Genomic DNA, 57,933 nt, shown 5'->3' on the forward strand with positions numbered 1-57,933 from the left:
CCTCCCCTCTATCCATCCTCTCCTGCTCTATACAGGTGGCTTCTTAATACTGGTCATTATGAGTCCAAATACTCCTTTGCTTGAATCAGCCGGTCTTCAGTCACATGAACCACTGTTTACTGAAATGTCAAGAGCACAACACCCCGCTGCTACCACAATAATCTCAGAGGCCTGCTACTTTCAAACAGCTTCAGGCTATTCTTGAAATAAGCCAATCTCCTTTAAATGCAGAGACTCTTCAATCATGGCACACAAATAATCTACAGTAAGTGCTCTTGGCCTGTATCTTCTTCACTGATGAGACACAGATGCAATCAGTGGCCACTCATGAGGAGCCTCTGTTCGCCTCTGCCCTATCCAGATCAGAGGGGTTCGAACAGGCTAGGTAAATACTGAATTATAGATAATTACAGTAGCCATTGACAAAAAGGTAGAGAAATATTTATAAAATGATTTGTATATTTCTATTGTATGTTCATTGTCAAAAATCTAGATATCACAGTACCATTCATGATTTTCACATCCTCAAAATCTCTTTCTTCCTCTTTCAGTGTAACCACTGGGGTGCCGCAGTGCTCTGTGGGGACAGTGGATGGTGTCAAAGAAGAACAATTTAATTCTCACATCTGTACTCAGAGGCGATAGACCGGTTGTGCCTGACACCTCTGGAGCCACCCATGTGCCCCTGTTGGCCCGGCCCGGGGTCCAGTCCAGCTGGGGCCCTCTGCTCTGAGTCCCATCTGCTGAGTGTGTCTCTCTGATTTGCAATAAAGTGAAACTGCTGGACGATGGCACAACCACTGCCCTTAAAAAACAAACAAACAACAAAAACAAAACAAAACAAAACAAACAAACACAAAATCACAACAACACCTAATTTAATTTAACACTCACACTTTCCCCCCACATGTTTTTCTGTGGACATAGTTACAATTCCAACATACACTGTGATATGTTCTCTTTTAACCAGTTGGTGTGACTTAATGCTGCTACTACTATTGCTACTACAACAGCAACTACTACTATTACTAAATTAATGATCATAACAAGAAGAAGAAACCAAAAACTATATGTAGCCTGTAATAAACATGATAATTAAGATTATACTGTGTCCGATTTATTAAATGCTAAAAAAAAAAAAAAAACTGACGTCACACTTAATTTTGCGAAATAATACACTTGCTCTACACTAACCTCAAAGGTTGAAAGTTGCTAGATCCTGATAAATATAAAAATATATACATCGTAGTGTTGACGCTCAGCTGCGGTCGCCTCGGAGCTGTCGGGTGCTAAGACCGTGTGGACAAGCAGCTGTTAGCAGTATGCTAGCAGGAGCTAGTGACAGGTTTCCCCCGACAAGGATTCATGAACTACTTTTAAGGTTATAACATTAGTACTTTTTATTGAGGTAAGGCCAAAAACTCTTAAGCTTATAGAGAGCTAAATTGTGTAGCTCGGCAGTACTGTTATGAACAGCTGCACCCAAACTTTAGCCAGCTAACGTAACGTTAATACTCCTCTGGCTGACATGCTAGCTTCTGTCTAGTTACTACTTAGCATTAGAAGGGGTGTTGTTAGCTAGCTGGGCAAACGAAACACCTAAACATACCAACTTTACTTGACATAATTGTTAATAAACTAAGCGGTCGCCATGAATTTACAGGGCAAGAAAACGGGTTTGCTAATGAGACCATACTGCTGTGTGCTGTAAACAGCAAGTTAAAGCTGTGCCATTTAGCTCCCGTAGCTAAGTTAGCTAGCTAGCAGTCTGCTCACTACCCAGCTTGCATTCATGTCATGTGCCGTCAATTTTAGTATGGTTAAATGTCAGCTGCCATTCAAACAACATCACACTGCTTTATTTATTGCATTGTGGTATCGCTACCGAGCTGCTGACCTACTTGACTGATTACACTGAGGTTGTGGTAATGCTGATTACCATGTCACTGTGATTTGAAATCCCTCACTTGACAAGCGATTGCTTTCTATTTCCTTGGATTTTAGACTTCATCGCGAAGACAGTGTATGTCGTCCATTGTGAGCAAAGTCTACACTTACAAATAACTTCATATGTGACTAAATAACTTGAAATTGAAAGAGCCTGGTGTGAATACCTTGAGCCAATAGTCGAAAGCTAATAGTTGCTCAAGTCTTTGAATTTGGCCTGTCAACAGGTGACACTCCTCTTTACCTGGTTGATGAAAGTTTTTTTTTTTTTTTTCAGTGCAGCAGTCTATTCCATTCAAACACCATGACACAACTCCAAGTTTATTTCTGAAGACTGTAAACAGTAGGGGGGCAATAGTGAGGAGGGAGACTATGCTTAGACTGGAAGGCTCAAGTTCAGCGAGTATCTGCCCAGAGGTGTCACTGAGCAGTGAGGTGAATCTCTGCCATCTACAGGGGTGCTGCGCCTGCTCTGCAGATAACTCTGCCTTTGGCGCAAAGAAAAAGACAATTTTCTGTTTTGGGGATCAGTAGGTTCAGGAGCTCTACAGTGCATTTTTTCATCATTTGCGTTTTCCTTTGTCTCATTTTGTCTCTGTACTCAGACCTAGCCATGTCTCAGGTGGAGAAGAAGGCAGGGCTGCTGAGGAGGACATCATCATCTAAGAAACCCCTGAAGGAGAAGGTGGTGTTGATGTATGACGAGATATTCGCAGTGAGTATTATGATGAGAGAAGGCTATTTGAAAGAGTATAGAGGTAAAAATCAGGTTCACGTCTAAACTATTTTCTGTCTGTTTATTTCCTTTAGAAAGAGGATCCAGCCAAAAACAATCCTCGCTTCTGGGATGAGCTCTTTCTTATGAAGGTACAGCAAGAAAGGCAATACTTGAGCTCATTACACACTACGTTAATGCACTCCAGACCTGGAATTATTCTTGTATGGAGGCAGTGCAGCAGCAAGCAGTGATAGGATACCTCAAACAAAAATAACTTAAAAATAATAATATAACAAGCAATCTAAAACAAATGAAAGAAATAATTCTCTTATCCTGCCTAAGAACTGGGAATGAAAATTTGCTGTCTAGCTATATCGCTCTACATTGCACGTTGTTTTTTTTATTGTATGTGCCCATGTTAATAAATATAAAAACAAATTAAATTTGCAGACTAATAACAAGTTAGCAACTGACAGTGTTAATACATGGGAATTATAAAAATATAAATGAAAGTATGAAAAAGTTTGTATCATAGCATGAAGAGGGCGTGCAAAGCAGCAGTAATGGTAGTAGCATGAGTACTGTCAGTAAGTAATCACAAGATAAATGGCAAATATGTGCAGTATGAGAATAAATAAATATACAATGTGTGCATTATGAAATGAGTGAAAAATTAGAAATAATTAGCCATATACAATGAGAAAAAAAAATGAAATTAAATATGGAAACAGAGTTACAAAGTGCAAAAATGTGAATGTACTCACATTAACAGGTCTGCAGAGCTTGATACATATATTTAAAAATGATCTAGGTGTGTAGCTGTGTTGTAAACTATTGCACTTGTGTAAAAAATGAAGTTGCTTAACTATCTGTTAAGATCAAAAACCCATCAAAGAGGCATCATATGTACAGAAAAGTGACAATGTTCACACTGATATGATAATATAATCAGAATCAGAACATATCTGTGGAGGGGCGCAGCAGAAGAAAAGATTCAGAGATATGTCTCTCTTCATGTGCATCAAGTATACTACCAGCAGTGCTAACAAAAGCAATATAGAAAAGCAGAAAAGCAGCAGACTCTGTGGCCTGTTTCACTGCCCTCCTAGCTGGCTGAATCTGGCACTCTTTGGACATGAAGTATTGCGAGTGGAATTTGTTTGATAGTTTTTGGCAAAGTGGCATTCATAAAGTGACCTTTGTTACTTCGAGGGTTGATTAGGTGGATGCTGAATGTACTGTGAGGCTGCATCAATCCACTCTATGGGATGTGGGAGGTGTTATCTAATGATGGAGTTTGGTCCTCATTGGTCCTCATCTTCCCCAGTGCTGCTGCTTCCAGGGTGTTCACGCTCAATCCGGCGTTTCTTTCTTTCAGTGTGTCTGTCTTGTGTTTTATCTTTCACTCCCATGCATGATCACCCAGCCATCTCACTTGTCTCCTCTGTCTCTCCTCATGTCTCTCAGGTGAACCTGGAGTATCTAGAGTCCAAATTGGAGAGTGTAGATGGGGAGGAGGTCCAGCGGATTCAGGACAACATCAACTCTCTGTTCCACCATTGTGTTCAGGCTCTGGGAGAGGAGCACCAGATCAAAGTGGTCAATGCCCTGCAGGTAGGTAAAGATGTGGAGGAAACCCTTAATTTTTCACCTATAGCTCATATTTCTCAAACCAGCCTCTCAGTTGTGTGGATGAGACTGTAACTGTGGCATTACATAATGTTATCCTGTTTCTATTTCTGCAATGGTTACAGCTGTGAAAGAGTGAGAGGAATGCATGGTCTATCAGTGAAACATTTTATATTATGCACAGTGTGAGCAACCTCTGTGTTCCCTTTCTCTTCCTCTATTCTCAGACTCTGTGTGCACTTTTCCGAGGGGTTCACCAAAAGAACAAGTCGGCGTCTGGCTTCGACATCATCAACATGCTCATGGGGTTTGACAAAGCCGAGCTTAGGATGAAGGTGTGTGAAGGGAACAGGGAAATTGAAAAGATGCGTATTACGGAAGAGGAGAAGGGAGTTACTGGAAAAGTCATTTGAAATTGTTTTTTTTTTTTTCTTTTTTTTTTTGTATTCATCCATATTCATCTTGTGTGTCTGTGTGCCTGACAGGACTTGATGGAGAGTTTGGACAGCCTTCTTTGTGGCGAAGGCTCTGAGAGTTTAAAGAGCCTCTGTCTCAAACTGCTGCTGTGTCTAGTGACGGTGAGACAGAAATATACATTACCTTTAATGACATAGCCTCTGGAAAATGTGGTACTGTTACAGGAACATCACGGACATTAGAAATATCATTGTGAATTTGTTTGCAGGTAACAGACAATATCAGCCAGAACACCATATTGGAGTATGTTATGATTAACAGCATCTTCGAAGCCATTCTGCAGGTAAGTGATTGGTTCAGCCAAGACCATAGACCTTTATCACAGCAGCCATTTTCACATGAATTGCACGGTAAACACAGGTCGTAGTAATGACATGAGTAAGGGTCCATTACATTCAGGTTTAATATCATTAAAAAGATGTACACACACAATGGAGATTTGGCTCTACTATTGTGGAGTCTGGTATAACAGGCTGGTAGTTAGTACATTGACATTTTATCTTAGCAAACTGATAGAAAAAAGTCTGATTGTTGTGTGTATGGCAGCCATAATTGGTATCCAACCCACAAATATCTGAAATTACACTGGATTCTATCAGGACCTTGTCCCTTTCAGAGCCTCAGGAGAAAACTGTGGCTGCTAGCCATAAAGAGGGTTGATTGGATTTCTGTCTCCAAAATGTGTCTTCAGCACACGTCATCGATGTTTGCAAACTGTGACGGGGTCTGCTGTGCCCGCTGGCTCACAGGAAATGATACACTTAAATCAAAAGGAGTCTTAATTAATGTCATTAGAAACACCTGTGCTTACTCTGTTATTTCATGCCAAATGGCTGCTGTGGAAAAGGTCTGTTCTCAGGATCTTTTTTATAAATGACAACTATTTCCCTCCCTTGTACCCATTTTGGTCACAACTGCTCCCTCTCTCCCTCAGATTCTGTCGGATGTGTCCAGCAGAGGGCAGCATGGTTATGATGCTGTGGTCCTCCTGGCCCTCCTGGTCAACTATAGGAAATATGAGGTACATTATCTGTGCATATGCTCGCGTGTGCCCATGCGTGTCTTCACATCTCACAAAAGCAATGCTGCAGGAGTCAAAGTAAAATTTATTCACCAACACATAGACGTAACAGCCCTGTTGTAGAGCCTATGCTAATCATCAAATGAACACTGGCAGCATGGCACAACAGCTGGAATATGAATATCATGACCGTCACATTTTGTGCTGCGTGTGCATAAAAGCTTTGTCTGTGATGCATGTATTGTGAGCTTCGCTCTTTCACGACTGGAAGGGCCACTTCAACAGCACCCGTCCATTTTTGATGATGGAGTAGAAAATAAAACTGTCCCAAATGGCTTCCACTTTCCCTCGCCAGTCGCCCCCTCCTCTCCTCTTTTTCATTCCTCCCCTCATTTGTTTCCTCTCCTTCCATTTACTTCTTTTAGGAGAGGAGTGAGGGAAGGGAGGAAAGAAGGAGTGATGAGGAAGCTCTGGGGTGCTCTCTTAATCCTAAACCAGCTACACTGGCTCTATTTTGTAGTTGAGCAGGAATTTTGAGCCGTATATCAAACAGGAGGCAACGAAATTCCCTTTTGGGACCTGTCATGTGTCATTATTCCATTTATTTTTCATTACATAAGGTCTTCAAAAGTCTAAAAATATCTTAGATTTCACAGTGACTTTCTAGTATTCTAGTAAGAACATGTCAGTCTTGTTTAACATTAGTTACTGATATGTTAATAGTTAATATTGGAGTTGTTTTTTTTTTTTAATACTGGCTCCTATGCAAGTTCCACTCTGGGTCACAGAAAGGACAGAGGTCTGCTTGCATGCATGTTTTGGTGTATATATTTGATGTATTTTGTTACTGACCAATTTGAATAACCGTAACTGTTGAAAATCTGTTTTTTTTTCTTTTGACTGGGTCCTGAGTTTCCCTATGGGATGAATAAAGTATCCTCTATTCTTTTCTATTAAAAAAGGTTTAAATTTAAAAAAAAAAAAATTAGGCAGAAACCCAGTTACATCATGTGAGAGCGTACAAGAAAGTTTCTTTGTTTGTTTCCTTAAAGAGAGTGTGTGATCCATTCACAGTTAGCATTTTTATTGTTTAAGACAGTGGAAAATAGCAATGCAGAGGAGAGCTGAGGTGAAACATGAGAGAGGTCAGGCCAGATTGAGTTAATGGCCAGTTGAGGCTTATGTGAGCTCCAGAGATGAGGGACTTGAGCACTATCACTGGCCGCAGAACATTTAATGTTTAATGGCTATTGATTTTTATGTCTTTCTCTGTTTATTAGTCTGTGAATCCCTATATTGTGAAGCTCTCCATTGTTGATGACGAGCCGACGCTAGATGTGAGTGTTTATCTTGTATCGTCTCTAATCACAGAATAATAAAGGGCCAGTCTGATGCAAGTCTTGGCCTTCACATCAAGCAGCTCATCATAATTTGATTGAAATATTTGATCTTTTCTCTCCTAGGGAATGGGCATGGTTGTCCACCAAGCTCTGACAGAATATAACCGGTGAGATCCTGAAAAATAAAATTTCCATGTGTCAAAAAGTGTGTGATATTCTAAGGAGCCTGACATGATCAGTTTAGGTTTGATCTTTACCACAAATCTATTCTTATTTCTCTAAAAAAGCCCTTTACCTAAGTTATTTATGTCTGACAGTTTTCTTTGGCTGTGGGTAATGCTTTTAGATGAGACAGTTTGGAAATTCAAATTCTGTTTGAAAAGAAGGTCTTGTCTGTCTGCCCGCTCAGACAGACACATCAAAGTGATGGATGATAGCTCGATACAGTTCATTGTTTTGTGTTTAATTCGGTGCCCTAGGAGAATCTACAGCATGAGGAGTAGAAGGAGCTGCGTTGTTATGTAAAACTAGGTTAGGTCGTAAGTGTTATGTAGGGATGAAAACATGGTTGTTTGTTTCTGCTGCTGTGTGGTCCTTCTCTCTCTCTTCTCTTTAGTCATCATGTCCTCCCACTGTTTGTTTACTACCTGCTTTCTGTCCATTTTGCTATATTCTGTTGCCCATCCTTTTTCCTTTTAGGCAGTACAAAGACAAAGAGGAAGAGAACCAGGGTGGCTTCTTCTCTACACTTACTAGTATGGTAAGATCCTGGTCTTTGTATTCTCACCTCCCTGAACACCTGATAGTTACTTGCCATATTATTACATGCTTGCATGCTTCTTAAGCCACCAAATTTTGGCACATAACTCCACACGTAGTTTTGGCTTTTACCGCATACACCAAACATAAAAAACATGCAACCCGATTGCAACAAGTGTGCTATTGCCTTTCTTAGCATTCCCACTTAACTGATTTTTTGCAATTCTAGTTATATGTGATTATTGGCCCACTACAAATGAAACTTTTGCAAGGCTCTGCATCGCACAGATTTTGTGATACCTACACACAAAAATTATGAAAAATGTGCGTCTTGTGGTGCAGAAGCAACATGTCAACATGTCATGTCAGTGATCCGACTTACCCATTTTTCCCAATTGCAGTTTAAGTGGGATTTTTTTTTTTTTTTTTTTTTTTGGGACACTATACAGAGATACGATAATCGCAGAATGTTGGTAGCTAGAAAGCAGGTCCCCTCTCACTGACACAGAGATACACACGCAGCTCTGCATCTCTCCTTTTCTGTCTCAGTGGCCACTAGCACTGCTGCCAATACATCCCATCACTCACCCCAACACCCCGGCAAGTGCGTAGCAACCACCCCAAACACCCTTGCAATGTCCTAGCAACCACCCCAAATATCATAGCAACTACCTAGCAACACCTTGGCAACCACCCATAACACCATAGTAACTGCCTAGCAATGCCCTAGCAACCATCAGGAAAACCATAGCAATTGCCTAGCAACTCCTTAGCAACCACCCAGAACACCATAGCAACTGCATAGCAACACCTCTAGACACCATAGCAACTTGCAACCATCAGAAACACCATGGAGCCTGCATACCAACACCCTGGCAACCACCCACAACATCATAGCAACCAAATAGCAAAACCCCCAGACACCATAGCAACCGTATACCAAAACCTCCAGACACCATAGCAACAGCCTTGCAATGCCTTAGCAACCATCAGGAAAACCATAGCAATTGCCTAGCAACGCCTTAGCAACCACCCAGAACACCAAAGCAACTGAATAGCAAAACACCATAGCAACAGCCTACCAACGCCCTAGCAACCATCCACAGTACCAAAGCAACCGCCTACAAACACCATAGCAACTACTTCAAAGACCATAGCAACCACCTTGCAACCATCCAGAACTCCCTGTCAATGTCCTAGCAAGCATTCTGTATACCCCAGCAACCATTTAGCAAAACAACTTCAAACCAAACACGCCACGGCATAGCGAATGGATGGCAGTTTAGTGCATGGCCACACGTTTGGCAATGTAGGCAAACACATTTAAAGTTTCTTCAGAAAGTTAAGCCAATTCTAGTTAGGTATACAGTTTATAACCCAGCTTTTTGATCTGACACCTCATAACCAGGGCCACCTCTGGTATCAATGCTGTTTACTGATAGCTAAATGCTTCTCCTGTCCACAGGTTGGCAGCATGTTTATTGCAGATGCTGATGAAAAGCTCTCTGTACAGTAAGTACAGTTATTCTTTTCTTTGGAATCAGAGAATTACTGTTGGGATTTTTTTCCCTTGTCCTCTTTTTTTGTCATAAACCATTTCATTATAGAATTTTTAATGAAAATGTATGTTGTAATGCTATAATCAGTAACCACAGCGGATCATTTTGGCTGTGTAGAACATGTATGTTTAAAGGCAGACTATGCAGTTTCAAATGTGAGGGCACACCACTTTGTTTACTAATGATAAGGATGAGCATCATTAATCTAACACTTAATCTTCTTGAATCTAATGCTTTAATGTCAAATGTACACAAGTGTATAAACAATGGAGTGAATCCTCTTATATTTTGGGTTATGATTGAGTAGAAGTGTTTTACTTAACTCCTGAAGCATTTCTAAGTTATAGTCTTTTGAGAATTGATTAGCATTCATCAGTCTTTATCACATAATAATAAGGAAAGGCAGCCATCCCTGTTGAAACTTCATAGTCTGCCTTAAGAGATTTAATGTAGTTACCGTGTTGGACAAAGACTGCTTACAGCTTCCACATGTCATATTCAGTGCAGTGCAATCTGGGGGTTGTCAACCCATCCATGAGTCAAACCAGACATTACTGGTCTGGTGTTGACAAAGCTAGGAGTGGTGATGCATTATGGCTTTATGCTCTGGTGTTAAAAATTGCACTAATTGGCCTTGTGGGGAAGCTATAGGTCAAAATGTGAAATTTGAAAGGCTGTAACTGCTATACCACTGGCCTGATTTTTATAAAACATAAAGAGCTGATGCATCTTGTTACTGATTGGCCCCAGGGGGTCCCTGTGTCATTCATAGAGGGCAACATCTTTACTTGTTGATCATGACCATGTGGGAGTAAAAGATCATCTGAAATTGTTTGAGTTTCAGTACAATTGTTCATTTACACATGTACAACGTTTTGTGCCCAGTAAGTTTACTCAGGTATTGCTTGTTGATTGACAAGCCTTTGTCTACTCACATTGATTTATCGCACTACAACCAAAACAAAGTTGGGATCAGTCTTATCTTTGTGGGTAATATTAGTATCAGTAAGCAAAGTTTACCGTCCTCAGTAGAAATCTTGAATATAAACTAATGTATCAACATTAGATATCATGTAATGTAATCCTGGCATGATTTATTAGTGGTTACACACACGGTGCAGTAGTTAATGACACAGCAAATAAAAAAGTGCATGTCATGGCTCCATGTCCATCATTCCTGAAGCCCCACTGGGTTTGTGGATGTGCGGGGGATGTAAAGCTGCAGAGAACTGCAGTTATGACCACCATGAAAACCCTTCATAAACTTGCTGAAGCGTAGAAGTGGCTGCTAATAAATGTTAAGCACCACTATGCCCTTCTGCTTGCCCCCCGAGCATGACTGGATCAAATTCTAAAGCTTTCCCCAACTCAGCCTTAAGTTATGTTAGACTTTTTGGATGCTTTGTTAAATAATTAGGCAGCTCTGACCTCTGACCTCCCTTCTATTTCAAGAACCAATGAGGCTATTCTGCTGGCGCTGTATGAGGCTGTGCACCTCAACCGCAACTTCATCACCGTGTTAGCACAGGTAAGATATTGTGCTTTTTCTCCACTTGTCATTTCAAGTATCAGTTGATGCCCACATTTTTCATATGTTAAAAAAATGAGGTGAAGCTAATTTCTACCATGCTGCTTCCATCACTTACTCCTGTAAATCACCAAGGAGAATTAGAAGCTTCCATAAGTGCATGGTTTCCATAAAGGAAATTACTTGGAACAATTTCAGTGTGAATTTTTAGTGCTCAAAAAGGATGGATGGGTACTGCATGGCAAAAGACTGTGCAGACTTGTAAAGGTGAGCATTGTTTAACAACCACAATAGGACTAGTCATTGACTGCAGTTTGAGCACCCCGGGAAATGGAAAATTTTCCGACAAGGCAGGAATTTCTTCACATTTGGCAGATTTGGTGTAATGCTGATCTTTTGATAGCCCATGACATTTTGTGTTTTGTGTTCTTTTGACTCTAAAATTCTTTGTCTGCCTCTGTCCTTTCCATGCCACTGGTAAAAATCAGCCTAGGCATTTTTTGTCCTTCTACATTCCACTCCTATATCAGGCTGGTCATCTCTGATGTCTGATAGCAATGAATAGACCCAAAGGAAAGACTGGAAAGATGTGTTTGACAGTGATTGGAGAAGAGGAGGAGATGGAGCATTTGTTTTCTTTATCTATGACTGCTGTTGTGGAAGAAATGGTTAGAGAGAGGTTAGAGAGCGGAAGAATATTTTAAACAATGTTAATAATTTCTACCATGGATCTTTTTTTAGCACAGAGGAGATATGCTACTCAAACACTTGGCATGTAGTGTTAGTGTATGTTTATGAGTTGTAGAACATAATAAATTATCTTGAAGGAGTAGATGTTTACCAGTAAATTACTTATCAAACAGACCTAACAATTCAACTACCAATGAATGAGCAGGAGTATGCATGTGATAACACAGATTGAAAAATAAGCCGAAGTGATACCTCTTCTATGAATAGACAAGCTAAGCCAGTGTGCTGCTGATAGCCAGTGAAAATAGAGCGGAGTGGCAACTCTTCACTTTGTTACACAATCTATGTCAGTGCGCTGCTGTAGCCTGGAAAGTTATTTTGCCTTTTGGACTCGTACGGTGCCGGTGCAGTTGTTGTAATTTTGTTTTTCTAGGTGGTGCAGGTGAAACGACTGGAGGGGTTGTTCCACCCAGATTTGCTTCTCTCCATGTAATTTTCCCCAGACATACGTTCATATTCCACACAAAAACAGGATTTCATTCAAATTATGTCAAATCCCGCGATATTCCGTGTTAAAAATAGATTCCGTTTTATTTGGCTAATTCCGTGATTCCGTCAGCGATTCCGTGATCGTGGAAATTGTAGGGCCCTACAATGTTAACATTAACAATAAAATTAGGGTCGTTTTCACAGGCTTGACCAAAAAATTGGATTAAATTTAATCTTGCCTAGGTACCTTTCTCTTGCCCTTTTCTCTCCCTCTGCGAGCACGCAGTAGTAGAATCAAACAGGCGGGTGATGACTCCGGTGTTGATTTTTCAAAATAAAGTTAATTGCAGTGTAGTGTAACATTTCATGATATTTAAATTATCATTTCAAACTCTGATTATAGTAAATTTATGTGCGCAAATATAGGCTATATATATATGTGTATATCTATTCATACAATATACTTTAAATTGTTTTAATATCTGGAAAAAAAAATCATCATTCCAAAGGCGTGGCGGTTTTGCTGTCACGGTGCGCCACGATCAATTACATGTAGCGGAAACCCTGTGTGTCATGTGAAGATCTTGTATGTCATTAGGAGTGTGTGTATACTGCAGTGTTACTTGGGCAATATTATAAGGGATGAAAAACTGAAACTGAAACTTTTGCTGTGGTATCAAATCAGGTTATTGACAGACAGAATTTACAGGCATGAATGAGAAGGATTTATTGGTTGCAGTTTCTAAACACAACATTCAAAGTTTGCCCCTCATTTCTGGCTAAGTGGGTTTTGCGTGTCCTAGGATGGGAGATGGAAGGAATGCTGTCACTGCTAGGAAAAAAATGTTGGCCCGCCCGCACCCACCTGTCCAACAGAAAACAGGTCAACAATGCATTGCTCTTCATCCTCATCGTCTCCTTCAGTGCTCGTGAGCGGGTGAAAGCCAATCCCAGATTCACTCTCGTCAGGGAACGAACTTGGCTTTTTGCCTCACTATATTTTCTTTTTTCCACAGTCGGTAATTTTTGTAACTTCATATTGAATGTTGTGCTATTGATCTGACATTGTGCGCTGGTATTGGGTAGGAAGTGTCAAAATTTGATGCCCAGAAAAGTCCTGAGCTCAGCAAAGCAAGAAAATCCAGGCAGAGGGCAGGGTCTCTGCAGATATAAACACGGACACACACTTCTCCTGGGTCATAAGTGGTGATTGAGAGGGACTATTTTCGAATGAGTCTTTATATTGTTTTTTTTTTTTTGTAGGAAAATCCTACTCATTCTGCCTTTAATAATTATTGTTTTCAAGTACCAAAAGTGTGGTATTGTGACACCCCTAGTTAGTATTTCTTGAAAAACATACTACAAATGAAACTCACTTCTCCAGCGTGAATTGGTACACTTGGATGTGGCTGAGAACTTGTATCCCATCTTTGGGTGAACAGCTCCTTTAATGGCTGCACAGATCAGCTAAAACAGTGTTGCTTTTCAGTGACACATTATGGACTTAGCACACTTGTTTTTTTGACTCTCAACAGAGCCACCCAGAGATTGACATGGCAGGTTCGCCTGCCACCCCGATTCCCACCACTCCTACGACACCGCTGGGCACAACGCCGCCCTCCCTGGACAGTGAGTCATATTTCATTGATTCTTTTTTTGTGATTCTGTATGTTCTGTAAGAGCTTACTGTGGACGACAGATATGGCTTAGTCATGTGAGCTCTGTGGGTTCCCAGTTGTTTTACCTTAAATAATTTACCTAAAAAGAATTGTCCACTGCTCTGTTGCCACAGCAATCACAGAAAATGGAACACGTGTCCAGAATGTGTCCTAGACTGGGACTTCACTTAATCCGCTTCTTTCTTGAACACCTGAAAGAGTAGAAAATGGATCAAGGGATTTCTAAAGCTTTCGGCATCGTGGCTCTCTGCCTGTTTTCTTCAGGTTGATTTGTGCTGTGTTTTTACATGCATTTTTGATAACTCTCCCTCCAAACATGGCAACTCTCACTCACTTTTCCCGTGAGTGCACACACTCAGAATTACACATGCACATGTGCACACACACGCACGCACACACAACCACACACATACACACACCACTCTGTCTCCGCTGCATCCTTGTCAAATATATAGTAGTTTTTAAGGCCTATCTGACACAAGTGAGTTGTTAATTACAAATGATACTTATCTACCTTGTCTTAATAACAAGATTATTACACAACTCCAGGCACTGATTAACCTCAGTTTAAAGCTAAGTGCATATCTGTCACTTCCTGTTTCAGGAGAGGCATATGTTATAGTTGACCGAGTAGAATCAAAAACAGCTCATTTGGCATGCATGCATGCTGTAACTATTAAAAGGAGTGTGTTTCTAACTCTGGCTGGCTCTCTCTAATGCTTCAAACCTAAGAGCCATTTGCTATATAAAATATTAACCTCCAGCACCAAATACAGATGAATCTTTCACATGCAGCCTTCATCATGCCATGTCACAGGAGCTTCTGTCCCTCAGTAGCTCATTTACTTGGAACGGAAAAGGTCACACACACAAGTGCGTGGAGGCCTCACATCATAAATGTACTTTTTCCTTGCCATGATACAGCCTCCTGTAGCTATATGTTGTGCATGTCAAAGCTGCTTTTCCACTGTGACCGCAGGGATATGAGGAAGGGGAAGGCAAATGAGAAATTTTGGGGAAGGGGGTTCTATCATTTATCCATGAAACAAACTGCATGTTTCAGTGAGCAGAGATTTTTAAATGGATGAAGATGCTTGTCTAGACAACACAAAAAGCCACAGCCCAGTAATGGGTCGAAGACATCACTTTTCGTAATGCTGTTATTCGCCTGAATGAGTGCCGCCTCTCCCTAAACAAGGATGTCTCTACTTGTTATACTTACTGTTAGACAGTGTACTGTAGTTAGGCTCAAGTTTTAAAAATGCCATTTTATGACCTTAGAATTTGCTGCACAGTTGTACTGCTGGAATTTCTTTTATTTGTTTGTTTTGGGGTGGGGGGGTGGTTAAATTTATCCTCATAATGTCCATTCTTTTTTGTATGCCTTTTCTTCAGTTGCATAGTAATGTTTCAGGGAGATTGTTGATCAAAATGTCGCACATTGTTAGTAGGTTGCACTGAAGCTACCTGTACATCTCTTGTGTAGTGATGAACAACCCAGAATTGCCTCTGGATCCCAACCTGCAGACTAGCAACCTGCTCATCACCTTCCTCAAGTATTCCTCCATTGTCATGCAGGACACCAAAGGTAAACATAACCCCTGGTGCCCTTCTCCTCTCTGTCCCATCACTCTGTCTTCATCATTCATTACTCTTTCACTCTCCTCCATCTCTGACCATAAGTGATCTCATAGTTGTCCTAGACACCAGAGGTAAACAAACTCTGTTCCCTCCTATCACTTTATCAATATTTCACTTCATCACATTCATTTGTTTCTGTCTCCCTCTTCCATCAACATGCTCCCTCAGTCCCCCAAGACACCAAAGACACCAAAATAAAACTCCACCCTTTGTCTTTCACCTTTCCACCTGTCTGCAGTCCCACTTCTCATCTCTGTGTGTTCACAGATGAGCATAGACTCAACAGCGCCAGACTGTGCCTCATCATCCTCACCTGTATAGCAGAGGTAGGAGCTGTGTCCAGCATTTGCAGGTTTCAACATCCTGCTCCAATTGGCTAGGTGTCACAATCTGTGTCTCTTTGTGTGCCAGGACCAGTACGCTGATGCCTTCCTACATGACGACAATATGAACTTCAGAGTCAACCTGCACAGAATGGTGAGTTCACGTGACGATGTGAGGGAAGGAACAGTGGAGAAAGATGAGCACAAATTTGTACATTTCTTCATTTTTCCCTCCTGTGTCTGTTCCAGCCAATGAGGCACAGAAAAAAAGCCGTGGACAAGAACATCCCCTCACGGCCTCTCGTGTGTGCTGTTCTAGGTATGAGGAATCTTTACCACCATTGTTACAGGATTACCTTAACTTCAGACAGGCGACCAAGTGAATAAAAACAATTGGTTAATGGCACCACTTGGGCTACAGTCACAGAAACATGGGTAATAAAGAGACACCCTAGATAATATAAAACTATGTGCTATGTGTTTTTCTTGCATGCTTACATTTGGTGCAGAAACAATTTGTCTACTTACTGATTAGCCAGTTGACATAAAATTAATGGATTGTAGTTTTGATAATCGATTAATTATTTTATTAGTTGATAAAGTAATTATACAGGTGATAAATACAGCTTCACAAATACTAAGGTTTTGCTTGCTTGTCTCCATTTCATTAATGGATTCACTGTGATTATTTTAAATATGTTATAAATAAATAACTAAATAAATTAACAGATTAACTGACAACAAAAATTATTGTTAGTTTGAAACCTTTGTGCCAGGCCAGGCAGTCAGCATCTAATTTTCATGAATTTTGTGTGCAGATTTCATTTGTTGTTGTTATTAGTCACATCCACCCAAAGGCTATTCAAATCTAGGTGGGGGGGAGAAATGTCCTGATTAAAGCTCATTGGCCTTTCCTTTCCTGCGTCAGGCAAATTCCTCATGTAGAAAAATTTAAACTCAAAGAACATGTCTTTGCATCAATTCACACCACTTACAGTGAAGTTCAATCTATCTTGCTCCATCTTGCTGACTCTGCATCCATTCATGTCACCACGAATAATTTTATCGCAGTGCGTCTGAGTGAAGGGTTAGACCAACTAAGAAAAAAAGTTTTGTACATTTTAACCCTTGGCTAGTATCTCAAAAACATTTCTTTGTCTCTTTCTTCCTGTATGTGTGTGCTGTCATCCCTTTATCTAGATCTGATGGTGGAGTTCATTGTTACTCACATGATGAAGGATTTCCCCATGGATTTATACTTGTGAGAGCATGTGCACATTATACACAAACCAAACTTTGCTATTCCTGTCTGTTTGTTCAGCTTCATCATAACAGTTGTGGGTTTTTGTTTCCCATGCAGGCGCTGTGTACAGATCATTCATAAACTCATCTGCTACCAGAAGAAGTGCAGAATTAGGCTGCATTACACCTGGAGAGAGCTCTGGTCAGGTAAAGCTGTCACTGACTTTGTGTCGTTGTGGGTGCTTTGTGATTAGTATTTGTCCTGCACGGTGCATTGTCCTCCCCATGAATTTACATTGCGTCTCCATTTTTACATGAAACCAGCGATTTTAAATGATACCACACCATAAAAGTTCATGGTGTGGAAGAGCTGTGGGGCTGCAGGGGATTAGCACGCTGTGTATGTTGTACACAGTGGTATGTAACCAATGGAACAAGGTAGCTTTCATTATCATAAAAAGAAGAGAAAAATACACATTTCCAGGTCCTTATTTTACCTTTTTGGTTTTGCCTATAAAGATAAAGTCAGTTTATTCACAGGAGCCCCACAAGATCCTTGGGGTCTGTCTTGTTAAAATCAATGAGATCCGACCAGTATCAGTTAACATGGGCCCAGCATCCTAATTATCAACATAATAGACTGACAAGATCAAAAGAGAGATTATTTCTGGTAGAGTTTGGTATTAGCAAGGCTAGCTCTTTGCTGATCACATACCAAAATATATAATGAAACCTGGAGTTCTTTTTATCAGGAATCATTGTTGTTGGTGGTGGGGTAGGTACTGTTGAATTGTGTTAAAATGTCTTTGACCTAAAAACAAAACAAAACAAAAAAAACATAATTTCCCAAGTGTTCACCAAATTTAAAAATTACCTTAGGGATGCACGATGATATCAGCATGTCATCAGTAACGGCTGATAAAGGCTTTAAAATGAATATCAGCATATCGGATATCAGCAAATAATAAATATGGCATGTTTTAGATAACCTAAGCTAAAGTCGTTTTCTTATTTTGCATTATTGTGCATTTTGAAAAGCTTTGTATTTTGTGTCTCCCTCTGCCAGTGGGCCATCACAGTAGGTGTAATTAAATGTTAATTCCACTACAGGAGAGACTTGATGTTCTCTGCAACTGGGGGGAAAAAATATGTGCATATATCTGCATCGGCAGTCGGCTAAAAGATTTGGAAAATATCGACATATCAGCTTATCAGCAACAAATCCAATATTGTGCATTGCTGAATTGCCAAAGGCCAAAATTTTCCCCACTGTATTTGGTCTTTATTAGGTATGCTAATAAAGTGACCATAACTACTGTAGCCCCATAAATCTTTTAATGTTCTAAAATTATCTGGATTATTAAATAATAATGATGGAGAATTATGGCGTATAATGATGGAGAAGCCGTTTGGTTTTGTTTTACAATGAGGACTGATGTCTTTTACGATGAAAACTTCCTTATTCTTTCCCACAATAGTGATAAATTAATTACTTTGTTGTTCATTTGCAGAGTAGTTTTTATGCTGTAAGTGGCTGGTGGTAATTCATATAAGTAAATAAATAAACGGCTTAGGTAATTGTTTTTTTTGTGAAACCAGTGCAATAAATTGTGGCAGAATGTTGACATTATGACACTTTCATGTCATGTGTGGGATCTTTGCATTAAATAAACAATTGTGTCAAATTAATTGTAGTTTCGAGGGTTCTGTGACAGCATGTGCTTTAAACTGTTTTCGAGTTTCACATGCAGTTTGTAGACATCATGCATTCATAATTTAAACCTCCCAGAATTTTTGATTTGCTGGGCGTCACTTGAAGAGTTCCATAAATGGGCGCTGCTTTTGCAAAAGAAAGCCAATTTCCCTCTAAAATCAATGGCCCTGTTGTTTTCGAAACATATTGCATCATTGAGAGTGGATAATGGCTCCCTAAGGAAAGCACTATCAATCCTGGTGGCCTTGTTTTCAGCCTGGTCAACACACAACAGGGTATCAATTTAGGCTGTAATGGCCCCATCTCACTGTGTCTCATTAGAATACAGATTCCTTTAATCAGACCAATAATCGCTTTAATTCCCTCAGTAACAGCCTCTCCTCTTGGTAATAGGATACCATGAAGTAAGAATGAAGAAAAACCTAAGGATAAAGGAGAAAATAAAGCAGCCAAATAGAAACGGAATATTTGTTTTTATTTTATCTTCCTTCTGTGTTTTGTTATTCTAGCTTCTTAAAGCTTGTTAATGGCTTCTTGTTCATACATTTACAATTTTGTTTATGGGTTTTGTTTTCCTCTATAAAAGCTTGTGAAAAGATGTGATTTGGTGCTGAAAGGTTTCCCCCATGCTGTGTCTCCATTATCCACCTAAATAATGATGCATACTTTGAAAAAAGGAGGGTTGCCAGTGTATGTTTGTTGTTAGCCAACTATCAACACTTCAGATTATTGCATTAATGAGTTCATGTCTCCCTCTGCACAGCCCTCATCAACCTGCTAAAGTTCCTGCTGTCAAATGAGACCACACTGCTGGCCAAGCACAACATCTTTCATCTGGCTTTGTTGGTGAGACACACACACACACACTCCCGCACACCCACACATGCGAACTTGACAGAGTGCAGTTCACAATGGAAATTGGTTTCCCGGAGATGTGTGTATTATCTTGTAGTGGGAGGACAGCCAGCCGCTGTACAGTGGGTGCTACTTGAAAGCACACTGTATGTGTGATTGAAATCACACACTGAGTTGAGTGTGAGATTGCTTGTTTTCTTTGTCAGAATAGATATGATCAGAGCAAAAAAGCCCAATGAAGCTGCCTTAAACTGTTGGACTATCAATTTGATTTCTCTGTTGAACTTTTATCATGGTCTGTTTTTAGGGACTGAGTGGTTTTGATTTGTAAACACATCTCCTGCTTCTCTGATTAGGTCCATTTGTTTGAACATGAAAGAACTGGACAGCTTAAGAGAATGGTGTGTGTGTGTGTGTGTGTCTCTTCATCCAGGTGGTGAACCTCTTCAACATGTTCATAACATATGGCGACACGTTTCTGCCCACCTCCAACAGCTACGACGAGCTATACTATGAAATCGTGCGAATGCACCAGGTTTTTGACAACCTCTACTGTATGGGTAAGACAACAGACAGTTGTGTGATTGTGCACGTGTTTGTATGTGTGGGTGAGAGAAAGACCAACAGGATGCTTACCTGACAAGAGTGCCTGTGAGGTGTTATCCAAGAGATGGCTAGTGTGTGGTTTGTGTGTCATGTCTGCTTAAATCTGTCTGTCTGCTGCCATAGCTCTGCCCTTCTCATTTAATCCTCCTTTTGTTTGCCATTCTCTGCCTCGCAGTACTGAGAGTATCAACCAACACAGGCCAGTGGAAGGAGCCTGCCAGTAAAGTCACACATGCCCTCCTCAATGTCAGGTAAAAACACATTCACACATTTTCACACATAGTAACACACATATGCTGAGATGGGAAGAAGGGGGAAAGAGGCGTGTTGGAGTCAGAGAAATGTGAACGTGAACAGAGTGTTATTGTTAGGCCAAAATAGAGTGAGTGAACGTCTTTGGGACTGTAATCTGGCCTCTTGCTCCCTAGCCGATTCCTTTTTTTCCTCCCTCTACTTCCTCTCCTCGATCTCCCTTAGGCCTCTCTGTTTGGTTATTTCAAAGCCCTTATCTCCTCAACCCTCACCCCCTTCCACATGCATACTTGGCCTCTTCTCTCCTATAATCTCTGCTTCCTCCCCTTCATCCCTATTCCCATCTCCTCTGAAGGGATGATCCTCTGAAGTCACCCTGGCTTTGAGGGCCCTGAGGGCACCCATATGAGTAGGATCCTCCCCTAGGATACAGCGAGTCGGTAGTCGAGTCTGACTCCACTACTATAATAGGCACTTAACAGGGGTTGAAAGGTAGGGGGAGAGAAAGGAAATGGAAACAGTAATTTTGCAAACTGAATGAATGAATGAATAGAGGCGGAAGGTATGAAGAAAGCGGAGGATCTGTTTTGAGTTTATAAATGCAAATGAAGGCACCAGTTCCATTTCGGCTTCCATCAGTTTGTTTTGCTGCACGCTGGCCCCCCACGATAATTGACAGCAGAATTACCACTGTGGAGAATTCTCTGCGTTTTTGTCACCACAATTTATTTGATACATGACACACTATAAGGAAATAAGCCATTTCATCTCACAGCTATGTTTATTGCGTCAATTTATATGTGAACCGTAAAGCAGTTTATTTCATTGAAATGAATGCAAATGCCGGAAAAGATTGCCACTGAATTTACATGTGGGATTCCCTGGTGTGCTCGCACAATATGAAGGAGGCATTTGGATGGAATTGAATAGGAATGAATACAAATGAGTTTTGTTGTTAAACATCCTGTCTGTAACTGGTATTGTGTGAAACTAAACATGTCATATACACTGTCAAAATGGTGTCGGCCAACTATGCACAAAGTACACACACTCATACCTTAAATCAAAGAAACAGTTTCTTTTTTAATGTCAGATTTTTTTCTAAATTTATTTGAATGTGCAAGTGCTTGAGGGATACTAATGAAAACAAATAGTGGAATGACTGGTCATGGGCTTGATGGATTAGCAGTGCTGTGTGTGTGTGTGTGTGTGTGTGTGTGTGTGTGTGTGTGTATGTGTGTGTGTGTGTGTGTTTTTATGAGAGCGTGTGTGGAAAAAAACTGCCAGTTGAGCCAACTGTGATGGTGCATCCTTCAACAAAAATGTTATACAGTGGTCCCTCGTTAATCACGGGAGTTACGTTCTAAAAATAACCCGCAATAGGCGAAATCCGCAAAATAGTCAGCTTTATTTTTTACAATTACTATAGATGTTTTAAGGCTGTAAAACCCCTCACTACACACTTTATACACTTTTCTCAGACAGGCATTAACATTTTCTCACTTTTCTCTCTTGTTTAAACACTCTCAAAGTTCAAACCTTCATAGAAAAATAAGTCCAGTAAAAAAAAAAAAAGCATGCAAAATTGCACTAAAAAAAATCTGCGAAACTGCGAGGCCGTGAAAGGTGAACCACGTTATAGCGAGGGAAAACTGTATATCCTATGTCGTTTCAAAAATGCTTATTTTTATGTGTTTCAGGGCCATCATTAACCATTTCAACCCCAAGATTGAATCCTATGCTGCTGTGAACCACATCTCTCAGCTGTCTGAAGAGCAGGTGAACACTGTGCCCTTTCACACACTTTATGTGATGTCACAGACATTCACTGTGTTTTCTCTCTTTATGATATATTTCTGTGACAGTCTCTCTCTGATGTCAAAGTCTGTATCACACAATGGTTTAGCTGTCTTGCTATGCAGTGTCTGTGCTGTCAACCTCTTTGTGATGCTCCCCAGTCTGATACTTTTCCATGTGACATCACTATGGCACCATACCACTTTGAATTTAGTTACCCTTTCCAATATTTTAATGCCACAGTGCCCAGTTACATGCACCTAGTGGCGGGCAACCTCAAGATATCAGATCAAATGTGTCCAAATCTTTTGACCACATGCTGTGTGGCAAAATGTGGATGGTGTAAAATGGGCCATGACCCTATGGTCTCTATGGGAAAGCATACAAAACAGATAAATGTGGAAAACACATACTCAAAAGTTCAACTTTTATCATTAAAATCAACCCAAACACAGAAAACTCCATGTCCACGTCCACCATCATAAACTGTCTTATGTTGAAGTTTGCTTTGCGTATGCTGCGGGCACCAGCAACACATGCCACATGTACAGTATGTAGAATATCTGTTTGTCATATCTGTTTCACCAGATCCATGTGTCACAGCACGGTATGTGGTCAAGATTTCTGTCAGTGTTTAGGCTTTTTTGGACTGGAGTAAATACAAATGAATTGCACTAACATCTTGGCTGTTTGGGCTGGAATCCAGTGAAACATTGCTCTCTACATTTAAAAAGTAATTCTTATGAAATTTTTATTACACGCTTAAAAGCACTCAGCGCTTTACACTTGTTCAGAACTGGCCACTCCGTTTTATTTTGAAAGAACGCCTAGTCATGAAGAAATAGTTACAGCTACGTATTAATGACTCTGACATTTGTTATTGTGATGAGGCACCGAAAGAGCAGTTGTTATCACAAGGCTGTTGTGCTGCAGGCTCATCACGGCTTATTCATAGCCTGAAGTTCAAGCAGGTGGGACAAATTTGAGCCCCTTCCACACATGCAGTCTTTCCCTGAGATGTTGAGCCACACTTCCTGCACTGGGTTGTGTATGAATGGGAGCATGGATCCAATTTCCCACCTCTAGACTTAGTAACATCTCAGGGTAAATACCAGTGAGGCTGTGTTGCGAATGAAAGCAGTAACGTTGCAAAGAAGGGCACATAAAGGGTTATGTCTGTCTGATGGAAGATGCTGTCACAAGGAGCGAGCAAGCCAATCACAAGACTCTGCTGCTGACGTATTTGTATTCGCGACTTTGTTTTCAGTTGCCTTGCCTCTCAGATATAATAACTGCAGTACAAGTTCTTCTTCTTTTCAACAATGGCTGGAAACTGGGCAGATTCAGAAATAATGGAGCTCCTCTCTGTGTTCTCAGTGGGTGAACCTGATAGGCGGCTGTGTGGAACAGTTAGAGATGCTGTAGCATACGAAAATAACATGAGTGTGGCGTCAAGAGCCAGAAAAGCCATGGCTTTTATTAAGTCCCTTGCCCCATCTGTTATGGTATTGTCATGGCATGTGTGAAAAGGTGCAGGATAGAAATGTTCCTGCCTATTTTTTTATTATTATTATTTTTTTAATCATTTTCTCCTCAGTAGTCATTTAACTCCTGTCTAAAAATGAAACCTGACATGTGACCTCAGAAAAGGGAGACATCAAATTATTGTGACGATAGATTTTTGAAGATGGATTTAATTGGTTTGTAGTAAGCCATCACAATTTGGATTAAAAAAACAAAAGCGCTTTATAAATCTTGCAGCTGTGATGTAAGCTGTGACACATTGTTGCCAATTCCCTGAATTGCTTTGAGGCAGAAAAGTACACAGCTGCTGATGAGCTGGGATATGTCAATGTCTGCAGATATTGACTTCTAAAAATAAGGGTTTACCTTCACGAGTTAGCCTTCCCGTGCACGTGCACACAGTCACACAAGGCTAGAATGGGGCCATTAAACATCTTGACAACTTATGAAAGGCTGAGTTATTCCATCATCATTAGTTAGAAAACTTGAACTTTAGAAAGAGAGTGAACTTCATTGGTATGAGTAGAGTAAACTCCACTTAGAGGACTTCATCATTTATGTCCAATAAGGGCATGATGACGACGGGGAAAAAAGCCAGAAGAGTCCTTTATTTACAAGCTGATAAGGGGGTGATGGATTCGGCTATTATACTTCTCAATTACCTTCCTGCTTTTATCTCCCAGATTTATTCACAACAAAGAGGCGAGTGGCAAAAGGTAGCAAGTGGTGTCAGTGGTCTGCCACTGGTGGTGTGTGATTACCACTTGGAGTATTAGTCCACTCAAGTTAGATCAAGTGTAACTTATTATGAGAAAATTTCTATCAAGTGACTTAACATGAGTAATTTTCCACTTGCAGTAGATCATATTTCCAGGAGTCTGAGATTTGATATGTCCGCTGCAGTTGGAATACAAGCCTAATTTCCGTGGTATGAATGGGTTCCTATTACATAAATGTGTGTACTGTTTTTGTAGCTCATCAATAATTTTTTGGCAGGCACTGATATTACTCAGATGAAACACATGGTTTAAACAGTTTACACTGAGCAAGAGAAGTTATCTATCTATCTATCTATCTATGTATCTATCTATCTATCTATCTATCGAGCTGTCGAGCTATCGAGCTATCGAGCTATCGATCTATTTGTCTATCTATCTGCCTGTCTGTCTGTCTGTATCTATCTGTCTAACTCTTTGTCTATCTGTTGATCTGTATCTGTCTGTCTGTCTGTTTTTCTCTCTATCTCATAATTGCTTTTTTCCATGTTTTTGAAACAAATCCTCTGAATTTGCTCAGATTTCAAAGAGTTAGATTGTTTTCGATGTCATACTTGAACACAAATCATGGTGACTTTTAAGAGGAACAAAGAAAATGTTGAGCTAATCCCTTATTTATTTTCATTACAAATTTCTAGTGAATTAAATTACAGTGAAGTTAAACTATTTTTCTTTTTGCTGAGAACCCCCTGGAAGACCTTTAAGCCAGGACCCCTGGGGGTCTCAGGACCCCACTTTGAAAACCACTGATATAAACCCGGGTGTTCCCATCTTTTGTTTTCTTGCATTTCCTTCCCTGTTTTTTGACAGTAGGAAGGAAATGCTGTCACTCCTCCTGCTCCTTTACTCCATCCTCCTAGAGCATCTTCATTCCCTACAGTGACACTAAAAGATGGATGGCCTCCAGAAACATAAAGCATTAAAATGAGCAACCATAGCCTGTCTGTCTCTCTCTCACACACACACACACACACACACACATACTAAAAATCAGGGTCAGAACACACTTCAATACACAAGGCTGCCTTTCTATCTGTATGCTTTAAGATAAACAATGACAGACATGGACACACAATCATATCTGCTTAGTGATGCAGAAAGCTGCTCAAGTGAGATGAGAGTGTCTGGGCAAAACGCTGAGCCAAATACACATCATCCCTCTCTCTGCTAAAATTGCCTGTGATAAAGGTTACATTCTCCCTGCAACTTTTCTTTATTTCCCCTACTTTTTCCTCTGTTTCTGTTTTTTTTCTCTGATCAGATCGTCAGAGCTCACCCTGTCTTCCTCTTTACATTTTTGTCTCTTCCTTTCTTCTCTTCTGTCCTGTGAGAACTTAAACACAAGTTAGCTGAAATTACCATTCAATCTTAGCTCTACATTTACACAGAGAGAGGGGAGGGTGAGGGAGAAAGAGAGACAGAATGAGAATGAAGTGTGGAGCGAGAGATATGGGTATGAATTTTTCATCAGTGCACCATCGGGGGTTGAAATAAAAAACAACAGCACTTTTTTTCTGAGCAGAGCAGTAGATTTATCAGAGGACAAAATAAAGAAAGAAAAATGTTTTCCTGCTCCTACGCTCCTGTGGTTCATCTTAAAAATGAAGATTCAGCCTTAGATGTATTGCCATTGCCAGGGTAGAATATATATGTGTTTGTGTGCATGTATTGAATAAGACCCAGGTTATTGTCCATATGTTAATACATGTGTGTGTTTGGAGCAGATTGAGAGCAGGATGCGTGTTTATGTTGATGGAGCTTCTCTCGGAAGCATGACAAAGTGCAGCTCATGCATTTTCCTGTGTCACGCTGTGTGGAGTCATGCAGTGAGCACACTAACTAAAAAGGTCTGGTTAGAGACTATTTCACAGCTGAATAGGGGGAAGTCTGGGGATAACAGTGTGGAGAATCGCTGCATAATTACCTCTGATTTCAGCCCGCCATCTGATCTCAGCTGGCCGTTACTTAAGGCAACTGTAGCCTCTGCGTTTTTGACCACAAGTGCACATGATCTCTCTCTCTCTCTCTCTCTCGCTCTCTCTCTCTCTCATCTATCTCGCTCTTACACACTTGTCTCTACCTATGAGGACCTTGCATTGACTAAATTCATACCTTAACATAAACGGAGCTCCTTGAAGCAGTGAGGACTGGCAGAAATGTCCTCACTTTGAGGGTCTGCAACTCAAACTGGCTCCTACAAGGATTGAAGGGCTAAGAGAATCATGTACACACAGTGGCTGTCTTTTTGTAACATGTTGTGGATAGAAATCTGCGTGTCTGAATGAATACTGAAATAGGCAAGTGCCATTAGGCAGCACTAACAGAATTACAGCTAATGGTGCCTGTTTTTGCATCGACAGTTCACAACAAACAAGAAACAGCAAACAAATCAGCTAAACAATATCTAGATATAATAGCAAAGGAGCTGCTACTAGAGCTGCAGCTGGTGGTGACTGTAAACTGGCCAAACGTTATTTGTCAGTCACTTAATCCCAGTTAAAGGCAGACAGAGATGGAATAACCTGCCACATGAAATAAAAACACTAACTAATTGTGATGGATTTTACAAATGTCAAACAGGGGCTTAACCAAAGTCCTTTCTTTTCTTTCATTCTTACTTACCTGTTTTCTTACTTACTTGCTTTCTTGGCTTCTTTCTTACTTACTTTTATACTTGCTGACAAACTTTCTTTCTTACCTGCTTGCCTTCTTTCTTACTTTCTTACTTTCTTTCTTACTTATTGCCTATTGGCACAGTAAGCAGTGAGCGGCTGTTTTGTTCCTGTATTTCCATTCAGAAACTGTTCTGTAGAGCAGCCAGGTGTTCTGCTGCAAAACTCCACAGGACGCCTCATGAATAAACATGCTATAATGAAGTATTTAACACCAATTAATATTTGACTGTTCAGTGAATATCTGAGTAATGCATTTACTATGCAAAGCATTAACCACACTAATGGACTTATGGAACCAGGCTACACTCTTTAATGTTATATCTCCCCCCTCGGCAGGTGTTGGAGGTGGTACGGTCCAACTATGACACACTCACCCTGAAACTGCAGGATGGTCTGGACCAGTTTGAGAGATACTCGGAGCAGCCCAAAGAGGCCGCCTTCTTTAAGGAACTGGTAAGACACAGAGGGAGAGCAATGAATTGAGGCAGACAGAGTTATTTGTCTCAGCTGTTTCTGCTGATTCACGCCCGTCAGCTAATACGTTGCCTCTGATAGTATTTATGTGTGTTTGCGTGTGTTTGTGCACTAAACAGTAATAAATGCTCTGTTTCCAGGTGCGCTCCATCAGTCTGAATGTAAGGAAGAATGTCTCTCTGAACACACTGAGTCAGGACGTCCTGCTCAAAGAGTTTTCCACCATCTCCTGAGGCAAAACACATCCACCCTGCTTCGTCTTACAGATGGACACACACACACACACACACACACACACACATATTCACACACACACACATATTCACACACAAACACACATTACACATTCAATCCAGTACAATTCTCAGTTGCCCTCCCCATGATTCATCTTGAATCCCATCTTCAGACAGCTCTGTGTTAGCCCTGACTTCAGATCCTGTCTTCTGTGAATGAAAAGACGGCAGCCTCTTCCACACAGACGGACACACTAACTGACCGGCTGGATGCACCTTAACAGAGAAGACGGGCGCTCTCTGCACGTCTAAACTCAGCCTTCATGTGGGCATTCATGTGTGTGTGTGATGCTTTATGGAAGTGCCCGTGTTACACTGGTTCCCAGTAAGTTTGCGTGGAATCAGCCTTGGCAGGACTGTTAACTGACACATGAAAGTCTTGATTTAAACTACGCAGTAAAAGATTTTTTTTTTTTTTTTTAACTTAAACTTTTGTCTCATGCAATCACACCCCACCCCCCGCCCCCTCCTCTGTACTGTAACTTCTGCCAGACTGATCAATGCGGCGCAGAGCACAATTCATCTCTCAGTAATTTCGAAGGCTTTTAACTTTGTGATATCTTTTGTCCTAACGCCACAGTTCCTAACAAGATTGGAGATGGTAAACCCCCAAGGTGACCTTTTGATTTTGGTGACTCTTATATCCTCTTTTATTAAGACATAAATATGCTCTTCCGATCAGAAATACTCCTTTGTGACTGGATGTTGTGTGAATGTTAACTCTTTTCTCTTCATGTTCAGAATAAATTTACAAGTGTTTTGTGTTGACTCATTTGCTGAGGGGTAGAACACGTTGGCCATTAATTAAGTTCAAGATGCTCTGAAGTAACACACATTTTTATGATTATTGTTGCAAAGCCTTTGTGTTTTTGAACAAAGCCCTGACTAATAATCACTACTACACATTGCACAAGTCTGTTTTCCCCAAGTAGTTTAACAAATTAATCTGAATGTTATAAAGTGACTGGTTGGATCAAAGGGTAAGGCTAATGGAGGAATTAGCAATGCTTATGCATTATAATACATGCAAGTGATTATCCCTAGCAAGTTTCTGGGATCTAGGAAGTGAGGTCAGTGAATTTCTTCTTATTGTAAATACAGAATCCATGCATCCACCCTCTTGAACATAGCCTTGCTCTTTCTTATCCAGAACTTTTTTTTTTTTTTTTTTTTGGGACTGGCAGTAGATCTGAATGATGCAGTTCTCTTTTCAGGTTTAGGGCCTTCTTTCATTCATCTCTTAATTCCTGTAGGTATATTTATGTGTTTCTTTTTTTTAAATAAAAGTTGGTTTCCTACTACTGAACTGGTGCCTCCTCTCTGGGCTGTACAGCTGGGACACTCAATAAGAACTTGAAGTCATTTGTTCTTCCATGACAGCAGCATGAAAACAAACTTTTAGTCAGGAATTGATGTGCTCTCTGGTTTGGTAATGTTTCAGTGGCCAAAGACTGTTGGTCTTCCACTTGAAACTGGAGTTAAAATTGCCAGCATCAACTGTTTGAACACAGTTTGCACACACACACCACCCTTTGTTGAGTTAAAAAAGTGTGTGTGTGATATTATATCAGTGGCAGACTTGGATGTCTTACTCGCAGAACAATCTATCCCTACTCTGAAGTGAATGATGATTTCTGTGGTACTTTCTATGGGATGTACGGTCTTTGATAACAAATGCTTGTGTCTGGGAACGGGCCTTATTTATTGTCCCCTGCCCAGCGTGCATGAGCTGTGAGTTATGGGCTGATGAGTAAAACTTTGTAGCAGTTTTTTAATGTAAAAAAATGGAGAAATAGATTTTATTTATGAATTAAGTGACATTCAACCAGCATTGCCACAGGATCAGAGTAAAATCAGTGCAATTTGGTGTATTTAAAAAAAGGGGAGCACAATCGTGACATCGTTTCATTCACTTGCTAAAGTTAAAGAAACACGTAAAAAAATCCCCTGTGGAGAGATGTAGATCCAAGTGGTTTGTGCAGTAACTCTCTGCTCTCATCAGCACACGTCGGGGGAATTACATCAGATCGTATCTGATACATTTCATTATCACACGATCAGTGAATAATTACACCTGGGTGCACATGCAGGGGCATATTACAGTTGGAACTTGGTGCAAGTATTTTATCCATAGAAGACGCTTCATTTCTTTGAGTATTTTAAGGAGTGTCAGTGGCAGGGCACAAAATGAAGGACATTATTGATATAGATCAGTATTCTGCTCCTGGCATAGTGCAAGTGCATCTTGAATAAATACCCGAATAAATAAATACAAGTTTATCCAAGACTGATGGGCGACAAATGGGCAAAAGTCATAACCTGATGATTTTGCTGGGAGAAAAGTGGGAGTGAGAGCTGCTGTGTGCCAGATAGTGTGAGCCGTCACTCCGTTGTCTCTCTCCAACACGCTCTCTCTCTCTCAGTCTTTCTCTCTTTCTCCATCCACTCTCGTGCCCCCTCCTCTTGTGAAAGCAATTAACCATTCTCTCTGATAAAATTTGTCCTCTAGCTGCTTCCTAATGATATCTGCACCCTGTGGCACATGCACACACACACACACAAACGACATCAACGACCATAAAGAAAAAAACATCTCTCTCATGTGTTTGTCACTGTTGCTTGTGGTATCCTCAGTCCATAAATGTGCAGGAGGAGCGAAGGTCAGAAAAGAGGAAGAGGATGAAAGCTGTGATGCAGAGAATGACAGGCGGAAAAGCAGGGAGGGAAAACTGATTATGACGAGGTGATGAGACCTTTTATTGTGGCTTTGCAGAAGTCTTGAGCAAATCAAGGGAGAAAGTAATGAAAATTTTTAAATCTTAACAATGAAATAAAAGCAAATAAATCATTTAACTGCTTTAAAGCAAGTAAAGATGAAGTAAAGACTTCAGGATAAAAGATGGGACAGAATAAAAAAAAATATGTTACTAAATATAATATGAACTACACAGCATAAAAGCATATATTAAGATAAAAATAAAAAATATTAGATTAAAGATATTGAAAAGATCAGCCAGTGAAATTCAGTGTTATTGCATTTGCTGTTCCATGGAGCCCTGACAGCAAAAGCATTTAGTCTTGAGTCTGGACTTCAGAACATTTCAGGCTGTAGCTCACAAAAAAAGTTACATCTTAGAAAATATTTTTGCTTTAATGTATTCCAAGTTGCAACTTTTTAAAAGAAGTGGACATGGATAGATCACAGACATGAGCAGGGATGGATACACACGGTAAAAATGACACAACTCCCCCTCTCTGCCCAATCACACGACTCTACATGTAAAGATCAGAGGTGGGAAGTAACGAAGTACAAATACTTCGTTACCGTACTGAAGTAGATTTTTCAGGTATCTGTACTTTACTTGAGTATTTAATTTTCTGCCGACTTTTTACTTTTACTCCCTACATTTGAACACAAATATCTGTTCTTTCTACTCCTTACATTGTCAAAACAGGCTCGTTACTTCTCTCTCTCTCTTTTTGGTGGGGGCGGGCGGGCTCGTTACCACCAAAAAATTACAACACCTGCACCGGCACCGTACGAGAACAAAAGGCAGAGAAACTTTCCAGCTACAGCAGCGCACTGACATAGATTGTGAAACAAAGCGAAGAGTTGCCACTCTGCTGTATTTTCACTGGCTGACAGCAGCACACTGGCTTAGCTTGTCTATTCAGAGGAGAGGTATCACTTCGGCTTATTTTTCATTCTATGTTATCACATGCATACTCCTGCTCATTCATTGGTAGCTGAATTGTTAGGTCTGTTTGATAAGTAATTTACATTTTTAAAACAAATAATAATTTAACATATTTTTAAATTATTGGAGTCAACATCTACTCCTTCAAGATAATTTATTATGTTCTACAACTCATAAACATACACTAACACTACATACTGAGTGTTTGAGCAGCATATCTCCTCTGTGCTACAAAAGATCCGTGGTAAAAATTATTAACATTAATGCTGAAGCCCTCCCCCACAGTTTCAAAAAATCCTGGAGGAAACCCTGCACAGAGAGGGAAAGGGAGAGAGGGCGCGGGGCGTGAGAGCAGTTAAGAAAAAGAAAACCATAAAGAGAAATCTGGAGACATGGAGGAAGACAGTTGCCAGGGAAGATAACGTTAGCCGACAACAAAACAGAGTCGGAGAAGCAAGAAAAAATCTGTTAAAAGTCATATACGTTAAGTATATTAAGTATTGAGAGTACCAAAGCTGTTATCAAGGTACTCATTCAAGACCTCTGGTCAGTTCAGTCTTGATTATTGTGTGAAACTGGGCTTGCAGCAAAACTAGAATGTTGCGTGATTTTCATTCTCTCTGTACCAGCACTTTGCAGGTTGTTAATAAAAGAGGAAATGTTCCTGTTTTGTGTGCCCTGAACTTTTTTTTCGTCAAAAAGTTATCAAAAAGGTATATGTATCATTAATGGTAAAAAAAAAAAAAAAAAAAAAAACATTTTTACTTTTTACTTTTGTACTTAAGTACATTTCAGAGCCTGTACTTTCTTACTTTTACTTGAGTAAAGAAGTTGAATTGGTACTTCTACTTTTACCAGAGTCTTTTCTCACACAAGTATCTTTACTTCTACTTAAGTACAGAATGTCAGTACTTTTGCCACCTCTGGTAAAGATGTTCTTGAGTTGCTCGGTGTGTGTTTCAGCAGGATCTGGATGTTTACAGGCTCAAGATTTACTTTTTAGCTGTGGCAAATATTCTTAGATGAAACTGCATGTGGAAACATGATGTGTCAGAGATGGTGTTTGATGGACTTTAAGCTTGAAGTTGATTCGTTCATTCAGCGGTGACTGGCTGATGTGATCTGAGGTGCGCAGACATGTTTCTCCCAGGCCTCTGAGTGTCAGTAAAGTTTTATATCTCAATGTGAGTCTCTTGGGCTTTTATATTTTTTGGGGTGTGTGTATGTATATCTGACACTTTATTTATTGACTTGTTATTGCTGCTATCCTGCTGTCCATCCATTTTTTATTGTACAGCACTTTGGTTGTTTTTAAATGTGCTTTATAAATAAAATTGATTGGATTGGATTGGATTTGAAACATCTTGTTTAGACTTGTTTAGGGTTTAGAGGAGGAGGAGATGAAGATGATGATGAAGTAGAGGGAGGAGGAGGACAAGAATAACAAGGAGGAAGATTACAAGGAGGAGGGAGAGCAGAAGAAGAAGATGGAGGAGGAGGAGGAAAAGAAGAAGAAGAAGGAAGAGGAGGAGGAGAAGAGGCTGGAAGAGTAGAAGATTATGATGAACAAGAAGACGGTCAAGATAACGAAGGAGGAGGAGAAGAAGCAGAAGGAGTAGAACAAGAAAGATGAGGGGTAGAGGAAGAAGGATGAGGAAGATGAAGAGGGGTGAGGAGGATAAGAAGAAGAAGGAAGATGAGAGTGTAGAAGAAGAAGTGGAAGGAAGAGTAGGAGGAGGAGAAGAAGCAGAAGAAGTAGTAGGAGGAGAGGTAGAAAAAGAAGGATTAGGAGGAGGAGAAGATAGAGGAAGAAGGGTAGAAGAAGAAGCAGAAGAAGTAGGTGGTGGAGGAGGAGAAGACAGAGGAAGAAGGGTAGAAGAAGGAGGAGGAGCAGGATGAGGAGAGGAAGCAGTTGAAGAAGAAAGAGGAGGAGGAGGGGTAGAAGAAAAAGGAGGATGACAAAGAGAAGAAGAAACAGCAGGAAGAGAAGATGATAGATGATGAAGAAGGAGGAGAAGATGAAGAGGGAGGAGGAGGAGGAGAAGAAGAAGAAAAAGCAGAAGAAGAAGGGGGAGGACAAGAACAAGCAGGTGAAGAAGATGATGATGAAGAAGGGGAGGAGGATAGGAAGAAGGGGGAGGATGAGGAGGGGCAGAAGAAGAGGAAGAAGAAGGAGGAAGAGGAGAAGGAGAAGAAGCAGAAGAAGTAGATGGAGGAGGAGAGGTAGAAAAAGGAGGAGGGGGAGAACAAGAAGAAAAAGAAGTAGAAGAAGAAGAGAAGAAGCAGAAGAAGTAGAAGGAGGAGGAGAGGTAGAAAAAGGGAGAAGAGGAGAAGAGAAAGAGAGAGAAGAAGAAGAAGGGGGAGGTGAAGAAGAAGCAGGAGAAGAAGCAGAATAAGTAGAAGGAGGAGGAGGAGCAGAAGAACGACGGGGTGAAAGAAGAAGAAGCAGAAGAAGAAGAGGAGCAAGAAGAAGGTGTGTGATGGAGGAGCCTCTGCTCTGTGTGCTGCAGCCGTGCAGGAGGAGCTCAGAGCCGCCGGTCGGGTTTGTCTGCTCTGCAGCATCAAAGCTCCGACATCTGAAGGAATAAGAAACTTTGCCCTGATCGGCGGCTGAGAGGTCGTCCTTTACTTTAATGGGAGCAGCCGGCGCTCCGCAGCCCGACTGGATTTGCTCCGAAATGTTTTTGTTTCGTAAAACTGGCTTGAAAGAACTTTCTCTAAAACCTCAGATAAAAATGAAAGCTTGGTGATCGGCCTGCAGCTGCTGGGATTTGAGGAACCTGAGCTTGACTTTCACAAATCGAGCTGCAACATGTTGAAAAACAAGAGAGCGCACCAGTTGCTCCAGAGCTCTTGATTATTGATAACCCAAGAGGTGGACTAAACATGAAAAAAAAAAAAAAAAAAAAAAAAACAGATTCTGAGAATTTCCCTTTTAGCATTTTTCCCCCTCAAAGACGAAGAAGCATGTCTCTCTTCTTCACCTCCATTTGGCTCCCGCTGAGTGACAACACAACGAGACATGAAACGAGATCGAAATAAAAACGAAAGCTGGAAAGCAAAGTGTTAAAGGCACAAAATCTGCAATGTTTTCTTCTTTATTATGGTTATTCAGTGTCTTTGTGGTGTTTTTTTTTTTTTTTTTTTTTTTTAATAATCACTCAGTTCTTTTACACATTCACTTGTAGTGAAGTTATTAGGCTACTCTCTTCTTACTTGATTGGCTCATTCCCTGTAAATGGAACCTGGACATAACACAGGGGTGACGGGACCATGCATATTAATGATAATAACCTCTCTGTCTCTCTCTCTCTCTCTCTCTCTTTCTCTGTCCCACACACATAATTAAAGCCATGAGACTGACTGTTAAAAAATCATAAAATGACTGTGATAAGCTCTTAATGCACATGCAAGTTTCATGTTTACCCTAATAAGACCCGGCTCCAGGGACGATTAATAATGTGCTGCTTTTTATAGTGGAAATAATGCTGTGCAATGAATTGTATCAACAAACCGGTGAGTGGACCAGCCTTATCTGTGTGTGTGTGTATGTGTGTGTGTACAAGGATAGAGAGAAGGAGGGAGTGTTTACAGTCTTCTGCGATCACTTCTGCAATGTCTGTTTAATACCACGGATCTCAGTCCCTTACATGAATGTAATCCATATCCCCTAATGCTGTTGGGTATGGTATATTGGGCAGTATATTAACCGCCAAATATAATCTGTTTGGTGTGTTTGCGTGTGTGTGTGTGTGTGTGTGTGGCAATGATGGCTTAGATGCTCAGACAGAGCCAAGCCCAGGCATTTTAGTGTGACAACCCATTAACGCTACTGTGTATTTATAACGTTTCATTTAAGCATATCAGCCTTCTCATCAAATATTCATTTGAGGGGAGATTGCCTACTTTGTCTCGGCTGAGCCAGCCATACCCCCCCTCTTCTTCCTCCCTCAACCCACCCAACTTCATTTTGTGAGTGTGAGCTTGTCTTTATCTTTGTGTTGCTGCATCTGTGTCACATATGAAAGAGGTAAATCACCTCCGTTTGCCTCTGTTACTTCCATTTTCCCCCACAGAACAGCGCTGAATAAAGGCTAAAAGTCCATGTCCAGGTCTGCCAGCTCACCTGTTTGTGAAGACCTGTTTGTGTGTGTGTGTGTGTGTGTGTGTGTGTGGGTGGGTGTATTCCTCGCCTGTCACCTGTATCATTGCTCCAGACCATGCATAACTTCAGGCATCAATCAGAGTTCATTATTGGTTATCTGTCAGCTCCACTTTCTAGCCGGCAGTAATGCTAAACTTCTCCCCCAGGGAGATAAACACTATCAATACTGGGAGATTTAGCAGACCCTAGGCGCATAATATATTCAAATACCTCTCTAGTGTGTTCCCTCTCCCTCCTGCGATTTTGCCTCCTCATTGTTTTTTTTTTCTCTTTCTCTCTATCACAGATTTCCTCCGGTCTCCTCTCTCTTCAGACACCACTATCTCCTCTATTTTTCCTCAATCCCTCTTTTTGAAAATCTTTTTTTTCCTCCACTCCTCTTTCACTGTCAGCCGTGTTTCATCAGGCCTCTCTCTGCTGCCTCCCCTCTCCGTCCTTTTCTCTTTATCCCGGCTGCTGATAGATATTTTCTCTCCTACTCATCACTCTCGATGTGTGACATCATAATCCCTCGCCTGTCTGCCCCTCTGTGAGGCAGCTTTACCACGTTATCACCCAGATGACCGGCCTGCATCTTCACCACAAGCCTTACTTAGCTTTGTTTGGAGAGATGAAGCCTCTTTTTTTTTTTTTTTTTTTTGCCATGCTGTGACAGCTCTAAAGAGTTCAATTCAAAAGTGGGCACATAATAGCGCTGTTTATTGCCGGGCAATTTCTTCCTTATCAGTCAACTCTTCTTGGTAAACTTTCTTGTTTGTGCGGGGAAATGGATTCCATAAGGAGCTAAAGTTGATACTCTGCAAAAACAGCCATTAAGTCTCATACTGAGTCTCAAAATCTTGTTTTGTTTTCGAATAAGTGTGAAATAATTGCACTTGTTTCTGATGTTAATCGACTTGTTTCCAGAGTTTTCTTGAATCAAGTGTCCTGGGCTGCACTAACTTATTCTGCCAGGTTTCAACATTTTTATACTTGTTCCCACAAAATTCCTGATACAAGTGAAACTTTATTGGAAACAAGGGATTATTTCATCCCACTGGCAAATTCTTTTTCACTTAATGAATAAAAATAAGATTTTAACAATGAATGACTTGTTTAGATGGAGACTTTTTCCAGTTAAGGGCAACGAACAGGTTTAGATGTGAGGATAGAAGCTTCTGGTATCCAAGTCATTGCAGATCACGGTTGTCTGGTGACTGTCCGTCAGGTTGTGAACCATATTTCCTTTGCGAAGAGGGTCTTGAACTCACATTGCAAGGGCACAGACAGAAATTATTCTGCGAAATGAAGCGGTTGGCATCTTGCTGCAACACTCAGCCCCGTAAATCAGGTCAGACGGTCATGTGGCCTTGCACCTCCGCAACCCGCTTTTGGTGGATATTTTTAGATATTCAAATGTTTTCTCTAATCGTGGCCTCGCTGTTTGCATTTCTCAAACACGAGTGAGTCACGCATAACTCTTCCCAACCAGCTCAAGGACGTGCAGCTGACAGCGTATTGATCCCAGGTATTCTGCCTACCAAGCCGAAGCCGAGATGTTAGCGGCTCAAGTCCCCGGCCAAGGTTAGGCAATCTAACAGTGAGGCATAGATCATCAGAAACACCCCCCTCTCTCTCTCTCTCACACACACACACACACACACACACACACACACATTCTGTGCATAACTGAGTTCATTTACACCCACTCAACATTCTGCACCCCTCATTAAGTACAGCAGTAACACAACAGGGGAACGCAGGCTGATGCTTATAAATATGCATAGTGGTTTATAAAAGTCTTTATTGAGGCAAGTTGGTAAGTTGAAAGGTCGTTGGGAGGGGGGGGCGTAATGGTGTGCAAAAAACAAAAACAAACAAACAAACAAAACTACACAAGCATCCAGTAAAGGGATTCACGCTGCTTTGGAACCTCCGAGCAACCCCTGAGGAGTTTATGCACAGCTGGAAAGCGGGTTGGTGGCTTACATGGACTTTAAGGCGTCTCTCTGTCTAACACACACACACACACACACACACACACACACACACACACTTGAACACACCCCATTCTCTAATCCACATAAGAGTGTCTGTCAAATACATTTCAATGTTTCCCTCCCTCCCTCTCTCTCTCTCTCTCTCTCTCTCTCTCACACACACACACACACACACACACACACACACACACACACACACACAAGCTAAAACACAGGTCCTCAGGTGTGACGGGCTGTTCACTCTCAGCTCTGACGAACAGACTCTGTGATTTTTGGACATGTTGAGAAAGTCAGCAGATTTCCAGTGCATCTTCACCGGAACAGCGGCGCTTTAAACTTGGCTCACTGACAGAGGGAGCTGTTAGAATAAAGTGTGTATGTGTGTGTGCGTGTGTGTGTGTGTGAGAGAGGGCGCACCGGGGCGCAGCTGTGCGCGCTGCAGCGGGAGGACAGAGTTCAGTTTGGAGAGAGGCGACCAGGATAACAGACGCAGTCACCGCTTCACACACTTCTTCTTCAAAAGCAAATCTCCTCCTGCTGTTCTTGTAGCCCCGGACACTTTGCATCCCTCACGGGCTCCCGTTTGCAAGAAAGTGAGATGCAGAGGAGAGGCAGCGACCACAAGTGTTAGATGAGCTGCGGCTCCGAGCGACAGAGAGCTGCTTTAAGTGCGTCTGGTCCCGCGGTGCTCCGGTAAGCTCTCCTCCTCAAAAATGAAATCCAGGAGTCAGGATCAGAGTTTGTCTGACTCCACAGAGCTGGACAGATCTTACGACCCGCTCACAGGTAAGAGGAAGGCTTTTCACGGTTTGGCGAGCTGAAGAAATATGGAAAAATACATAGATTATACTGGATTATATCCTATTGATTGCTGTTGGCTCTGTTTGCTGGCCTGGCTTTAATTCCCAATGAACAAAAAAGTTTCTTTTGGCTCTTAAAGTCTGTTGGTTAAGCTTCCATGACCACATCTACTTAATTAGGTTACTTAATTAAGCAAGCTAAATTTTGTCTTACACAATGGGACTGTGCGTGTTTGCTTATAACTAACTAACTAACTAACTAACTAAATAAATTGCAACATTAATCAATCAAAATACAAGATATAAAATACTACTTAAAATACAAATGAAAGAATATGAAAAAACATTAAAGCATAAATAAGTGAATAAATAAATGAATACATTACTAACTAACTAACTAACTAAATATTTATTAACATCAATGGAAGGGCTTTCATTTGCCCTGCAGACTTTGAGCCTGAAGTTTCCTGGGCGTCCAGAGGCAGACAGACACCCAGACTGTTCCTCTGCTCCTCCTGTCAGCAGGCAGCAGCTCAACAAGGTTACAGAGGAGAGCCTGCAGAGCTGGACCTCCTCAAACATTTTATCCAAGTTACATTTTTTTAGAAAGTAGTCTGAGGTGGCTTTCCCAGGAGAGTGCAAAGATGATCGTCTTAAAGTGAACGTCTAAACTTAAAGTAATAGTGTTGTATCCATCAGTCAGACAAAATGTGTGAGCATGAACAACAGCCCTGCAGCTGAGAGCCTGACAGCCGCCGCTGTAATCTGTGGTGGATTTCGAGAAACAAGCCTCAGAGCAGCTCGGTTTGCAGATTGATTCAGAATATTTGTCTACGATTTTACCTCCAGATGAACTGTGTCATCGATTTAGCTGACTAACTGCTCTGAGTTTGGCCAATAAACTCACCCAGAGGACTGAAACTCTCTGTGAAGTCACAGCAGCAGCTCCTCTCATGATCAGCGGTCGCAGGTCTCTGGTTTCTAGGGTTTTCATGTTTAAAAATCCACACTAATGCTTTCAAGACTTTTTAGAAATACATCAGACTTGTGAATTTTGTTTTCATGTTGGATTTTTCTCTTCAAATGATTCATACTAGGGAATGAAACTGAGGTGAAACCAGGCTGACTATCTGGGTTTCAGTGACTGATGTTATTGTACTTTTGTCACTAATTGCTGGAGTGGTAAAATGTAATAAACATGTAAAAGGTGCTTCAGTGAGGATGCTGCACTACTTTGGTCTGAAAAGTTGCATTATTGTTCTGTGTGTGTCAAACTGCATTCCTATCAATTTGAGCATTTTTTTTTCATATCATATTGTATTCTAACATATCAGCTAGAATGTGATCAGTGCATTACGAATTTCCACATAAACTGTAATGTTTCAGTAGCTGATGTTTCAGTGATCTGTTCAGCTGATTTGTTCTGATTGTTGGTGTGAGAAACCAACTTTGTGTCACCAGAAAATTAATAAAAAGCAGATTTATTAGTCAGTAATATACTCTGCTGTTAATGACTTGAATATAGGTGTCACATCAGCTAGAACAAAATAATTGATCAGGCCCTGGATAGGAGAGGAGAGTGAACAGAACAGGAAAAAAAAGCATATTTTCCAAAAGAAGTGGCTCAGTGTCTTTTCTCATGAGATTTTAAGGACTTGTCAAATACCTGTCTTTTGTATTATAATTAGATCCGGTAAGCTTTTTTGTTTTCCTCACGCCTGCTTGCAAAGACAACCAGTTCAGTCTCAGCCACAACTCAGCGTCACACACACACACCCCTCTTAAGATGCTTCGTGAGCGTGGTCTTTTATTCTTGTGACAGCTGCCTAAAATAGTCTTTTGCTGAAATAAAACCAACTCCTTTCATATTTACTGAAGAGAGACACAGTGCTGCTCTCATTTAGGGTGTATTATATTCCAAAACAGTTTATTTTCAGTGGATGGATGGATGGATGGATGGATAGATGGATGGATGAAGCTTTATTTAATAGCTGGTGGGGCAGACAATACGCAGTGTGATGTCCATTCAGCAGCAGGTTAACCAAACAGGGAACAGGTGCATGACGCATCGTGAACGGAGAGGCTGGGGGGGGGTTAAGGGACACAAACAAAGCCTTTTGTCACAGTGTGAAGTTCTGTGGTGTGCTGTTGGTGGACTAAGGTGCGTGTGCTGTAACTACAGCGTCCTGGCTTCAGATGCAGAAACATCTCACCAGACATTTCCCACATGCAGCTGACCAAGAGGCTGTCAAAGGGGAGATTCAAAAGATCAGATGGATGAATGAAAAGTCAGTCTAAATCTTTTACAGTAGACCAGAGTGATGTTTATGAGCAGAGTGAGCCGTCTCCTGCTGCCCTGTTGTAAAGCCTTTGAAAACATCATGTGTGTTAATGCATTATGGATGCTGAATCTTTGTCAACTCATCACTTTTTACAGGGCACCTCACATGTTACAGTGACAAACAGCCTGATCCAGTGCTGTGCTGTGGCATACACACTGTACGTGAATCAGTATAGGTCTAATGTGTCTTGTATGTAGGAAATAATACATATAATTTGATCATTTCACTTTTATTTATTATTTTGTCATTTGGCATTGAGTCTGTGTGAGCTTCGGTTGGAGCAGTTTGAAGACAGTTAACTCAACCCAGAGCAGTCTTGACAGCCTCCACCTGTACATATTGTAGATGTGTGTGTGTGTGTGTGTTTGAAGAGCTCATTAGAGACTGCATGCTGCAAATAGCCTGTGAACCTTAATAGGAAGGAGACTGAAGGGGTTTGTTATAATGGACCATCAAGCTGCCATTAGGAGTTAGAAAATTTCAAGGAAGCCTTTATAAATGTTCCTCTCAGGCTGTTTATGGAGCTCTTTCCATTCTAAAGTGTGTGTTTGTGTTTGTGTGCAGCAAGTTGCCCACACACACACGCATACACATATGCATCTTTGTTTATGGAGAAATAAATGAGCTTAAAAGTATCAGCTGTGCATTCTTACCAAAACTCCACAGTGATCACACCAACCTGCAACCAGCAAATCACACAACAGCAAGCTTTATAAAAGTGTGTGTGTGTGTGTGTGTGTGTGTGTGTGTGTGTGTGTGTGTATGAGTGCATTTGCATTCTTTAGTTTCTGCTGGTGAGTGTGATAAATGTGGTAGCAATTTAATAGACAAGGTTTCACATTTGACATGACATATTTTGCGGCTCGCTCAAGACATTTTTTTTTTGATGCATCAGCAAAAAAACCCAACTCAACATTCATTACACATTTATGTTACATTTATGTAACACATTACCTCATGAGTTTCTATATAAATTCCCCCAAACCCAAACAATTTTCATGTTTTCAGTGCAAACTGGTGATGCTTACAGGCTCGGCTGATGAAGGATGGGCTTTGTATGAAGATGAGCGCAGTGTGACAAATAATCAAAGCTTGTCCCGCATGATGGATGTGGCCCAAGTGGAGGGAAATAGATAGATAGATAGATAGATAGATAGATAGATAGATAGATAGATAGATAGATAGATAGATAGATAGATTTGGGATGAGTAAAGTGAGAGAAGATGCACAGCATAAGATGAGCCTTGGGTGCTCTTGTCACACCTGGTGAGAGAGAGAGAGAGAGAGAGAGAGAGAGAGAGAGAGAGAGAGAGAGAGAGAGAGAGAGAGAGAGAGAGAGAGAGAGTATACTGTATAAAGAAATGTCTGTCATTTTCTGTGGATGTGTCCGCAGTTTGTTTGAAACTGGCCTCCTATCTGAACCATGTCCTTCTGGGGATTATGGTAAGCATAGGAGCTGTAGCCTGGCCAATGTTAGTTTACAGAAATTAATTTTGCACTGTATGGCTCTGCTTAAGCTGGCATGACCTCCCAGTAAACACACAAAACAGGGCTGAAAGACAGAGAGGGATGGAGGGAGTTTGAACAGCAAAATGTCTTTATTGTCACCATGAAAGCCACCAGTTATTCCGCAGGAGGAGCTCCTGGTTAAAGCTGATCAAATCTAACAAAATGAGACACGAAAACAGAAGGATGGGTCATAATATTACAGTGGTGTCAGCTGTTGAGCCATGACAAGTTTTTCGCCTCACACTCCTCATGTCCTGGGTGTCCTCTCTCTACTTCTTTTCTGAGCTTTCTCTCATCTCCGTCTTGTTCTGCCCCATGCTCGATACGAATTTTTGTCCATAGCCGTTTGTGTAAGCAAATAAAAGAACCACTACAGTAGGCATGTAAGACTTTGTTTGTATCTGCTGAAATGCCCTTTAAGGCCTGCATTTGTTGTAGTTCATTCACATACAGTCTTCCACTCAAAACCGAGCTGAGGCGGTGTGTTTTTCTGCAGTCGCTCTTTAACTGAAGCTCTACTCCACCCATTTGCTGCTCGCTTCTGGCTTATTAAAGTTCACAACATTAGTTCATTTGACCAAACATCAGCAGAGTGAAATGTCAAAATATGCGCACATCACCCACCATTACCTAATGTTAATATCTCTGTTCACCATTACTGGGACTGCCCACTGGTCCGAAAGGCCCATCATTCCTAAACCCCAATAGTCTGAAAAATGTCCCAATGGACCGAAAGCCAATTAGTCTGACAAGTACACATTATTCGGAAACCCCAACAGTCCGAAAAACTGCAAAACTTGGCATAACACCGGCAGTCACTGAACTACAACAACTCCAGGGTGGATATTTTCAGAGAAACGGGTCTTCGCAGAGATGGGTGTTTGTTTTCAGGTTAATGGGCCCTTGGACTAACAGGCCTTCAGTCCACTGGGACATTTTTCACAGTTTTTCACACTCCTGCAGTTTATGCATAATGGGCCCTCGGACCAGTGGCATGGCACCGTTCACTGCACCACACCGCAGGCTAACTCTGAGATCTCGCTCTCAGGTGACAAATAATGGCACAGGGACTTTTTGTTCTCATTTATAAGTGCACTGTCCTTTGCTGCTGCTTGTTTTTAGTAAATACATCATTTTAGCTTTGCGATCAAGTTACTGAAACTCTACTGAAGTATCCTGAAAAGAAAATGGTGCAGCTCGCAGTGAAAGGCCTCATATTAACCTGCTATATCTCAAATTCACATTGTGTCTAGATATGGTTTAGCTTGATTACATTCACACTTGACAATCAGATGCGTCCGTGTCACATATGATTTCTCTTTCCTTTAGCAAAATACAGATCGCCATGCAACCAACTTGTCATAACTGACAGGAAGCATCTCATCTGGTTTCCCATCCATCCTCGTATCCTGGAAACCCATTTTCGAGCCATCGTTCCACTAGCTGAGCTGCCTGCTACCTGTATGATGTGTAGATTTGATATTTGTTGCTGTTTACATAGCTGTGAGATGAAGTTGGAGACACATTGCAAATACATGTTGTTGTTTATCTTGCCAAGCGCCTTGTCGACCTCGATCTTGGGAGTGCTTAGATCTTGATTTTATCTGCTCTGCCTGAATGTAATCCATTTCCTCAGAATAGGGAGCTCATAGACTGTATCCATCACCATGCACTGAGACCTGATAAAAGCAACAGCTTAAAGGTGCATTATGTCAAATTGAAGGTCAGTTGAAGTAAAGACTCGTTTGGACTCAACTGACCGACCCAAGCATGAAATTTATCAGTGAGTCAGGCTGAAGATGAGAACCAAGTAGACTCAGCCTCCCACTTCTATACACTTTTATAAGGTCACATTTTTTGGCAATTGAAAAAATGAGTCAAAAGGGTCCTCACTTCTCTTGAAAGGAAAAGTTCACCTCTGTTTATATGGATGTCCAATCAATTTTGATGGTAAATATAGTCAACAAAAGCAATAAATTCCTTACTGTTTGCTATATTGATGGAGAAATCTGAGTCCTCCTGCTCACAAAGCTGTGTCAGCAGTGCCTACATGAGAGAGAGAGAGAGAGAGAGAGAGAGAGAGAGAGAGAGAGAGAGAGAGAGAGCAGTGGTGGTTGAGCAAGGTAGACAATGAATGAAGACAGGGAGCGGTCGTAGCAAGAGGAAACCAGAAAAAAATACGATTTTGTTCTAGAGCAAAAATAAACACGCTGCAGGAAGGCGGCTTATTGCCCGAATGCAGCTGAAGCCCGCTCTGGCTCAAATGAATATAAATCTGAGGCAGCCAAAACACTGTGAAATGTGTCTGTCCTCATTCATAGAAATCCTCTGCACTCATACTTTGGGCTGCCATTGTTGCTGTTGGAAACATATCTACTTTGCAACACAAGTAATGACAACAAGGAAGTGTTGTTTTTGAGCATTAGAGAGCACGCCTCCTGGCTAACCGAGCTGAACTTGCCTGTAGTCCTTCCTTTACCCGGACTATGTCACTGTACGTGTGAAATGATGGAGAACATCAACAACAACTGCAGGTGTTTTCACACTATATCCCTAATTCGGATAGATAGAGATAAGGTGGAAAATTGGTGAAGTGATCCTTTAAGCAGTAATGTGACCCAGGAACACTAATGGACACTATTAAAAAATAAAACTGCCACTGTGAACCGTGTTATCCTTTGTAAATGTATTGTGACATGAATGCTTACGTTGCCCATCATTGGCCAGCATCACCAGTTTGACATTTTGTCTTGCCCACCTTTAGCAGCTCATACAAATGGCTTGAATAATGCCTCACCAAACCCAGAGGCATCATTTACCTATTAGCCATGATGCCAAAATAGAGCCTCTGTTAAACCAGACTGTGAGCTTCTCTAAAAACAGTCCTTAGTGAGCTACGCTCCGCGCGCCTCCTGCTCTGTTTTTGTTGAATTCTTGCGTAAGCCAGTCACATCAAGTGCTGCCCTCAGATGGCATTTCAATAACTAAAACTCTTATCTGTGATTAATATTGTCCGCTCTGTCAGATCCAAAAATAACCCCTGAGTTTGGAGTGAGAGAAATCAGCAGGGAAGTTCTTCCAATTACTTCTGTTCATGCTTTTCTCCTCCCTCTCTCCCCTCCACACCCCGTCTCGGCGTAGAATAGTTCGTCATTTTTCTGAAATCATTTATTTTTCTCCCTCATTCAAAAAGCTTGGTTATTTGCTTGCGCATCTCTCTCTGTCCTCTCTTTCTTTCTCTCTCTCTCTCTCTCTCTCTCTCTCTCTCTCTCTTTTTGTGAGTGTGTGTGTGTGTGTGTGTGTGTGTGTGTGTGTGTGTGTGTGTGTAAAGCCCTGTAAAGCTTTGTTTGTTTTTCCATGGTAGGGCAGCTGCTGTATTGACAGTTTGATTGACATAGCCTTAGTATCCATCGCCACCAATGCTCATTAATCCCAGAGTAAGTGGACACACAGACACACAGACACACACAGACACACACAGACACACACAGACACACACACACACACACACACACACACGATCTCCCCAGGAGAACCATTGATAACCTAAAACTGCTTCAGGTCGGAGCAGATCCTTGAAGGAGGGAGATTTACTCCAGGTAGCCTCGCTCACTTCACTTTCCGTGGGAAACAGCAGCTGAATGAAAGGATTAAATGGATGCATGTGAAACCAAGATGAGAGATAAACACAAGACATGACGGGGGAGTGAAAAGTAGAGCGGTAGCTGGTCTGTTCTCACACATCAAGAGATATTTTAATGATTGTTTTTATTTCTGTACTCTGTGTGGACAGCATTGACATACATGAATGTTATATCTCACTGATCTGATATGAAAGGGGAAAATGGTTGCTGGTTCTGAGGGAAAGTCTTGAGCTCTTAGTCTTGGCTCAGCAACTATCTTTGCCATGCCCTTGAGCAACGCACTTAACCCCATGTTGCTGCTGTGACACTGCTCAGCAGCCATCCGTGTGGTTCTCAGCTGTGAATGTGTGTGTGTCTCATCCTGTTTACCTCACTGGTTTCCCCCCAGCAGCTCCTCAGGCAGTTGCTGTACATGTGAATATGTTGTCAACTTGCCAGGTTCAAGAAACGCTCTCCATGCCCATTGTGCTTGACAAAGGCTCATCACCTGTTCTCATTTTCTGTCCACACGCACACTTGTCCTCGTATTGTTCAGTGTGTTTTTATCATTATTAATCCCTGGAGCGTTGACCTTTTCACTGCGCCTTAACTAACGTCAGAGTTGGAAAAAACATATTTCCGTATTGTATGACAATGGCACCTGTATGTTCTGTACCTGCTGCTTGAGGCATTTCACTGAAGCTACATCACACTTCCATCGAGGGAAATATTCAAACCCCAAAATGTCATTGTTTTATGGCTGCAGCCTTGCATAGAGAATATCTAGATGTTTGTGTATCTTTTATCTACATTTCCCTGTAATTCAGCAGGATATATGTGGTATCTTTGGAAAACCTGAATCCACTAGAATTTACAATAAAGGCCACACAGCATGAATTTGAGATGACAAACCCACCAAAGAAAGAAGACACATAGATGTGTTTGAAATAACACATCCTAACACTGCTCGTGCAGTGTGTATGTGTAGTTGGTTGTGGGAGTGTCGGTGTTGCATGTGTATCAGCTCTTGAAGCGTAAAGCATATCAACTTTAGAGCGGAAGGAAAAAAAAAACAAAGTGTTGTCATGGGATGCCAAAGGAGGGGGTGGGGGGTATGGGGGTGCAAAACAGAGAGTGTGATCACAGTTACTTTTTGTTTGTCCTCGAGGATATGAGTTTATTTCAGCTCGCATATGGTGGCCTGTGTAAGTCTGGTGTTTGCCCTGTAATGCAGTAAGACACTGCCCTCTAGAGGTAGGAATGATACACAACAGGGCACTGTGCACGCTGGACACCCTTATTACGCCCTCTCAGCATAAAAGTTGTTTTTACCATCGATACCAAAGTGGAAACTTTCTCTTTAATGGGAATATTTGCAGATTCCTTTAAGCCTTTTTCCCTTTTCAGTTTGCATTGCACCTTTTCCTCCTCCTTGCAGGAAAAACTGAGAGGCTTTTTATTTTGGTTAAAGTTTACTTGAATTGAGGATGATCTTTTTTTTTATGTGAACCAGTATCACCATCATTAGTTTTTCAGTGGGTCAGAGAAGGAAGAGGTGTTACTAGAGTGACACTAATCAACTCTAATTTGCAGAGAAGCATGCGCAGCGACGGAGACCACATGTGAGTCATGGCAGCTGAGGCAGGAAAACAGCTACAGATGAAAGAAAGCTGAGTGAGATGTGATGGGAGGCACAGACGGAGGGAAAGCAGTAAAGGAAGAATGAGAATAGAGGAGGAAAAACTCAGTAGTGATGCCAGAGGAGCAGCTCTTGTCCAGCAGCATCTCCAAACTATCCAAGGGACTGTTTTTCCTGCTCGACGTAATAGCTCCACGTCTGGCTTTGGATGAGAGAGACTACGAAATGAGACGTCTCCAGGAAATGAACGCAAGAGAGACCCTTAACAACAAAGCAAACAAGAAAAAAACACAACAACAAAACAGACTGGAGGAGCAGGCAAACCTTCAGAGTCTACAAAATGGAGAAAATGAAAGGACAGAAGGAGGGACGTATCTTAGCAGGACTCCAGAGGTGCATCGGCTCTGCTTCTCCTGTGGCCAGCAGGAGGAGAGAGAGGGGGAGGGGAGGGGAGGGAAAAGGAAGCTTCTCCTTCAATCTTCCTCAGAGAGAGATGAGAAGTCTGTGAGGGAGACCGGCACAGAATGATGGACATCTACCTCCCTTTGATGTAGGTTTTTCCTGCAACACTGATGAAATAAACAGCGGAGAGACATGTGATATCTTCCAAGGACACCTAAACACTACAGACAACAGAGAGAGAGAGAGCGAGAGAAAGAGAGAGAGAGAGAGAGAGAGAGAGAGAGAGAGAGAGAGAGACTTATTTCTGATGACAAGGACCATTTTAATTCAGGATTTTTGCAGCTGACCCAGCCTTGAAATCAGGGTCAGGAATCAAACAGGACAGGGGAGAAGTGACACACTGAGAATGGACAAAACCATCTGAACCCTGTAAGCGACAGGACCACAAAGTGAACTCAGATCCACTCAGACAAGACAGAGCCCACTCTGAAAACATGGACCAGCGCAAGAGGAGGTACCAGAGACTCCTGAAAATGGCCCGACACTTCTACCGCTGGCTGACTGGCACCCTGTCAACAGGTACTGTCCAGGAAAAGTGAGGGGAGGAGGGACAGGGGAGCTGGAGATGAGAGGAAGGCATTAGGAGAGCGCTAAAATACAGTAATACAGGCAAGATTCTTCTGTCAACTCATTCTGTTTGAGATAAAAAAAAAAAATGTGGCTTTGATTAATGAAGCATCTGATGAATAAACGTCAGAGAAACTCCAATGAAAGATCAGACAGCAAGAGCCTTCTGATGATCTAGGATGAAATCCCACAAGTAATTCATAATGTACAATATCTGCTGTGTGGTATGTTTTAATCTGATGGCTGAAACCACAATTTGAATATTCTTTTAGATTAAGAGGACAATAGAGTGTGGGCAGACTGATTTGTTTATCACTGGAGTTTAATGTGTTTATGTTACATATTAAACTTTGTCATATTAAACTTTGAGTGTTTTTTTTTTTTTGTGTGTGTTGTCTGTGGAGGTGAAATATAGGGACAAGATATCAGACAGGAAAAAAAGACTGTGTGCTGTGTGTGTGTGTGTGTGTAGTGGCGGGTGGGCGGGCGGTATGTCCCCCATATTTGTAAAAGGGAAAGTTGTATTGTAGCACCTGTGAAGGTCAGTGAACCATGAGGGTGGATGTCTGCTCTTGTTAATAACACCAAGGAGTGAATCCATGACTGTGTGTGTGTGTGTGTGTGTGTGTGTGTGAACCATGAGGGTGAACTATGAGGGTGGATGTCTGCTCTTGTTAATAACACCAAGGAGTGAATCCATGACTATGAGTGTGTGTGTGTGTGTGTGTGTGTGTGTGTGTGTGTGTGTGTGTGTGTGTGTCTTCAAAAGCCTCCACACATGAAACAAATGCTTTTATACATACGCACATGATCAAAGCTGTGTAATGAAGACATTATTCAAACTTGGTTACATTTGTGGTTAAACTTCACACCCGTTTACACGATGTTGAACTGAACAAGCAGCAGGTTTCCTGCACTTGAATTAGAGGAGCTGCTGTTGTGAAAAGAAACTCCAGAAAGCAGAATATGGGATTAAATGACTCTGTACTTGACCTCCTGGGCTAAGAGCTGTGACTCTGTCCCTGGTGCTGAAATGCTTACCGTAAGTTATATGCGACTCTCCTTAAACACTCCTTAAACTCTGCCTCTTAAACACTGGACGTACTTCAAACAAGCAAACACTTTTGATTTGACTCACTGGTTTAAAGCCAGGTCAGGAAACTACTTTGTATGACCCGTGTTGCATGGTTAAGTGATTTAATGTGCTGAAGTCCAGTTTGGCTGTTCTTTCATGGAATTGGACTCTTTTATCTCCCTCTCATCTTTGCTGTGATTGGTTGTTTCCAGGTAACCCATCAGCCAAACCAAATAAAAAGACCATTAAGCAGAGGTTCCTCAAACTGCTCCCCTGCTGTCGCTCTGGCTCCAGCCCCTCGATCAATCAAAGCAAGTGTCTGCGTGGCGCATCTGCATATTATCACCCCAGAATATCACATTCTTTATACAGACCACACTGCCTTACTGAGATCCCATCAACAGGGAATTAGTAGAGATGTTAACACAGAACCTGTCACACCTTCTCCTATAGTCTCTGTCTATTCTCTGTTCTAAAAATAGGAGACACACGTTTGGTTTCCCTCCATTCTTCTCTTCCTTGCCCCCTTGCCTCTTCTTCACCCCCTCAATGCAGTGAAAGATGGGGCTGCTGTTGCTAAATCTCTTTTCTTTTCACCCCTCCAGACAGTGTGACTGATGATGGCGAACTATCCACCGTGTGCTACAGACCAGAAGGGCTGGACCACCTCATGCAGCAGACCAACTTCAGCAAGAAAGAGCTGCAGATCCTCTACCGCGGCTTCAAAAGTGTTAGTCACAGTGAATGTCTACTTCCAGCACTCTTCCTGCTTTTTACTCTTTTTTGATCAGCATGTATGTGCCTTGTGTGTACATTAAAAGGACATTAGGATGTTGCATATGGCTACTTTCTTCAGCTTGAGTATGTGAGAGCATATCTGTATCTGTCTGCAAGCTTTCTCACTCCAGCCCTGGGCTGTCTGTCTTCCACAGGAGTGCCCCAGCGGTGCGGTGAACGAGGAGACGTTCAAAAACATCTACTCGCAGTTCTTCCCTCAGGGAGGTCAGTCAGACTCTCTCTGCCTGTCAGCCCATGGTTTCAACCTTTATTTAACCTTTATATGTTCCGCATGGATGCTCCTGTCTTTTCAGTACAGAGCTGTTTCTCCTGCGAACAGGTACGCACATTCACACCTGGGAGCTGGGCCAGCACAAACACACACTTCCAGCGCTGGCCACTGAGCAGCCCCACTGAAGCCATTGGTGACTCTGTAAACTACAGTTATTGTGTAAAACTAACAGGTGCTCTGTGTTAGCAAGTGAAGATGCTGTATCTTTCATCTTAAATATTCATAAGATCAGGGATAGGTAACAGTGTCCTGTTGAGGCCTGAGAGTCTGCAGGTTTCCTTTCAACCAAACACTACAGCAGCTTATTTCTCTGGATAAAGGCCTATTTGTTGTATTTTTTCCCTTCATCATAGGTTGCTGCATCTAGATTCCAAGTAGAAACAATAAAAATCCTCCTACCATATAAACCAGGGAAATTAGCATTCTTAATGGTACAGTTTGCTATTATTTGTTGCTGTAATATGTTTTTTTTATGTTTCATGTGTGAAGAAGAGGAGGGAAGCTGTACACTCATAACACCCGATGCAACAGCATTTATTTACTTATAAATCAACATTTGAGTAAATATGGTCTTCATTAGGATATGGCACCGGGGCTATAAGTGTGTGGCTTCACTTTTCTTTTTATGTGTGTCCAGTAAGCCAGCACTTCACCAAGCAAGTGTATGTTTTTCTTCACTGCTTTTTTCCACATTTGTGAGAAATGTATATTTTGTTTTTTCGGCAGATTCCAGTATGTATGCTCACTTCCTATTTGAAGCCTTTGACACTAAAAACAACGGGTCGATCAGCTTTGAGGTGAGAGGTATTTCTCAGCTGTTCTGCTGTACTGTTCCTCCTCCCCGGGCGTCTGCTGCATCCCTCTGCATTACAACGACTTTTAACTACTACTACTAACACATTCTCTTCATTAAAATGTCAAAACCCCATGCTTTTACTGCTCAACTCTAAAAACAATAATCAAAAGACACTCCCTGAAGCAAATATTGCTCCCATGGCTTAGTGATAGATCGACATGTCGATCTCATTCGCATATTGACGTTGCTTTGTCATTACACCATGGGAGCAAAATTGATTTCTGTCTTTTAAATACTGTTGCTTTGTCTGTCCTGCATATGAGCCTCTGATTGGATGCACATGCTCTACTTCTTTTGCAAACCCTCCAAACATCTCCACCAAAAGGACAAATAGTCACCAAACATTTCTGACAGTTGATAATGGTCTACATTCTAGACATACAGTCTTTATATAGCCTATCAACGTCACCATTGAATACAACTGACTACCTCTCCTTTGTATTGTGTTGCTGCCCTCTGACTGTCTTTTGACTCAACTCGTCTTGACGTTGCCCTCACATTGCTTCTCTCTGTCATCCTTCCATTATTTTTTCCCCTTTTACAGGACTTTGTTATGGGCCTGTCCATCATCCTGAGAGGCTCCATCACTGACAAACTCAACTGGGCTTTCAATCTGTACGATCTCAATAAAGACGGCTGCATCACCAAAGAGGTACCCACACCATCCCCTTTCTCTCTCTCTCTCTCTCTCTCTCTCTCTCTCTCTCTCTCCCTCTCTCTCTCTTTGGGTGTGCACGTGCAAAGTCTGCTGTCCTAGTACTGAGGGGCCGCTTGTGATGCCATTTGGTTTGTTTACCTCCGTCTTTCTCCTGTCTTCCTCTGTCCAGGAGATGACAGACATCATGCGCTCAATCTACGACATGATGGGGAAATACACTTATCCTTGCATGAAGGACAGCGCTCCCAAGGAACACGCTGACAATTTCTTCCGGGTAAACACACATCCATGTCCTGACACTAGACTCCAGAAAGTTTCCTCGGTCATTAGGATTTGCACTGTAGCATCAGTAAAGGTGACAGTTCAAATACAACTTTAGCACACAAAGCATTTTACAGTACTTGTTGTCAAATTTTCACTTCATTCCAAATGTGATCATGCATGTGTGCAAACTGGTCATAACGCAGTTCACTCTGTAATTAGATGCCAAATAAATGTGTAAAATGCACAGTGCTGGACGTTTTTACACAATGGCATTTGTGTATTTTTTGAGTTTTGCATGCATGTTTACTGGATAAGTCTGTGTTTGTGTCTTACATTTCGCTAGAAAATGGACAAGAACAATGATGGCGTAGTCACCATTGAGGAGTTCCTGGAGACTTGCCAAAAGGTCTTCCTCTACTCTACATTCATGGTTCAAATATTTTCAGCCTCACTCTAACAGTGTTGGGAAGGTTACTTTTGGAACATAATAGGATATTACTATCCTAAAAATGTAATCAGTGGTGTAACAATTTTTTTTATTTCATCAAAGTAATATAACCCATTTCATTGTAAACCTCACAACAGCTAACTATCAAACTTCTTCAATATAACTTGAGTTAAGATCCGAAGTTTTGATTTTTAAGCTCAGGCGCCAAAACAAAATGCAAGTGAACAGCACAGATGAGGTTGGCTGGTCACAGGCATGATAGACTGGTAGCTTGAAGCTTAAACAAGGGATCCAATCAAAAACCATGCTCAAAATTGGAGCGGAAATAGCCAAAAGAATGGAGTTTGTCCAGACATCGAGACAGAGCCTACCCTTGATGGTGTTTTCATTTGTCACAATTGCTTTGCTGATCCACATTGTCCATAAATTTGCCAAGAGAAGGCATTCCTGCACAGCAAAAAGATGCAAACCACCAGAATGAATGTTATTTTCAACATATAAGCTTTTTGTTGAAATGAATATATTCCCCTTTCTATTCACCAGCATTTTGATTAGTAACTGTAATTTCATGTACATGTACATGTAACTAGTTAATCCCAACACTGCATTTTAAATACACTTTTAAATACGAAACTGTCACAGCTAAACTGCTTTCTGTTGCCATCTCAGTAATTCCACTTCTGTTTCCCTTGTGGCTTTCCATCCAGGACGAGAACATCATGCAGTCCATGCACATGTTTGACAACGTCATCTAAAGGCTGGTGGATAATGACCACTCCTATGTGATCGTTCCCACCTCCCTGGACCCTCTGGAGCTCTACTGCAGCACCCCTGCTCCCAGACAGTGGAGTGGTGTTCCCAGGCCTGTACAGAGTGGAGTGGGGAGCTCATGGAAACCACCTGTGGAAATACCAGTACCTCTTTTAATTTGTGTCAGGAAGCAGAATGACCACAATGGCTGGTTTTCTCACGGGAGTCAAGTCTCTTTCCAAAATGACTTGACCCTCGTCCCTTGGGATTCCTATTTTTGAATACTAATCTGCAGAATGATAAAAAGCTGGATTGTGGTGTTGTAAGATTATGTATCATGACTGAATGTTCACTAATGTTAGTGGAGATGGCTGTGCAGACAGTTATATTTACAGGCCAACTATATCTGCTCAGTAATAATTAGCAGTGTTGAATGCTTTGACCAACAGTCAATACTACACAACTGCAATATTAGCAATCTATGGCTCCTGCACTTATACAAATACCATACTGATGGCTGTAACTTATGATCTTCCTTACTGCATGTATTATACTCATGAGACAAAGAGGAGAGAGTGCGAAGATGTACAGACACATGGAACAAATGGAATAACACACTCAGTTTATTATGTTGTACTGTATCACTCACACATAAGCACTCAGACAGACACAAACACACATGCTCAGAGTTCATAACACACACCTTTTTTCAGTACAGTTTGAGACTGCTCTAATAAAAGGATGAAGTCTGAAATCAAGCAATAACTTCACAGATTTTGACGTACCATGCTGGTTTATCTTATTATGAAATCAGTCACATATATCATGGTGTATTGTGTCTGCATGATGTGTCTGTTTTGACTATGATCAGGCATTTACAACTTTTGAAGTGTGAATATGTTTTCTATATGGAGATGGTAACAATGATGATGATGGCACTGAATAAATCTACACAGTTGCTATGCAAACCAACATAAATGTTTTGTTATTGACTGTATGGAGTCAGAAAACCAAGTTACTTTAATAGAAAAAAATGAAGTTTGCATATAAATGTGTTTCACAGCCTGCAGCCTACTTTCTATTCTATTCTATTCTATTCTGTAAATTCTTTGAGGGAATGATGGTGGACAATTCGAATGGCACTGGCACTGGACCTGGACCTGTAAGAATTACATTTACAACCTCAATGTAAGGTCCACCAAAGAAACACAGTTTTCATGTTTTTGCTTGTGTAGTAGGCTACATGCAGATCTCTTTTGAACAATTTGACTATCTCAAACGCACAAAATTTTGGGAAACTTTTCAGTGTCAATTATGAAAAACACCACTGCAGCAGTCCACTACTAGTGGTAATGCTAAGCTTCCAAAAAATGATCAGTATAATTAAAATATATCGACAATGATATTTTGAATAAGTTAGGGCTGCATGATACTACAGGTGAAAGTGTGTTGCATGTTTTCTAATCAAACACACACTACAGTCCCCAAGCTACCATTTTTGTGAAAAGTTGGTGATCATTAGGGTTGGTCCAATTGATGGTAACTAAGTATTTTTAATCAAGTACTGTACTTAAGTAGGGGAGACCGGGGATGGTTGTAACAAAGGGATAGTTGTAACACTCTCAGTTTGACCAATCAGAAATGAGCTGTCATCAATACAGTCCAGTGTTCAAATGCTTTTTCACATTAACCTGTTTCAGGTTACAACACACACCAGTTTATACTTTATTATTCTTTAATTTATTTATTTTATATTATATATAATTATTTATTCTATTGTATTTATTTTTATTGTATTTAACTTATATTTTTTATTTATTTTATTATTATTATTATTTTTGTAGTCTTACAAGTTTTTGGTTCCTGCTTTATTATTCATTAAAGTGTTTCCATACATTTATTCTTAATCTTAATCTTTTTTAAGCATAATAACTTAATTGTTACATCCATCCTCAAGTTGTGTTACAACTCACCCTGGTACTGGGGTAGGTTGTAACAACATACCTCTTTGTATTTGACATTAATTTACATAATCTGTGATGGTGTAGTAGAAGTCCAAGTGTATATCATTTATAGCAGACAAATATGGATACCACATGTCAAAATTTGAGATCTCTAGCACAAAGAACCACTGAGTTACACTTGCTCAAACAAAAAGTGTTACTATCATCCCTGGTCTCCCCTACAATTTAGAACTACTTGACCTTCACTTGAGTATTTTCATTTTAGGGAGCTTGTCCTTTTCTTCACTTCATTTCAAAGGAGACATTGTACTTTTCACTCCACTACAATTATCTGAAGCCATAAGTAAATAGTTACTTTGAGGAAAAAAGTTTTGGTTGCTCCCTGGTGGCTAATGTGGTAGAGTGTGGACCATTAAGGCTGAGTCCTTACCATAGTGGCCTGGATTTGAATCTGACCTCAGGCACTTTCAAAGAAGAAGAAGGTTTTATGCATGGAGAAATACTACTTTAACATTTAACCTTTAGAGGTCAATAGATTGAGGACTGAGCACTCCTTTTACCAGAGTAACAATTTATCTGGGTATTTCTACTCTTACTGAAGGGAATGGAATTGTGCACTTTTTCCATCACTGGTTGATAGTCATTGCCCACTGAGCCCAACGTTATGATTTTAAAGCTCCAATTCTCACTTTCTTCCCATGCAGAAAAACTACTAACTTAGCTCCTTCAGGGCTCTGAAATGAAGGTCCTTGAGGAGGGTTCCCAGAAAAAATGTGAAATATTCTAATTTCACTATTAATTTCACTATTGACTATTGACTAGAGGTTATCCCAATGGCAAAATGTATAAGAATGACTATTCTAGGTTTCACTCATCGCTGTCTGCTACAGTATAGTCAGTTATTATGAAATAGTCCAGAAATAGGTTTTTTACATCCAAATTACATCATTATATCATTTACTTTTTTTTTTTTTTGAAGATAAAACAGACTGATATATTACAATCAGTAAAACTATCCTTTGGTAAGGATGATGAGTTATAGGTGGCTTTATCTGAATTTGCAAGTAGAAAACAACACAGTGAAAGGATTTTCTTATATGAGATCTTAATTGACATATTGTAAACAGTCATAAAAATAAAGTGTGTATTAAAGTGTGCATGAAAGTACACAGCAAATGACAGGGATGTTGCTTTAAAATGTCTTTATGTATATCCAGTATACTACAACACAGATTGAGGCTCTAAAACAGTTCCATAAGAATAAAACATAAAATTCCAACTGATGAACATTCATGTCAAAAATTAAATTGAAAAAAAAAAAAAAAAAAAAAAGTGACTGAAGCCAATCATCTACAGAAGACTTAAGAGATAACATACACACCATAAAGAGCACGGAAGCCACTGCACCAACACCTCGGCATGGCCCTTAACAAAGACAGAGACAAATGTCCATGAATGTTCTCATTCATCCAGGTCATAGTTATCTGAAGGAAAGTGAATTGAAAGCAACTGGACTTGGTTATATGTCTTTGAAAACATTTATTTTGAAACATTATTGAGATTGTTAAATGGCCCTTCTCACACATCAGATTCACTGCAGTCCTCTCTCTCTCCCGCCTTTCCTGTCTCTACTGTCACTGTCACATAAAGCAGATGTGCAAACCAAAGACAAATAAAAGCTTCCAAGTTACCTGTTGTCCCCAGATCCTCTGGAAGCCTATTCCAAAGACTTGGCCCTTCATAACCAAATGCAGCTTTGCCATAAGCCTCTGTTCAGCATGTGGAGAACCTAGACAGCCCGAACTGTGGAGCACAAGGGTCAGGAGGGTCAAGAGAGTCAAGAAAGAGGACAGAAAGTGAAACAAGAAGAATTACTGAAAATGAGGTCAAGGCCCTTGTCTCTCAACCTACACTGTGAGAAACTGTCAACAAAATGAACCCCTCCTCCCATCCTGTAGACATTCTTCATCTTCGATTTTTTGACACAGTGTGCCCTTTTATAAAGAACATTTTCATCAGCTCCCTTTCTTCTGGCACTGTGCCCCGCGATTTCAAAA

General features: G+C 41.0%; 2 protein-coding genes across 5 annotated transcripts; both read left to right on the forward strand.

The window, feature by feature from the left end:
• The first annotated feature begins 1,267 nt into the window (after positions 1-1,267).
• On the forward strand, positions 1,268-29,314 carry armh3 (armadillo like helical domain containing 3). 2 transcript variants are annotated; one of them, XM_030058735.1, is made up of 26 exons: positions 1,268-1,408; positions 2,553-2,662; positions 2,758-2,814; positions 4,133-4,279; positions 4,522-4,629; positions 4,780-4,872; positions 4,980-5,054; positions 5,706-5,792; positions 7,073-7,129; positions 7,256-7,299; positions 7,832-7,892; positions 9,357-9,403; positions 10,903-10,978; positions 13,693-13,786; positions 15,323-15,424; positions 15,745-15,803; positions 15,889-15,954; positions 16,050-16,119; positions 17,001-17,061; positions 17,161-17,249; positions 19,520-19,602; positions 20,045-20,171; positions 20,393-20,468; positions 22,170-22,248; positions 27,578-27,694; positions 27,856-29,314. In XM_030058735.1, the coding sequence occupies exons 2-26, from the start codon at positions 2,561-2,563 to the stop codon at positions 27,946-27,948; spliced, it is 2,070 nt and encodes a 689-aa protein (XP_029914595.1). In that variant the 5' UTR covers positions 1,268-1,408; positions 2,553-2,560; the 3' UTR covers positions 27,949-29,314. The 2 variants fall into 2 exon arrangements, with proteins under 2 accessions (XP_029914595.1, XP_029914601.1); XM_030058741.1 differs by having other exon boundaries at positions 1,288-1,381.
• Positions 29,315-38,289: 8,975 nt separating this feature from the next.
• LOC115367838 (Kv channel-interacting protein 2-like) lies at positions 38,290-54,884 on the forward strand. 3 transcript variants are annotated; one of them, XM_030063789.1, is made up of 9 exons: positions 38,290-38,636; positions 50,080-50,178; positions 50,473-50,597; positions 50,800-50,869; positions 51,663-51,733; positions 52,337-52,444; positions 52,620-52,724; positions 53,058-53,120; positions 53,870-54,884. In XM_030063789.1, the coding sequence occupies exons 1-9, from the start codon at positions 38,564-38,566 to the stop codon at positions 53,915-53,917; spliced, it is 762 nt and encodes a 253-aa protein (XP_029919649.1). In that variant the 5' UTR covers positions 38,290-38,563; the 3' UTR covers positions 53,918-54,884. The 3 variants fall into 3 exon arrangements, with proteins under 3 accessions (XP_029919649.1, XP_029919664.1, XP_029919656.1); XM_030063804.1 differs by lacking the exon at positions 38,290-38,636 and adding an exon at positions 48,579-48,744; XM_030063796.1 differs by lacking the exons at positions 38,290-38,636; positions 50,080-50,178 and adding an exon at positions 48,579-48,744.
• The last annotated feature ends 3,049 nt before the right edge of the window (positions 54,885-57,933 follow it).

Source organism: Myripristis murdjan, chromosome 1 (assembly GCF_902150065.1).
Source record: "Myripristis murdjan chromosome 1, fMyrMur1.1, whole genome shotgun sequence".
Classification (NCBI taxonomy): domain Eukaryota; kingdom Metazoa; phylum Chordata; class Actinopteri; order Holocentriformes; family Holocentridae; genus Myripristis; species Myripristis murdjan.

Coding starts and splice junctions, on each gene's coding strand:
- armh3 (XM_030058735.1), top strand. CDS start 2,561: ATGTCTCAGGTGGAGAAGAAGGCAGGGCTGCTGAGGAGGACATCATCA. Junction 9,404..10,902: donor GATGAAAAGCTCTCTGTACA/GTAAGTACAGTT, acceptor TTCTATTTCAAG/AACCAATGAGGCTATTCTGC. Junction 10,979..13,692: donor TCATCACCGTGTTAGCACAG/GTAAGATATTGT, acceptor GACTCTCAACAG/AGCCACCCAGAGATTGACAT.
- LOC115367838 (XM_030063804.1), top strand. CDS start 48,660: ATGGACCAGCGCAAGAGGAGGTACCAGAGACTCCTGAAAATGGCCCGA. Junction 50,870..51,662: donor GCAGTTCTTCCCTCAGGGAG/GTCAGTCAGACT, acceptor TTTTTTCGGCAG/ATTCCAGTATGTATGCTCAC. Junction 52,725..53,057: donor ACGCTGACAATTTCTTCCGG/GTAAACACACAT, acceptor ACATTTCGCTAG/AAAATGGACAAGAACAATGA.